At 40.2% G+C, this 72089-nt stretch overlaps 3 pseudogenes across 1 annotated transcript; 1 reads left to right on the top strand and 2 right to left on the bottom strand.

Moving 5' to 3' along the window:
- Positions 1-32266: 32266 nt before the first annotated feature.
- LOC149223140 (EP1-like glycoprotein 4) lies at positions 32267-33571 on the bottom strand (annotated as a pseudogene).
- On the top strand, positions 32779-51752 carry LOC149223138 (EP1-like glycoprotein 2; annotated as a pseudogene). Its single transcript, XR_016248947.1, has 3 exons — positions 32779-33862; positions 50028-50319; positions 50463-51752. The product of XR_016248947.1 is annotated as an EP1-like glycoprotein 2 (transcript).
- On the bottom strand, positions 35522-36837 carry LOC149223139 (large ribosomal subunit protein uL10c-like; annotated as a pseudogene).
- Positions 51753-72089: the final 20337 nt, after the last annotated feature.

Here is a 72089-nt window from a genome sequence, read left to right as displayed (position 1 = left end):
CACCTACAGCTTTTAAGTGCCTTGTGAACAATGTGTTGTGCCCTTATTTGGATAAGTTTGTCATAGTCTTCGTTGATGACATTTTGATCTATTAAAATACCAAGTAGGACCATGAAGAGCATTTGGTCGCAGTACTATAATTTCTAAGAGAGCATAAGCTTTATGAAAAGCTTAGTAGGTGAAATTTCCTTCCTTCTTGGATTCATTATTTGGGACACATTGTCATCAAGTAAAGAGTAGTACTTGATCCCGAGAAGATCAAGGCTACCATGGAATGGCCAACACCTAATAATGTGGCTGAAGTTAGGTCCTTCATGGGACTAACAGATTAACGCAAGAGGTTTATTAAAAATTTGTCCAAGATTGGTTGTCCAATTAATGCTCTACAAAAGAAAGGGAAGAGGTTTGAATGGATAGTTGATTGTGTTACAAGCTTCAAAAAACTTAACCAAATATTTACCAATGCACCAGTATTAAGAATAGTATACCTTGAAAAGGTTTTCATTATTATTATGCACGAATGCCTGCAAGGAGGGACTTGGTGGAGCCTTGATTCATAATGGTCAAGTAGTATGCTATGAATCCTAAAACTTAAATGAACATGAACATAATTGTGTAACCCATGATTTGGAATTGGTTGCCATCATCCATGTGATGAAGATGTGGACACGCTATATTCTTAATAGAAAAAATTCACCCTAATGACTGATCATGGAGGATTGAAGTATTTTTTTGATTAGCCTCAATTAAATACAAGAAAAGCTAGATGGCTAGCCATGCTCAAGAAGTTCGATTTTGAAATCAAATATATAATAAAGTAGTTTATGCACTCAATGGGAGGGTGAAATTAAACAAATTAACAACATTAAGTTCCTATGGAACTAATCTTGAAGAGAAGATAAAAAAATATTGGGAAACAAGACAAAATGTATCACCAATTAAAGAGAGAAGCTACAACAAGGCTCTCAAGGAAATGATGATAAGGACGATTGCCATACATAAAAAGGACTGACTAAATTCAAATGCAGAATTTATGAACAAATAAAAATGATTTGAAGAGACTCCTATTAGAAGAATTTCATGCCAGGTCATATTCTAGTCACCTAGATTACCAAAAGACGTTGACAACCATCAAGAAATTTTATTTCTGGCCAGATTTAAAAAGAGAGGTGGCAGATTTTATCTCCAAATGCATAAAGTACCAACAAGTGAAAATAGATTGCAAACACCTAATTGGTTTATACTAGACTATTCACATTCTAGAATGGAAGTGGCATGATCCAGATTTAAACAAGAACGCAACAAATTACAGAGATAACCATAAACACAGAGATGCAAAGAAAATAATACTTCATTTCATTAATGTAAAACACTGAAATATGCTTACAAACAAAAATGAAAATAAACCAGCTAGGGCGATGGTAGCTTATCTCTGAGAAGAGATGTGGTGGCTACATGCCTCTAAACTGCCTTACAATGAGGCTCAAGGGCCTTTTTATTATTGAACAATAAGAGCAAACCCTAAATAACCAAAACCCTAACCCGAGGAGATGTAACACCAAGAGTTTATGGGCCCCGTTGGGGTGAGTTGGACAGCCAACTTCCCAGGGTCATGACTTGGTCATATTATCTCTGTTTGACACGCATGATAACCCGTTGGAAAGATCTCTCCGAGGACTACAACAAATAAGACAATTTTAGGCAAAAAATTGCTGGCGCTAGATTTCCAAAAAAAACATCATTTAGGGCCTCAAAATGGTTTCGGAAGTTTAGGACCCGAAAAATTGCTAAAAATAGTAAATTGTGCTACAATTAAGGAAATTGAAAAACTGAAAGAAGCAATGGTGGGGGTCCAAGTGGAATTGGCGGTGTTAGCCTTGGAAGAATTTGGCCCAAAAATGGATCCAAAACACTACTAAAGGCTTCGAAATTCACTTGAGGATCATTTAAAGATCAGAACTAGCGCAGGAGCAAAGCCCTTGGAAGGGCAGAAAAACACTATCGAGAGGCTAAAACACATTAAAACAGTCAAAAACCAAGTATCATAGGCTTGAGCATAGCAATGCACAGCAGCCGTTAGATCTGGCCGATCACGACCCAGATCTAAGTGGCAAATGGCAAATCGGCAAGCAGAGAGGACTTCAGACTGGGTGGAAGGCACCGCCGATATGCGATCTCTGACGATCAGATTGGCGGGTCACAATCGGTGGAGGAAACCAGAGGGTATCGGTGCAGACACTATAAAACTTTCGACAACAATCGACAATTCAACGTGGACTGTCGATCAAGCGCGCAAATCGATGGCCCACGTTACATCGGGGTATTGCTATCAAGAATTACAAAGGAGCACACTAGCCACAGGCCAGGGCATGAGCGACATGGGATTGCGATTGATCGCATCGCTATATCACATCGGCTATACAAAGGGCACTGGCATATACACATGGGTGACCTGATAACCGAACCCGACGGTTATACACGTAATATTGCATAATATTTCAGGTTCGCAAGAAGGCCAATTTTAATGCATTTTCAATGTTTTTTGTATTTTAAGAAATACAAAGGGAGCCTTCAGTAGCGACGATGTGATAGGTTCCGAACCCAAAAGGGTTTGAGAATGAAATGCATAATTTTTCAGGTCTGCCATAAGCCATTTTTCATGGTTTTTTAGTGTTTTTCAACACGTTTCAGAATACAAAGGGAAGCAAGGGACCAGGCCACTTGCGATTTGCGATAGCGACCCTAAGGGTGGACCCAATGGAGGGATAGGCCATAATTAAAGACTTCTGAAGTCTGAAACAAACTAAGATGGGCGAGCTTTTGCTGCGTGCAACGTTTTCTGTGTAAAAACGGGAAAACAATATTTATAAACATTTAAATGGATTACACAGGCCCGAAGACCCTTTCCATTACGTAACAGAGGCCGGGAGACAGGGACAAAGGCCGGAAAGTGATCATGAATGGCACAGCGCAACACAGCACGCGCAACTAGCCCGAAACAGAAATATCATGGGCATCAACAGCGCAACACAGCCCGAAACAAAATCTGTCATGAGGCATAAACAACGCAGCTTATCCAAAACCAACAAGTGATCATGGAGCATCTCTGGCATGAGAGAGCTCCCTGCCATCACATCAAACTACCTGAAGGAGGTTGTTCCTCTGTCAGAAGGAGAAAACCTCTGAGCCATGCTTACCTATTCAAGGAATCAGACAGTTAAGGGACAGAGAGGATAGATTAAGACTTCGAGACTTTGAGAGCTCAAGAGCATTATAAAAGGCCTATAAAAGGCTGGAAACTAAATGTAGAAAGGGTTCAACTTCTGGAGACTAATGAGACTTTGCTACTCAAGTTTCTCATCTTCATTCATTAGTAATACAAGCTTATTTTGTTGTTATATGTTCAATGTCCATTTTCTTTTCTGTTCCAAGCTTGCACTTGGACACTTTGTTCATGTTTCTTTTGTATCTAATGCCAAATAACTATCATCTTATCTCTGCGTTGATAAATTAGATTTGCAAGCTTCTTTTGCTGCCTGTAGCTAGCCATTCATGTGTGTTTATATATATGCATCTGCCGGTATAATCGGTATTTTCATTTGCTACCTGTAGCTAGCAATTCATATATGTTTATATGTGCATCTGCCGGTATAGTCAGTATTCTCCATCCATTCATTAAATCTACAAACTATTGAGCATTAGTATTCTAAAGCCTTGTAAACTGAGGGTTTTCATGCATGTCTTGAGTAAAAACATAGTTGAAATGGTTATCTGGCTTGATCCAAACCATCATTTATTCCAATAGTTCAGAGAACAATATTGAAGATTATATGTTACCAGGCATCTCTGAGCTGCAAACTAGGAGAGTTTCAGGGAGTGATAACATAATTGGCGCCGCTGCTGGGAAGAGGAAACTGAAGCTCAACTTCCCTGGGAAACAACATAGATCTAGCTTTGATGATAGACAAAGTCTAGGCACTTTTTTGGTTGTAATCATCTATCTGGCGACTCTACTGGAGGCCGAACCTCTTGGCGACTCCACTTCATAGTTCTAGCTTAGTTTGTGAGGCATACTTGGAGAAATCCTCAGAAGCTACAAGCTGACCCAGTACCTGACCCTAAAAAAATCATCAAAGAGAGAAAGGGATTGCAGAAGGAAGCATCAAGTTTAGGTAAACCTAAACAATCTCCTATATCTCTTCAAGAAAATCTTGCAATAGAACAAATACATGTTGAGAGTATAGCATCTAATACTAGCCGTGAAGAAAAACTCTCAGAGATTCATAAAGCTCCTTATTCTTTAGGTTCTCCTTTTGATGTAAGCCTAAAGGAAACCTCACCTCCTATCCATCATACTCCTTTAGTCCTATCAATCACTCCTCAGCCCTCTGTCATTCAGACTTCCAGTACTCTTTTAGCCACCACAGCTATGGCAGGTCCACAAGCACCTACCAAAATGGAAAGAATCATAGCTGCTAGGTATGGACCTCTAATACTGCCCACTCCTTTGAATGCCATGCCTACTGGAGAATATCAAAAGTATATGCCTAAGTTCACTGGGACTGAAGGTGTTACAATTGAAGAACATCTTGAGTCATTCTATAGGTATGCTGATAACTTGGACATTAGTGAAGATGATGTCTGGATGAGAGTCTTTGTCCAAAGCCTAGATGGAGAGGCTAGGAAATGATTTAGAGAACTGACCCCAAGATCTATAGCAGATATTGAGGCTTTAGATGATGCATTTCTAAAGCATTGGGAAGATAAGAAGGATCTCCTTTATTACCACACTGAGTTTGGGAACTTAAAGAGGGAAAATGGTGAGCTGTGTTGAAAATGCAACAAGATGATGGAGCTTAGTGAAAAGAAGTTGCCTTCACTAAGTGGGCCCGCAGGCTATTTTTGGCGCAAAGCCTATTTTTAGACTATGTCTATTTTTAGACATATGGATCATGGTCTATGAGTTGCAGGATGCTATTTATGGATGATTGGTCATGTTGGTAAAAATAGATGGACTTCTATTTTTAGACATATGGGCGGAGTCTATTTTTAGACTGCCAGTCTAAAAATAGAACAGTCGAATATTATTAGCTCTTAATAATATTTGGACTATAAACATTATCTTATCCTCTTGCAGCACTTCAGTTCGAGCTACGGATGTGGCACATGCAACTGCCAGAAGGAAATACGCTTTTCTTATGGGTTAGTTGAGCTATTACATAATGGACTTCAGTTAGAACTCAAGTGATTGAGTTTGGTGGAGTTGATTGAGGAGTTGATGGAGTTGTGTTCAATTTGACTTAGTTGAACTAGTTGTATTTAGTCTAACTGCCAAATACACTAGTGATGAGTGATGTGAATTAATTATTAATTAATTCACTAATTATTAACTCATAAATCAACTAAAGAATACATCAGTTAACTCAGTGCATGGACAGTTCAATGGAGACAAGTGTTAGAGGTGGAGACTACTATCAGTTGTGACTATAGCTGTGCATGAGATTTGCACAATCATTGATTGAGATTGCCAATGAGGATTGCACAGTACAGGCCAAGGTAAAAAAAGCTTGGATCAGATCCATTCTCAACTTGGATTGCGCAGTAGAGGCAGACAAACAGTGGAGGAGATTTGAACCTGTGACTTGATTCAGCTCTGAGCTAGTTTGTGTGTAGCAGGTGGAGATAGTACTGAGTACTTGTGAGGAGTATTGTACTATGTATTGTTACATGTTCTCTATCATTATAATATACAGATAGTCGGGGGTTTTCAGTTGTATGCTTTCCCCATTACATTCTGTGTTGATATGTGTGATTGATGTTTCAATGTGCGCATGCAATTGTTTTTAATTCCGCAAATTGATGATCAACATAGAGGAGGTTATGTATTATGCATGCATTCCGCAGATAGTGTATAATCAGGATAATCTCTATGAATAAGTGTTATATTATTCAAAATTTCTACATGGTATCGAAGCTAGCTGATTTATAGAAAAAGTTGTACATGGTATCAAAGCGAAGTTGATCATCAGATCTATTATTTAGAAAGTGATTACATTTTATTTCTTTAGGCAGAGTCTGTGATCGGGCCAGGTAGCCTCTGGATTCATCCTTCTTTTGGAAGGTGAGATATCCAGTAAAAGCCCATACAGTCAATCTATGTACGAGAAATACTTTGTTCTCACGAATTTTAGATCAGAAGTGGTTAAAGTTTTGAACTGGTGGAATTCGAATTTGCAGCAGTGTTTTCTTGGTGTCGAAGTTGAAATGTCTTTCAACGGATTGTGATTTGAGTATGCCCTTGAAGGCAGCTCGAATTATATTTCATGGAAAGACAGGATGGAGGCGGTGTTAGATGACAATGGGTTGAAGGAGTTCATAGATGCTGAGGTCCCAAAGCCTACTGATGCTGCTCACATTGAGGCTTGGCAAAAGAAAACAGCAAAGTGTCGAAGGATTCTGTTGGAGGGCGTGAAGGATCAGATTGTATCCAGCCTGCATGGAAAGGCTTCTCCATACTTGATGTGGAAAGTGTTGACATATTTATTCCAAAGCAAGAGCGACCAGAGGAAGTTGGCGCTCAAGGATAAACTCAGAAACATTAAGTGTGAGAAAGGAGACAGTATGCCCAAGTATCTCACGAAGTTCACCCAATGGAAGTGTGGGGGTGACTGTCGATGATGAGGACTTGGTGAGCTTGGCTCTCCTTGGTCTTCCGAAGATTTGGCATTCCTATTAGGACTCTGTCAATGGTCAGGAGAAATTGCCAGGATGGGAGAGACTTTGGTCGGATCTTGTGCAAGAGGAGATCAGGCAGAATACCAGGGACGGATCTCCATCAAAGGCATCTGTTGAAGAAAATTGCGCTTTGGCTGCCAAAGCAAAGAAGGGGAAGAACAAGAAATTTTCTCATTCCGGTGCGAAAGGCAAGAAGCAAGACATGTCCAAGGTGAGGTGCTTTCACTGTCACCAGCACGGACATTATGCCACAAATTGTCCGCAGAAGAAGAAAAATAAGCAAGCTGCTGGATCTGCAGTGGGAGAGGCCTTAGCCTCGCAGTTTGAGCTGGATTTCTCGTTGATCACATGCTTGGTATCAAGTGTGATGGAATCGGTATGGTTCTTGGATAGTGGTGCATCTTTTCACATGACAGGAGATCGAGATTTGTTTTCTAATCTGGATGAGAAAGATCTTGGAGTGCACATCGAGATGGGCGATGATGGTAGATACAGTGTGACCGGTATAGATACCATTTCCTTTGAGAGGGATTCTAGTAAACCCTTCATATTGAAGGAAGTGATGCATGTTCCAGGATTGAAGAAGAATCTTATCTCTGTGGTGATGTTAGAAGACAAGGGATATGATGTTGTCTTCAGCGAGGGAAAGGCTTTCTTGTGCAGTAAGACAACTGGAGAAACCTGGAAGATAGGGGTTTGAATCAAGAACCTTTATCAATTGCATGTAGATGGCTGCACAGCAATGGCATGCAAGGCAAAAGGATTGGTGAGCCGGGATGATGGCGAGCTGTGGCACTAAAGATTGGGCCACCTTCACCACGGAGCCTTTAAGATACTGCAACAGATTTCTACTGGGCTTCCTAAAGGTACTCTTGCGCAGTCAGATCAGTGCAAGGGGTGTACTTTGGGAAAATTTGTGAAAGCCACCTTTCACGAGAAGGATAGTCGCGCCACGATGTTCCTTGAGAGAATTCACACAGACGTGTGTGGACCTTTCTCAGTAGCTTCGACAGCAAAGCACAAGTACTATGTGATCTTTGTTGATGATTTCTCTCGAAAGTGCTGGATCTTCTTCATGCAGAAGAAGAGTGAGACATACTCAAAGTTCTGTGAGTTAAAAGCACTGGTTGAGAAGGAATCGGGGAAGAAGGTGAAGGCTCTTAGGAGCGACAATGGTGGTGAATTCATCTCTGGTGAGTTCAAGGACTTCTGCAGCGCAGAAGGGATTCGAAGAGAGCTCATAGCTCCCCATAACCCACAGCAAAACGGGGTTAATGAGCGAAAGAACAGAATGATCGTGGGTGTTGCATGGGCGATGTTGCATGATCAGGGCCTACCCCTTCACTTGTGGGCGGAGGCATGCAATAATACAGTATATGTGCAGAATCGTTGTCCTCACAAGATACTTGGCATGAGTACACCTAAGGAGGCTTATTCTGGTAAGAGGCCTGATATTTCCCATGTGAGGATTTTTGGTTCTCCTGTTTACATGCATGTGACGAAGGATGCCAGGAAGAAGCTGGAGCCAACTACAGAGGTTGGGATATTTGCGGGGTACATTGATACGCCCCACAACTATCGTGTGTATTTGCCAGACAGTTGCAAGGCTGTTGTGCAACGGGATATCAAATTTCAGGAGGAGAAAGCCATGAAGTGTTCGCTTGCAGATGAGGAGCTATTAGTTCCTAAGGATGAGCTTCAGGACGTGGATCAACCACAAGATGAAGTTCATGGAGTGGAAGAGACCACTCATGTAGCACCAACCATCAGAGGGCGAAAGCGCACTACAAAATCTGAGCGACTGTCTCAAGATGCAGAGAAGGTTGTAGGACCACCTATAGCGCAGCGCAGACAGAGATAGTCACCTGATCGGTACACTGGATACATGGCTCTTGTGAGCAAATGTGTCGTCACTGAGCCATCCTCTTTCGAGGAAGCTGTGGAGGATTCCGCATGGGTAGATGCCATGGTGGAAGAGTATGATTCGATTGTCAAAAACAGTGCATGGGAGATTGTCCCAAGACCGGAGGGTAAGTTGCGAATCATTGTACTTTATGTAGATGATTTGATTTTAACGGGAGATGAGCTGTTGATACTTTCATGCAAGGAGGATCTTGCTAGAGGGTTTGAGATGGACTTGGGCCTCCTTCATTATTTCCTGGGATTGGAAATTTGGCAGCGCAGTGATGGACTATTTGTTTCTCAGGGTAAGCATGCTCGGGAGACACTGGAGAAGTTCAACATGCATGGAGGCATGCATGTATTGCATTATCTCAGAGGCACATCGGGATATGGATTGTGGTACAGACAGGAGGATGAGGTGAAGCTATGTGGCTTCACGGATGCAGATTGGGAAGGGAGCCCAACGGACAGAAAGAGCACATCTGGAGGGATCTTCAGTATCGGGTCGATAGCAGTTTCTTGGTACATCAGGAAGCAGAGATATGTGGCACTCAGTTCAGCAGAGGCCGAGTATATGGCAGCAAGTTTGGCTGCATGCGAGGCTATATGGATGAGGAAGATCCTGGTCGGGTTGTTCGGGTCACACTTGGAGCCTACTGGGATTTATTGTGATAACCAGAGTTGCGTTAAAATCTCGGCTAATCCAGTATTTCATGATAGATCCAAGCACATCGACATCAGGTACCATCATATCAGAGATTGTGTGTAGCGGAGAATCATGTTACTTTCATACATTCCCACGGAGGATCAGGATGCTGATATCTTGATGAAGGCGCTCACCAGGAGAAAATTCGAATACCACAGAGGCAGGATAGGGGTTGCAGATAATCCATATCTTGTTGAGAGGGAGTGTTGAAAATGCAACAAGATGACGGAGCTTAGTGAAAAGAAGTCGCCTTCACTAAGTGGGCCCGCAAGCTATTTTTAGCGCAAAGTCTATTTTTAGACATATGGATCATGGTCCATGAGTTGGAGGATGCTATTTATGGATGATTGGTCATGTTGGTAAAAATAGATGGACTTCTATTTTTAGACATATGGGCGGAGTCTATTTTTAGACTGCCAGTCTAAAAATAGAACAGTCGAATATTATTAGCTCTTAATAATATTTGGACTATAAACATTATCTTATCCTCTTGCAGCACTTTAGTTCGAGCTACGGATGTGGCACATGCAACTGCCAGAAGGAAATACACTTTTCTTATGGGTTAGTTGAGCTATTGCATGATGGACTTCAGTTATAACTCAAGTGATTGAGTTTGGTGGAGTTGATTGAGGAGTTGATGGAGTTGTGTTTAGTTTGACTTATTTGAACTAGTTGTATTTAGTCTAACTGCCAAATACACTAGTGATGAGTGATGTGAATTAATTATTAATTAATTCACTAATTATTAACTCATAAATCAACTAAAGAATACATCAGTTAACTCAGTGCATGGACAGTTCAGTGGAGACAAGTGTTAGAGGTGGAGACTACTATCAGTTGTGACTATAGTTGTGCATGAGATTTGCACAATCATTGATTGAGATTGCCAATGAGGATTGCGCAGTACAGGCCAAGGGAAAATGATCTTGGATCAGATCCATTCTCAACTTGGATTGCGCAGTAGAGGTAGGCAAACAGTGGAGGAGATTTGAACCTGTGACTTGATTCAGATCTGAGCTAGTTTGTGTGTAGCAGGTGGAGATAGTACTGAGTACTTGTGAGGAGTATTGTACTATGTATTGTTACATGTTCTCTATCACTATAATATACAGATAGTCGGGGGTTTTCAGTTGTATGCTTTCCCCATTACATATTGTGTTGATATGTGTGATTGATGTTTCAATGTGTGCATGCGGTTGTTTTTAATTCCGCAAATTGATGATCAACGTAGAGGAGGTTATGTATTATGCATGCATTCCGCAGATAGTGTATAATCAGGATAATCTCTGTGAATAAGTATTATATTATTCAAAATTTCTACAAGCTATTGTCTCATTTTAATAAGAGATTTAATTGCATGTACAACAAGATACCAGCTGAAGCAAAACCCACCACTACCTCTGCTAGACTCATCTATGTCGGTGCCTTTGATTCTGACTTCTGTTTACTGTTGAGGGAGAGGCGATGTGCTTCTTTGGTTGATATGCAGGATGCAGCCTTGGAAGGAGAATCAAACATCATGGCTACTGAGAAGCTCAATGGAAATGCTGATAAAAGGAGACAAAGGGGTGAGTCTTCATCATCCTCTGATCCCAAGATAGATAAAATGACCAAGATGATAGAATCATTAGCCTCTGAGATCTCCAAATTAAAGGTTGAGCAGCACTCTGGGAAAGGAAGGGTTCCTAATACCTTTGCTCCTCCAAATCCAAATCCATATAGAAGAGCAAATGAGCAGTTGCAGATTCTGCAAAGATGCCAATGAAGACCAAAGGGTGAAGACCCCTTTTCAAAATGCAGTCATGGAAGAAAAGCAGGTTGAAGAAGATGATGAGATCCATTGTATGGAAGACAAAGGTAGTGCCCCTTTTTTAACCAAAGCTGCCTATGAGAAGTCATTATTCAATGACTAGATCAGCCAAGAATGGGATGGTGAAGCTGTTCTACAAACTGAAGATCAGCACAGATATAATCTAAGGTCAAAGATGAATAATGTCAAGGAAACTCATGTTCATAAAGCTGTTGTCCCTGCAAAACAACAAGCTAATAAGCAGAAGAAACCAGTATTTGATCCTATCATCCTCAAAGCTCCAGCCATAGAGATTGAAGAATCTCAATTGGCCTCTACGCAGCTTAAAAAGCCAGTTTGCCAGATCACAAAGGAGGAAGGCCCACAGATTTGGGACATGTTCTTTGAACGAGCTTGCTCTAAAGAAGCTGCAGGGGCAGGTGTAGTCCTTTTTTCCCCCACACAAGAATGCATTGATTCATCTTTTATATTAACTTTTCAAGTCACAAATGACACAGCAGAGTATAAATCTGACCTTATTATTCAGCAGGTGTACAAAACCTTCCAAGTAAAACATCCAAGGCTGAAAGTATACCGAGATGAGGTGAAATATCGACCATCTCTGCCTATTAATACCAAATGTTAAAAATGTTTTGAAGTAGACGATTAAATCAATAGGCTTTTGCATGTCTTTAATGATTTTCTTGATATACAAATTGACCAAGAGAAAGAAACCTTTGGTAGAAATGTAAAAAGGGTCAATTTTCAGTTTGGTGACTATTTTCTCAAAAGGGATGCATTAAAGGAAGGAGGAGATGTTTTTGATAGCCCAGTCAATGGGCAGTTTTTGAAACTTTATTTCATTTAAGGCTTTAAAGCCTTGGTATTATAAATATGTTTTTTTTTTCAGGTTTTTATTTCATGCTAAATAGACTCCATGCCCAATGCAACACTAGGAGGAAGATTTGATCTTGTTTTTTAAAGGAAAGGCATTGTTCTATAGTTCTTGAAACCTCACATGGAGGATTTCATCCCCAGAAGGAGCCAGTGTTAGCCTTGGAAGCATTTGGCCCAAAAATGGCTCCAAAACACTACTGAAGGCTTCAAAATTCACCTAAGGATCATTCAAAGATCAGAACTAGCGCAAGAGCAAAGCCCTTGGAAGGGTAGAAAAACACTATCGGGAGGCTAAAACACATTAAAACAATAAAAAGCCAAGTATCACAGGCTTGAGCATAGCAATGCATAGCAGCTGTTAGATTTGGCCGATCAACGGCCCAGATCTAAGTGGCAAATCGCAAATCGGCAAGCAGAGAGGACTTCAGGCTGGGCAGAAGGCACCGCCGATCAGTGATCTCCGACGATCAGATCGACGAGTATCGACCCAGACAGTATAAAACTTGTGACATCAATCGGCGATTCAACATGGACCGTTGATCAAGTGCGTAGATCGACGGCCCACGTTACATCGGGGTATCACTATCGAGAATTACAAAGGAGCGCGCTAGCCACGGGCCTGGGGCATGAGCGACATGCGATTGCGATTGATCGCATCACTATATCGCATCGGCTATACAAAGGGAGCTGGAATATACACATGGGCGACCTGATAACCGGACCCGATAGTTATACACATAATATTGCATAATATTTCAAGTCTGCAAGAAGGCCAATTTTAATGCATTTTCAATGTTTTTCGTATTTTAAGAAATAAAAAGGGAGCCTTCGACAGCAACGATGCGATAGGTCCCAGACCCGAAAGGGTTCGGGAATGAAATGCATAATTTTTCAGGTCCGCCATAAGCCATTTTTCATGGTTTTTTAGTGTTTTTCAACACATTTCAGAATACAAAGGGAAGCAAGGGACCAAGCCACTTGCGATTTGCGATAGCGACCTTAAGGGTGGACCCGATAGAGCGATAGGCCATGATTAAGGACTTTTGATGTCCGAAACAAACTGAGATGGGCGAGATTTTGCTGTGTGCAGCGTTTTCTGTGTAAAAATAGGAAAACAATATTTATAAACATTTAAAGGGATTACACAGGCCCAAAGACCCTTTCCATTACCTAACAGAGGCTAGGAGACAGGGACAGAGGCCGGAAAGTGATCATGGACAACACAACATAACACAGCATGCGCAGCTAGCCCGAAACAGAAATATTATGGGCATCAACAGCGCAACACAGCCCGAAACAAAATCTTTCATGAGGCATCAACAGCGCAGCTTATCCAAAACCAACAAGTGATCATGGAGCATCTCTGGCACGAGAGAGCCCCCTGCTAGCACATCAAACTACCTGAAGGTGGTTGTTCCTCTGTCAGAAGGAGAAAACCTCTGAGCCATGCTTGTGTATTCAGGGAATCAAACAGTTAAGGGACAGAGAGGATACATTAAGACTTCGAGCTTTTGAGAGCTCAGGAGCATTGTAAAAGGCCTATAAAAGGCTAGAAACTAAATGTAACAAGGGTTCAATTTCTGGAGACTAATGAGACTTTGCTACTCAAGCTTCTCATCTTCATTCATTAGTAATACAAGCTTCTTTTGTTGTTATATGTTCAATGTCCATTTTCTTTTCTGTTCTAAGCTTGCACTTGGACAGTTTGTTCATGTTTCTTCTGTATCTAATGCCAAATAACTATCATCTTATCTTTGCGTTGATAAATTATATTTGCAAGCTTCTTTTGTTGCCTGTAGCTAGCCATTCATGTGTGTTTATATATATGCATCTGCCGGTACAGTCAGTATTTTCATTTGCTTCCTGTAGCTAGCCATTCATATATGTTTATATGGGCATCTGCCAGTATAGTCAGTATTCTCCATCCATTCACTAAATCTACAAACTATTGAGCATTAGTGGTATAAAGCCTTGTAAGCTGAGGGTGTTCATGCATGCCTTGAGTAAAAACATAGTTGAAATCGTTATCTGGCTTGATCTAACCCATCATTTATTCCAATAGTTCAGAGAACAATATTGAAGATTATATGTTGCCAGGCATCTCCAAGTTGCAACCCAGGAGAGTTTCTTGGAGTGATAACAGGCGAGTGGCCACTAATATCCACCTAGATCATTCCTCCCCCCTTAGGAAGCAATGGTCCCCATTGCGTTGAGTTCCTCCATGAGATGAGGAAACTTCTGTTGAATTTGGTCCCTGGTGAGCCACTTGCCCTGGTGAAGGAGTTGGCCTGCTTCGACAACTCGATACAGTTGGATATTCTGCAGGCGAGTGTGCTTGATCTATGTGTCCATGATCCGATCAATTGCACCTTGTTCCATGCAATATGGATTTAACTCTATGGGTGTGAGTTGTTCTGCAATGTCGGATGTGTCTAGTAATGGTGGAAAGTATGGCCGAAGGCGGTCCACATTGAACATTGGGTGCAGGCCAAGGAATGGGGGAATGCTGAGCTCAAATGCATTATCTCCCACAACCTTGGTAATGGTGTAAGGACCATATTGGAGTGGTCTGAGTTTCCGATAAGCTCCGGTAAGGCGTTCCTTTTGAAAATGCAACTAGACTTTATCTCCCACCTTGAACTTGTGTGGCACCCAATTTTGATCATGTCACTGCTTGTACTTGGCATTTGATTTCTCCAGAATGTCATGGACCTGCTGGCGAATATGTTGGATGTGCTCAATGAAGCTATTTTCCATATCAGTTTTAGACTGTACATGAGTCGAGTTTGTGTAAGTAGATGCAAATGGCATGGCCACATCAATGGGACATAGTGGTTGGAATCCTAAGCCCACCTGAAAAGGGTTGTGGCCAGTCAAGCTGTGGAGAGCCCGGTTGTAGCTGTGTTGAACATAGGGGAGGCTCTCATCCCATGTGCGTGGATGCTTTGAGTTGTACACGCGCAAAATGTGTACAATCATCCTGTTGACAACCTCTGTCTGGCCATCAGTTTGAGGATGGAAGGTTGTGGACTTAGTGAGTTTGGTGTCCAACATTGACCAGAGACTGGACCAAAATGTACTGAAGAACCTGCTGTCTCGATCTGAGATGAGAGACTGTGGGATCCCAAAGTGTACCCAAACTCGTTCAAAGAACAGTTTAGCAGTGGCTTCAGCTTTGATATTCTTCTTGCAAGCCGCCATAATGGCCATCTTCGAGAACCTGTCGACGACCACAAAAACACAGTCGTTTCCATGCTTAATGGAAGGAAGGCCTGACATGTAATCCATGGAGATGGAGTCCCAAGGTTGACTAGGGGTAGGTAGCGGGGTATAGAGGCCTTGCTTCTTGATGGTCAGTTTGGCAATGGCGCAAGCAGTGCATGATCTGATGGACTTCTCGACATCCTGTCGAAGATTCAGCCAATAGAAATACTTCTGTAGTACTGCCACCATTTTCTCGACCCCGAAATTCCCAGCAAACCGACTGTAGTGTGCTTCCCAAATCATCTTGGCATGCTCGCTTGAAGGAACACAAAGGTGACCCAGGTGGCATAACAAGGCATCCTGGAGGTGGAAATCTGGAACATGCTAACTCTCCAAGGGTGTTTGGTATGTGTGGCTGAATTCTAGGTTGCTTTTGTAGAGAAGTGACCAATCAGATGTCTCGTGCCCACAAGAGTTGAGCACGGTGGAAATGCCATGATCGGTGGTTGACTGAGGTAACCTGCAACATTATTGGTGTTGCCCTTCTTATACTTGATATTCAAATGGAACTGTTGTAGGTATGTCGACCTCTTTTAATGGCGATCATTCTACAATTTCCCTTGGGTTTGTATGAACTACAGGGGTCGGTAGTCTGTCTGGATGACCGTTTCCTTCCCCAAAATGTAATGCTTCCATTATCGGCAGGCCTGCACAATGTAATACATCTCTTTGTCATAAGTGGGATACTTCCAGACTGTGTCTGAAAGTGTCTCACTATGATATGCCACTGGATGCCTGTGTTGAGTAAGGACTACCCCAATAGCATAGTCAGAGGCATCTGTCTCGACCTCAAATGGTTGTTGCAAGTCTGGTAATGCGAGCACTGGTGTCGAGTAAAGGCGATCTTTCAACTCTGTGAATTTCTTCTGTTGAGATTCAGACCAAAAGAATTTTTACTTTCACTCCTTCCTTGGTGACTTGACTCAAGGGCCAAGTGATATGAGAAAATCCTAACATGAACCTGCAATAGAAGTTGGCAAGACCTAGAAAGTTGCGGAGCTCTGTTAGGGTGGTTGGAGATGGTCAATCTCGAATGACTTGGATCTTGCCTAGATCCACATGCACCCCTTGTTCATCAATAATGTATCCCAGATACTGAACCTGGGTCATGCCAAAAGTGCATTTCTCCAAATTGGCAGATAACTTGTGTTGCCGCAGTGTTTGGAGAACCTGTCGGATGTGGTGGAGGTGCTCTTCCCAACTCTGGCTGAAGATCAGGATGTCATCCAAGTATACCACTACAAATGAGTTGGTGAATGGCCGCAAGATGTCATCCACTAGCCTCATGAAGGTTGCAGAAGCATTCGTCAATCCGAAAGGCATAACCAACCATTCGAAAAGGCTCTCCTTGGCTTTGAAGGCAGTCTTCCAAACATCGGAGGGTTCTATTGGTACCTGGTGATATCTTGATTTCAATTCGATCTTGTTGAAATATTTTGCCCCCTTTAGTTGGTCCAGGAGGTCATCAATCTGTGGGATCGGGTACCTATATGGACAATGATCTTATTCAGTGCCCGATAGTCAATACAGAGTCTCCAAGTCCCATCCTTCTTCTGTACCAACATGATCGGGCTCCCACAGGGCGATGAACTCACACGGATGTGGCCTTTCTGAAGCAACTCCTGAATCTGCCTCTTGATTTCATCGTTCTCCAGAATGGAGTGCCGATAGATTGGTCCATTGGGCAGCGGCACACCTAGGGTCAAATTGATGGAGTGCTTAACTTGACAATGCAAAGGAACCCCTATGGGGGAGGTGAAGATGTCCCCGTACTCCTCCACAACCTTGTCCATCTGTAGTTGTCATGCGGAGGGGCCCTGTACGGAGGTCATGGCCACCGTCTTCTTCTTTCCTTGAGGGCGTATCATCAGGAAAACAAATTTCCCGGTTTTGGAAATGAGCTTACTGCATTGTTTTGTAGTAACCAAAGAGATGGCGGTAGGCGATGCTACCTCCAGCATCCTGTACAACTTATTTCCCAAAGTAACAATAACAGCACGAGGCCTTGATTCATACGTGACAGCATGTCGCTTCCACAAGTATGGTTTTCCTAATAATACATCACAAACTTCAAGGGGAGCAATGTCACACAATACCTCATCCGTGAAGGGCTTCATGTTGTATGGAAGGCGACACTGCTGGCTGACGTGAAGATCCCATCCTTGGTGAAACCAACCGATGGTGTACAGTTGTGGATGTGTTGTGGTCGGTAAGCCCAACCGCTTCACGACCTCTGCCGAAATGAGGTTCTTTTGGCTCCCGCTGTCGACAATGAATTGTAGCGGGGAACCCTTTACCCACATCTAGGAGTGGAAGAGACGCTCCTCCTCCTCTGGATCTTCGGGTTCCTCCTTCTGGATCTTCGTAGTGGCAATGGTGGCGTTGGGCTCCGCGTCGATAATCTGCTTCCCTTTGTCATTCCCCTTGTTGGGTTCTTGCTTAGAGTCGAAACATGCATCTAATTCTGAAACCTTTAGCTAGGCCACCAGTGACTACTTGGCCCAACACTCACTTGTGTTGTGAGTGGAGTTCCTATGGAACTCACACCACTTTCACATGTCCTTTTTCAGCGTCGTGGTGTTATTCTTTGCTTGCAGCTTTGGCGGGTTGTCTTGGGCCGCCCCACCTTGGCTTTGTCCTTTGTTCTGCAGTTTGGGGGCACCTTTCCCTTGCTTCGGATTTGCAGATCCAAAGTCTCGCTTCTTCTATTTAAACTTTTGCTCGGCCTTGACGGCATATCGGTATGTCGTACGGAGTGAGGAGAAGTTCAGGAATTATATTTCTTCCTGGATGTACTTGTGCAGGCAGCTGTGGTATTTGAGTGCCAAATGCTGCTCTGAATCCTTGATACCCAACTTTGTGCGAAGGGTATGGAGAATATTGGTAAACTCCGGCACGTCTTGGTCCCTTCCTTGTCGCAGTGTGGTCCACTTTATGTATTGATCCTCATAGCTTCCGACAGGGTAGTACTGCTCCTTGATGGCATCCCGGAATGAATTCCAAGTGGGTGCGACTGAAAATAGTGAGCCTGTACTTTCATCCTTCTGCTCGTAGTAGGTTTCCCACCAGTCCTTGACGTGGGGGGCTACTTTGAGAAGAGCGAAAATAATCTTTTCCCGACTAGAAAAATCATGAACAGAAAAATAACCCTCTAGCAGATTTAACCATTTATTGACGGCATCTGCGTCTATCTGACCCTCGAATATGGGGATTTCAAAATTAACTTGTACCTTAAACGGTGTGGCATTTCCAGAGTAGCTATTGGAAGCTGATGCGTCACCCCTGGGTAGTCGCTGAAGGATTTGGGAAAAGCTGTCCATCATCACGTTCCTTTTTTGCTCGAGGGCTTCTTCGAGAAAGATTTTGATAGGATCTCCTTCCCCCTCGTCTTTCTTTTCATCCGCCAAGGGAGGACGTCGGGATTTGTGAGGCTGGTCTTGCAAAGGTTCGACCAGTTCAAGCCCTAACTCCTTATGTCTAGACTTCGTTGGGGACATGCAAAGAAAAACAGAGAAAAAAAAACAAACCACTCTGATACCACTGATCCGGATTTAAACAGGGATGCAACAAATTACAGAGATAACCATAAACACAGAGATGCAACGGAAACAATACTTCATTTCATTAATGTAAAATACTGAAATATGCTTACAAACAGAAATGGAAATAAACTAGCTAGGGCGATGGTAGCTTATCTCTGAGAAGAGATGTGGCGGCTACATGCCTCTGAACTACCTTACAATGAGGCTCAAGGGCCTTTTTATTATTGAACAATAAGAGAAAACCCTAAACAACCAAAACCCTAACCCAAGGAAATGTAACACCAAGAGTTTATGGGCCCCGTTGGGGTGAGTTGGACAGCCAACTTCCCAGGGTCGTGACTTGGTCATATTATCTCAGTTTGACACACATGATAACCCGTTGGAAAGATCTCTCCGAGGACTACGACACAAAACAATATTTGGCAAAAAATCGTTGGCGGTAGATTTCCAAAAAAACGTCGATTAGGGCCTCAAAACGGCTTCGGAAGTTTAGGACCCGAAAAATTGCTAAAAATAGTAAATTGTGTTGCAATTAAGGAAACTGAAAAACTGAAAGAAGCAATGGTGGGGGTCCAAGTGGAATTGGTGGGTGGCCACCAATATCCACCTGGATCATGGCAAGTAATTTTGATGGTATTTTTCAGGGATACCAAGAATTTCAAAATAATATGATGCAATCATGGTACTGGTCGATAAGTTGAGCAAGGTGGCTCACTTCGTGGTTGTTAAATCTACAAATTTAGGTAGTGGTGGCTCAAGTTTTCATAGAGGAGAATGTGAGATTGCATGGAATTCCTAAGAAGATTATCTCGTATAGGGTTTCCAAATTCACTTAAAATTTTTGAAGAGAAATATTTCCAGGCTTGGGAATAGAACTAGCATTTAGCACAACATACCATCCTCAAAATGATGGGAAAATAGAAAGAACAAACAAAATTCTTGAAGACATGCTAATAATGTATGTAATGCACTAGCTTAGGAAGTGGGAAGCGTACCTTCCACTTATGGAATTCTCATACAATAGTGGGTATCAAGAATAACTGAAAATGATCCCATTTGAAACACTTTATGGGAGGAGTTGTAACACACCTATCAGCTAGAGTGATCTAGCGAATATTGTTCTCATTGGGCCTGACATGTTGAAAGACGTGGAGAAGGAAATGCAAGCCATTAGAAGAAATTTAAAGGTGGCACATCACAGGCATAAGAGATATGTAGACCAACATAGAATTCATAAAGAGTTTCAATTTGGGGAATATGTTTTCTTGCGATTAGACCCAATAAGAGCTCCTTAAAATTTGGGTCATGTGCCAAGTTGGCACCATGGTTTTGTGGGCCATTTGAAGTGCTTGAAAGGATAGGGTTGGTGGCCTATAGGCTACCTTTTTCTCCATCAATTAGAGTGCATGATGTTTTCCATGTTTTGTTGCTTAAAATAGATGTGTAGGATGTTGATGAAGTAATTGATTGGTCCATGTTATAGGTAGAACCAGAGGGAGAGTTCCAATGAGAACCTTTGTGCATCTTGGATCAGAGGTAGCCCACACTCAAAAACCAAGTAATAGAGAAACTCAAAGTACATTAGAGACACATTGGGCCCGAGGAACCCACATGGGAAATAGTTGAACTGGTATGAGAAACATATCCTTTCTTATTTGCTAAGTATAAGCAAATGTAAATACAATGTAAAGAGTCTTACAACATTGTGTGTATAAATCCCCATAATGAGAAATGCTTGGTCTAAATCATATTTTGTTGTAAATAGTTATTGAGCACCGAGGAAGGTGTTCCCCCCAAGGAGGAGGGGACTGTGACATCCCCTGGTCAATATTTCTCTCATTGTAAATACTTGTAATTATTTAAATGGATGAGAGAGGGATACATATTCCAATGCTTGAGGAAAGAGATTTCTTGAGGGAATTGTTGTTTTAAACATCAGTCCTAGTTGGCTAAGTGGTTTTAAATGGGATGAATATGCCATAAATTAAATGAAAGAAGAAGGGATAGGTTTGGGTGTCCTTTAGCTCCAACGACAAGCAAGAAGAGGAAAAACAATTGAACGCATCATGGGTTGCCCTGTCCTGGGAGGTTGGTTTGCATGCAATAGTGAAAAATGATGGGAGGTTAGTCTGGTTGGAAAATAAATAGGACCTTCATTCATTCACATGTTTTTATCTCCCACGTACGCATATAGGCATATGAAGAGAGAGCAAGATTTCTAAGGGTGCGCAAAAGCAATGGGAGAAAGCACATTTGGAACACCGTGGTAAGAGAACAAAAAAAAAATCCTCCAAGGCTGGAGGTGAGAACGCTAAGAAGGAAGTGCTCAAAATTCATTGTTGTTAAGTTTTGGAGAGATTAAAAACTAGTTGAAGAATCCTCATAGATTCTTGGTGGGTGAAGCATTATAGAGAGAAGTAACTTTCTTGAAGGCTGAATAACCAAAAAAACCTTGTGGATTGATGAACCAATATCCAGGAGAGAGGTAGTCAGGTACTTGGGAAGCTAATGAACCATCGGGTGATGAAAGCACTGGTGTGTTCTATCACTGATGAAGTATCAGTGAAATAGTCTGTATGCTTCTACAATGGCTTATTTGCTGACAACCCTTCCTTTGTTGTGGACTCTCTTCTCTTAAAAGTGAGTTGAACTATTTTTACTATGGTATCCTGGCATGGATTTTCATTATATATGAAAAGTCTGAGAGAACTAAGTGAAAGCTTATGTAGCTAGTGGATGAAGACAGAGTGGCCTTGTGGTATCTCGTTTCAGTTGTTTACTTATTGAAGTTTTTCCTCAGAAATCACTCTACCTCAAGATTTGGAATCTAGCTCCAAGGTGATAACTACAAATAATAGTGGTTTTAGCTTGTATATGGTTGGGTGAGTTGAAGTCCCACTCTCAGCTTCCAGCCTATTTTCCACATGAGATAAGTATTTAATTATGCTCCTGATGTTTGAGTGATATATATATATGGGTATGGTATTAAATAAATGGTCCTGCTGATATTAAGGAATGTGAATTCCTGTGTGTTTATGGATATTAGATTTCTTGTATGCGTGTTTGAAGAATAGTTGAATGCTTATAAGAATTGTGTGAACATAAATTGTTGTGTTTCTTTGATTAAATTGATGAGTATGATCTATTGGCTATTTTCCATTGATTTCTCTGTGTATGTGAGTTGAATGAGTATAAGATACATGTCTTTATGCTATGTGAGGGAGTTGCTCAAGTTCCATGTGTTTCTAAAGAAATGCACCCAACAAGTTAGTTGAATGTTGTGGCATCTGTGTAAACTAGGAAGGACCTCAGAAAAAATCTAAGTTCTAAGTGGAAAAGGCCTACTAAATAGGCTTGAATTCACTTGTAGCACCCGCGAAGTAGGGGATCAGGACGACCAGTTGAAAATTCCAAATCTCGGGTGAAGTCATGTCTAACCCAAGGTGTGTAGGTAAAAAAAACACGTAGGTCCTCTAGTTGGAACTTGGGCCAGTCGGGCTCACGGTGCCTAGTCGGACTCAGAGGTAAAGTCAAGCAGGGTCTCTAGGTCGGGGTCAGGGTCGGGGCCCTGGCTAGAATTGTGTTAAGTGGATTGCGAATGAGGTCGGCCTTCGCCTTCCTAGAGTATTGCATCTACCCATGTGGATTTCTCCATGGTGGAAAAGTGGGCATGCCAGGCGCCACACCAGTTAGTATGTGATTTCTAGGTGGGAATCATTGATGATGTGGCATTGATGTAATTCGCCTATCTTTGAATGGTCACATATTTTGACCTGTAAGTTGGATTGAGGTCGAATTAATATCATTGGAAAGGTCTCGATGAGACGAACATAATGATGTCATCGATTTTAATTTTTGAGGTAGTCGCAAGAGGTCGAAAATTTTAAACCCCATTTCCATAACAGGACCATGGAGATTAGGTCAGAATTGTAACCACCAACTTATACCTTTAATTCCAGTTGGGGTTAGGATGGGAATATGTTACAATTCTCTCTTCACTTTCACTTCCACTTGTATCCTCCATTATCTCCCCACTTCTATGCGTAATGCAATAGCATCTGAAATCATGAAGAGTAATTCATGTGGAAGGATCCACAACTAAGAAGAATAAAATAATGAAAGTGGTTCTAGAAGAATTGAAAACAACCCAAAAGTAAAGAATGGAGTCTTGATCATTACTTAATGCTCTACTCTAATGTTCAAAATATTAGGAAGATTATAATATTGGGAAGAAGATATAGATTTAATCTTTCTTTAGCTGCTTTTATATATATATATATAGATATAGATATATATATATATATAATTTAAATTTCAAACATAAACAAAATTAAATTTCTATTTCTTAATGTTTTGGTTAGATTCAAGTATATTTAGAGCGATGGTCCTCACCCAAATTGGGTTTAGTTGAGTGTGGCATTATTGAAACATTGAATATTTGTTTTTCAAACTTGCACAATCGACAAGAGATATGAAATGTATTTTACATTTAACTCACATGCACGTCCTATAATGGCAATTTTGGTTTCTACCATTTCTTCTTTCTAGACACTGAGGCATATTTTTTTGTCTATACAAGAGATACTACTCGTATAAACAATCTAGGAATTCATCATAAAAAATATTTGACGGATCTCAATGCTTCAAGGAGATAATGTGTTAAATCTGGGTCCTTCATTTTGAACTTAAAGGTCAACTCCCTCTTAATCCAAAACAAGGCTTCTCGAGGAAGCCCTGATTGCTCCCTTTATTATAGAAGTAAATATTTTTATCCATGTTGTTCCTTCTAACACATGAGTCATTATTCTTTCGTAAAAACCAAATCATAGAGGATCAAACTTGACCCATCAATCCAAGTTTGAGCTATAATCTTCTATTTCCAGGCAAGAGGCTCCTTCATGACCCTCAAAGCCTTGAGGTGGTATCATGTACACTTCTTCCTCACTTTCTTCATTGAGGAAAATGACCTTTACATCCATCTAATGCAATCCCATAACATAAGCAACCATAAATCTAATAGAAGTGTACTTAATGAGAAGATTTTTTTGGCGGAAATCACATTATAATATTTTTGTCGACGCGTTTTGAACCAACGAGTGTGGTTTATCGTCAGGGCAAGTTGAAGAACTAGATCCTGGCTGCAAGAAGTGTACTTGTCAATTGGAGCAAATGTTTTTTCATCATCATCTCCCTCTTTCTAGGAGAACCCTATAGTTTCAAATCTTGCTATGTACGTGTCTACAATGCCATCTACTGCATATTATATCTCATAAATCTATTTAGAGCTCACTACTTCCCTACAAACAAGTTATACTTCAAACTTGTTGATATGCCTGCTCCCTCTGAACTAAAATCTCATTTAGTACAATATCTCTCAAATCACAATCTTGGGAGATTCCTCTTGTCACAAGCTTTTCTTTTTTCCTCCATTAGTTCCATTTGCTGCCAAAGCCTTGGCAACCTTCACCATGTACCTACAATCCTCACTAGGAGACCATGGAAGAACAATTATAACCAAGAAAAGGATACAAAAACAAGAGACTAACTAATAATAATTAAGGAAGATAGATATAGGTTATTTATCTTTTGAGGATTATAGGGAAATGTCAGCTCCCACTTGATCTTGTCCCTCATCCTCATCATTAACAGATGTCATTCCTTCCATGCAAAAGCTAGGGATTCTTGTTTTAGCAGAAACATGGATCTAGGTCTAACTCTAATAGTTTTATATGCAACCCTAGGGATTTATTATCAAGCCTTATAGATTTCTAGGGTTTACAAACCATAGACTTCCAATATTATCTAAACCTTTGTCATATGAAAGTTTTCTTTCCAAAATCAAAATGCCCAAAATCCCTTTACATATGTGATGAAGTCCATTATAACTTTTGTAGGGTGGCAAATGCAGGGAATCTTTCAAGGTTCATGGCATCAATAGAACATCCTACTTCTCAACACATTCTAAAATGTAATGCAACATTTCCAAGGGAAACATAGGTCTATAAAACTTCAATTCAATATATATCCAAATATTCTCTGCACAGGTATAATAATTTCATCCCTTATATAAGTGACATACTTGAATGTCTTCCTGTGCAATTACCCAAGATATATTTTTAGAGAGGCTTCCTTCAAGCCTTATCGAGTTATGGATTAGCCACAGTTCCAAAGATTTCAAATAATCATTTGTCATCATATCTCATTCAATAAAATCACACTCACAACAATGCAGTGAAAGACATGTCATTGTAGTATAGGGTATATGGCATTATAGACTTTGCAAGTTTAGGGCAACATTTCATCTATGCCATTTCTTCTTGCAATACCAAGATGGCTTATGTGCTACATATACATAGATGTATATAACATTGCACAAGCACTTTGAAGATCATATATAAGTTGAGGATTTCATCACTGAAATTGTTGTGTATAAGTAGGCGAAGGGACTCTTTATACATAACTGTGCTTAATGGTTTCTTCAAGGAATCCTTCACAACTTCATATAATGCATATATTTCCAGAACATCAACATAATCCTTTGACGATATATTTTGCATAAATGAATTTTTACCCCTCAAGGCATACTAAGATCAACCTTAACAAATTTAAAGAAAATTTGATACAAGTCTTAATACAAACTAATTCAACTAGGCCTATGATTGGTTCTCATATACTCTAAAAGTGTATTTCGAAAAGAAATTTGATCTCAAACAATTGTTTTTGAGAGAAATGTTCCATACCATTCAATCTAATGCAAACAATCTTCAATAGAATTTTTGAAATGAAGATACCTTTCTTGACTTTGTCACTAATTAAGGCATTTAGGATTACTTTAGATCATCTTATGATATTATTTGGTCTTTGTATCTTTCATCTGAGGTATTTTTTCCTTACTATAGCGTACCAAATACCCTTGGTTTTTATCCTTCTTTCATAGTTGCAGACTAGAGCTTCTAGAGGCATGAACTGAGACAAATAACATAGAATTTGTTTAGTAATAAATAGTTAATAATAATATGAGGAGCAATATTTCTTTTGCAATGGTCATTAGCAACTTCTGTCTAGATTGATGAGGCATCTTAAAATTGTTTGAAAACAAAATAACAAGAAGAACAATTCGGGCTTTCTAGCTCTGAGATCCTCTTCAAAACAATTAAGGTTTTGGTCTTCGATCTCTAAAGTGTAACACAATGAAAACCTTTCATCCTATAGATTGTTCCACCAATGGCATAACACAATGATAACACCAATTATCTCAAAACCGTAAAATGTATCCAATTTTGATTTTGGTTTCAATAGGTGACTTTCATGATCTCCTTCAAACTCAAATTGATATCATGAACATCTTCAACCTTCTCTAAAGCTAACTTCCAATTTTTTCTCAAGGTTCTAAAAACCACTGTTAAGGTCTCCTTCAGATTACTAAATTGAATGAATTAGGGTCAAATTTTCTAGGCCTCTCAGCTTCTTCTTAATCACTCTCATACTTTCACTATATGAAGTTCCTTTTTTTGGTCTCATGTGGTTTGCGTTGAGGCCTTTCGGCCCTTTGAAGTTCAGAATGAGGCCTTTCGGCCTTCTAAGGTTCAAACTAAGACTTTACCTCAAATATATTTGAACCTATTTGATAATGACTTGAGATTTGTTGGTTCTCTCTCTAGGATATTTGGTCCTTCTTCAGGAATCAATGGAGGCTTGGATTTACTTTGTCCAATAGACATGTAGATTTATTGCTTCTGGGGATAAATTCCTTAGATGACTATGGATTCCCATCAAGGATCTTGGTTTTGCTTCAAGACTTGACAAGTTTTCTCTTTTACCCCTCTGATACCATGTTGATTTTTCAAAAGGTCTTCTATCTTATAATTACTTCTAATGAGATTTACTTCAACTTATTTCATATTCACATTAATCATTAATAAATTACACAAAATATATTCAACAATAGATAGTAGGATCATAAAGAGTTATCCAGACAAGAAACATAAGATATTTTACCATGGGAAAACCCACATGAGGAAAAAATCTAACAACCTTTTCCTTAGAGAAATTGTTCAAATAAATATGAGATGCATCTAATATTTCAAGTCAAAATAGAAGTCAAACTGATTGTGAATAGGCATAGATGAAACCATGCCAATAATAAGTAGCCTCATAAACTCATTCTAATGTACCTCAAAAATTTCAACCTTCCACAAAGAATTAGGTTTGCTCAGAATTTCGTTTTGCTCCAAAATTTGAACTCATACTCAAAATTTATCTTCCAAATATGATATTCTTTTGTTCTTCTTGGAAGGTGATATTTCCATAAGCTCAGTCTGTTAATCTTCTTAAGTATGTCTAGAACTTGTCTTGTAGAGAGGAGCATTTGATCTATTACAAGAGAGATTTGATCTGCCTTAGAAAGTCTTTGTTTGCTACTTTAGAGGAGTCCCATGAGTGAACAAAAGAGATCTGAATTTCTTTCCTTTTGGATGAAGATGAGTAGTGTATTTATAGTGGATAAGAGAGCCCAAGGTTCACCTCTCTAGGGCTGAGGCGACTTGAAGTCGACCTTACTTCTGGAAGAAAGAATACATAGTTTGAAAATTCAAATTTCCCTCTTTTTGAAGTCGACATAACATGTCTTGAATATATTATTACATTTATTTGGAGGGATAAAATAACAATTATGAATACCAACCATAGCTACAAAAATTCAACACCAACTACTATAAAAGATGGGAAGAAATGCTTATAGACTCAGTCTATCCCCATACATGTGCATTTACCAGTGGTGAATGTAGAGAATCTAAAAATCTATGAGCCTTCCATTCTAGATTAGGAAGAAGAAGAGAAGTTCCTAGCTTCTATAAAGGATTTGGCACTTGATGCTCAAGCATAGTTGATAGAGGATACAATTTTGGAGAAAAGGTCTAGAACTAGTAGATAGGGGCAACATCACCTTTGGCAAATTATGATCCAGGAGGATATTGGTGGCTACCCGCTTATTCCACTTGGACCCCCAACACCGTTTCCTTTCAGTTTCCTTAATTCTAGCACAACTTTCTATTTTTGGTATTTTTTTTCGTTACTAAACTTCTGAAGTTGTTTTGAGGTCCTAAACAACGTTTTCTAGGAAAAAGACGAGACTGCAAAAATGCCAGAATATGTTTCACACATTTTTTATGACCTCCTCATGGAAATATTTGAAACAAGGTATTATGATAACAAACGAAGATTGTATGCCAATGTTATGGCCAGGGAAGTTAGGGGTCCAACTTACCCCAACGGGGCCCAAAACTGTTGGCACTTCATCTCCTAGGGTTAGGGTTCCACACTTCTTCTTTATGGTAAAAAGGCCTCCGAGCCTCATTATAACACATTTCAGAAGGCATGTCGCTGTCACATCTCTTCTCAGAGATAAACTACCATCGTCCGAGCTAGCTTGTTCTATTATGCATGTAAACAATTTTCAGTGCTTGTTATTAATTAATTAAATTTATGTTCTTTTGTTGTATCTCTATGTTTTGTTTAAATTTGTATTCCATTTTATTCCTTCATGAATTCAGATCAAATTGATTTGAAAGGACAGCTTCCAAGCAAGGCTAAATGGTGCTCCCGAGAGAAGGGGGAGGAAAAATTTATTGCCCTGATTTAATAAAATATTTTAGGGACAAAAAACCTCCCAAAATGGGAGCTGTAATCTGAATTGAATCATTATATATTTTTTCATCCATCTCAATGATTTTGGAGTGGAAAAATGGAGGAATAAGCTCACAAAACCATTATTATTGGCAAGACTGAGTTTGGAAAATTGAGGTCTAAAACCTTCCAGGAGCAATTTGAGGCATCACGGTGACATTTTTTTGGGGTAAAACTTTTCAACGTAAGTGCCACACCTTTTTATGTTATTCTACACGTAGAGACCTTTCCAATGACAAAAGAATCACTTGAATCAGAGTTTGTATGCAAAATTTATGCCACTTGAAATTTGACCTTCTTATTTGGACCACCATAATTCAAGAGGATGTCACATTAGTGCCCATTGCTCATGGAAAGGGAGCTAGCCACTTGATCATGACTATAGAAGAGTCCATATTGTAACTCTAGCTAAGAGTTGAGGGAGTCAAACTTAACCATTAGTACGCTATCGGGTTGTGTTATAACCGAGCCACTAGGAGGAAAAGGGGTTCCATTATATTAGAGTGCATTTTGTTCCATAGATGAACAAAGTACCCGAGAGGGAAAGGGAGTGAGCAAACAAAGAGGATTTGTGCGTTATAAAAACCCATAGACCACAAGCCTCACTACTCTGTACTTGCATCCCTTTTCCATTCAGAGAAAAAGACTAGAGCAACCTAATCTTCCAAGATATACCTTTTGTCACCTTATAGTTTGTGAGTTTTTATTTTGTTGTTCCCTATTTTTTTGCATAATTATAATTTGCATGCATATACAATAAACAATAATTTACAAATCCAAAAATCTAAGGAGAAATAAAACCTCATAAGATAGATTTTGGATTTTATGCATAATTTTATCAAATTTATTGTGATGAACTATCTAATAAAATATCTTTACAAATTATTATTACTCATTATTCCCCTTTTCACTATTAAAGAAACCAAAAGAAAAATGCTCCCACTTTTTCCCTTTTCCCAAAGTTTATTACTATTATTTTATATTTGGGTTCAAAAATTATTATTACTCATTATTCCCCTTTTCACTATTAAAGAAACCAAAAGAAAAATGCTCCCACTTTTTCCCTTTTCCCAAAGTTTATTACTATTATTTTATATTTGGGTTCAATTCTTCTATTGCGCTAGAGGCGCTCAACAGCCAGTATGGGGGTAGATCTCACGTAAACATACAAACGTAACTGTAAATGTAAACATAAACATTTAACATGTAATGTTTAACATTTAATATTCTTAATCTAATGTTGGCCCTATTTAGAAATCAATCTAATTATTATTATGTATAAACACAATATAAATTTAAAATATAAAGAGGTTTATGAACACTCAAAAAATAGGTATGGTAAATAAATAAAAATATAAATATATTAGAGCTATGGTATGGTAAATAAAACCTCTTTTTATACTTAGTCCTTAGTCCAAAGGTATAGTAAATAAATATAAATATAAATAAACTTAAATATAAATATAAATAAACTAGAGGTATGGTAAATAAATAAAACCTCTTTTTATATTTACTCCATAAACCTCTAATTATTTATGAATACTCAAAAAAGAAGTTTTATTTAAGTGAAGCCTATGGGCCAAATACCATTTTAATACCATGAGCCAAATACCATATTTATAAAAGATGTATGGTAAATTAATAAAAATATAAATAAACAAGAGCTATGGTAAATAAATAAAATATGTTTTTATATTTACTTCATAATTCACTTTATATTTACAAACACTCAAAAAAGAGGTTTTATTTAGGTGAAGCCTATGGCCAAATACCATGGGAAAAATTATTATTAATATCATGCAAAATAGAGTGAAAAAATATTTGATCCCTCTCTGCACTTGGTAGATCCAGAGTAAAGATGGATCTATGCTAGTTTGCTTAATCGAGTTGTCTTTAGTGGGACTTTATGGAACCTTTTCCGGTCTAATTTCTCGAAAATCCGGTAGGAATTCATTGAAATCACAAGCTTGATAGGTAAAACCTTCACAATAGAAGTGCCATAGGGGTTTTCCAGAGTGTTTAATTCATATATACAGTAAAAAAAACTAGTTCAAATAACACAAATCAAGATTTCAACTCATTTTTTTCCACTCAATTCCAGCCCCTGAAACTCCAAAAAGTCGCACTAACTCCTTACTTAATATCTAATAATTTATTTTTTTATTATTTTATGATTGTCTTCTCACATTTATTTTCTTATTGTTATTTTATGATTGTCTTATCACAATTATTTTCTTATTGTTATTTTATGATTGTTTAAATTTGGACATTTCCTATCTCAAAATTTGTAATTTTATTATTATTATTACTTTTCACATCATGACAAGTAGAGTGTACCAATTCCTCACCAATAAAGTAAAAAGGTAAATCCTCACCAATAAAATTAAATTAAAACTTTTATTCTCATAGTGGAAAGGAAATTTTTTTTTTTTAATTAACTTAACTATAGTTTATGGGATGGTGCTTTGATACCAACTTAAATTTTGATAACGTCAACTATATTTTATATTCACATCAAATAATATTACATATAAATGTATCTAATATTGTCTTAGATAAGTAAACTAATTTTAAATATACAATCCCTTGAAAACACTAATAGACAAATAAACATTCACATTTATGTATAAACATTTACATGTATTTCCCTTGGCCCAAGCCCAAGTCCATAAGGTTCCGACATCAACTTATTTGGTTTTTAAAACTGACTTTCTTTGGAAAAACAAACATTCACATTTATTAAAAACACGGATAGAAAAATAAACATTTACATTTATTTCCCCAGGGCCATACCGCTCAGATACCAACTTATTTGTTTTTTAAAACTAACTTTTTTTTGGAAAAACAAATATTCATATTTATTAAAGAAAACTAATAGGCAAATAAACATTTACATTTATTTCCATTGACCCGAGCCCAGGCCCATACGGGCTCCGATACCAAAATAAACATTTACATTTATTTCCCTTGGCCTAAGCCAAGCCCATATGGGCTCTATACCAATTTATTTATTTTTAAAACTGACCTTTTTCACAATAACTGATAAAACGAAGTGCGTTATTTTTAAAACTGAGTTTTTTCACAATGACTGATAAAACGGAGTGTGTAGTTTAACAAGCTGAAAGAGTTGTTTGGAAAATTATGGAAATTCTAATTATATTTAGAGAAAATCTGGTAAATATGGGCTCTATACCAATTTATTTATTTTTAAAACTGACCTTTTTCACAATAACTGATAAAACGAAGTGCGTTATTTTTAAAACTGAGCTTTTTCACAATGACTGATAAAACGAAGTGTGTAGTTTAACAAGCTGAAAGAGTTGTTTGGAAAATTATGGAAATTCTAATTATATTTAGAGAAAATCTGGTAAGTATTTTTGTAATTAAAATAAAATTTTAGATGTTCCATTTGTTTTTTTATTGTACTGAATCTATTTCCACTATAAAATTACGATTCAAAAACTGCGACTATAAGATTTTTTGAAATTTTTTTGCCCAAATTCTAATCACTTTTGACCTTCAGGGCAATTCCTCCTAATTCTAACCACTTTTGAATTTTTTCTGCCCAAATTCTAACCACTTTTTGACCTTCGGGCAATTCCTCCAAATTCTAACCACTTTTGACCTTTGAGCAATTCCTCCAAATTCTAACCACTTTGGACCTTCGGGGCAATTCCTCGGCCTTGCTGGCTAATGGCTTTAAGAGAAAGTAAAGGAAGAAACACCGTTAAACCTTCTTCACAGTCTTCTTGATGTACACAAGGTTGGTTCTGTTCCCAAGCTCCCTGGTGTTCTTGATATACACAAGGTTGGTTCTGTTCCCAAGCTCCCTGGTGTGCAAGCATGCAGATGACTGTTCCCAGAGCAAGAATGCCGCGCAGGTATAACAATCATGAGAACATTTCCTCCTGCACTCTTCGGTTTCTGTTTCCCCAATTGGATTTGGATTTGCACTCACATGATGGCTGGAGAAATGCTCAGGTCCCTCCAGTTTATACAAACCAAAAGAAGAGTTGCATGATGATGTGTCTTTAGAGTCAGCAAGGGAGGGCAGGGCGCAGCTCCCAGATCCTTTGAAGCCATCAGCTTGAGCACAGGCCACACATAGACACCTTCCAGAAACAACCATTGATCCTCCAAATTTTCTCGCAAGATCGCACTGAGGCACTCCTTCCCAACAGTCTGAGCACAGGCCACACATAGACACCTTCCAGAAACAACCGTTGATCCTCCAAATTTTATCGCAAGATCGCATTGAGGCACTCCTTGCCAACAGCCAGATCGAAGGTATGTGATATCCCCCTTATCAAACTGCAAGTATCTATACATTTTCAGCTCTCTATCAGGCTCCAGTCTCAGAAAGGACCAATTCGTTTTAGATCTCGGTGTGTTGAAACCATAGAGAGCCGTGTTGGTTTCTTCAGAAGTGAGGTTGCAGAGTTCATGGCAGTGATGTTGGCCAACGTCAGATAAATCATGTGATGACACCCGTGGTTGATGGCATCGCTGTCCCTTGGACCCCTCTCGTAAAAGGGGAGAGTCCATTCCTCGGTAAGGTTGAGATACAGAACCAGTCCTCTGGCTTCAACTGCAAGACTGTAAGGTCCCTCCGATCCATCCTTCTCCGACGCGCGGCTGACCAGTTTCTTCACCCCTCCAATGTTCAGTGATTGGGCGACTAAGAGACTGTCGGTAGGGTGATCGAAACTCTGCCACACCGTTGTAATTTTTGTCATAGAGCACCAGGTTGCCGTCGTTTCGGAGTTCGAATCCCACAACGCCCCTTCCAGAAGTGTTTGTGGACCAAACACTGCTCCCGTTTGCATTGAAGATGACAAGGTTTCCGTCATCGGTGAGGTTGAGAGTGGAATTCTCTGTCACGAGATCATTCATGTTAGCTGTCCACACGATCATCTTGGTTTCCCCTTGTCCAGAAGGGCCCATGGAAATCCCCAAGGCGTATGCGTTGGGTGTGGTGCTGAAGAAGACCAACTGGAACATACCATCCCTAGATGCTATTGGAAGCACTCTGTAGTTGGCATGGTATTCCATATCACCACCTCTCAGCTTTTCCCGAGTTTACAAAAGAGGTTTCACTCACACTCCCAGGTGTGGCACTCCCAGATGTGAGCAGAAGACACAATACTAAAGGACAATCCCACCGGGACCCGGTTCACTGCCGCCTCCCGCCGGCATAGCGGTCTGATCACACCGGAAACCGGTTCACACGGCTTGCTGTTAAAAACCAGAGGTAAGCGAAATATAAAACAAGAAGGAAAGAGCTAGTAGCTCCAGATCTGAGCATAGGCGAGGGCTGCTCTGCAATCAACACAAAATCCAATCGTAAGTTTGTCTACCCCTCTTCTGGGATGTCCCATGTTCAGTCTCTGTATATTGTTTTCGATGGGGGAGTAAGTAAACATATTTTGCAAGGATATGATCGGGTGACTCAGTTCGCTAGTATTATTAGAATCTATTAAAATCTATTTTCAGTTCTGGAATATGTTTTCACAAGCTTTTTGTATGTTTTTTCTCGTTCTACATTGAAGAACAGAATTGCGGCTGTTAATTGCTCCTGAATCCGACCGCGATCCCCAATCCAAAAAGTCCGGCCCAAAAATAGACAGCCTGATTCATTAAATTAGTAAACCTGATTTAATCCTTGAAATAAAGCTTATACTTCTACCTGGTTGTTTGTGCCATTTCCAAGGTCCCGGGCATATGATATTTAGACTTTTCCATTGGAGCAAAGAATAACCCACTCACTGTTCTTGTCAACCACATCAGTCCGCAGTTGGGCAGTTAGGCTTCTCTAAGTTCACTAGCGTCGGTGATTTCATTCCATGGAAGATAGATTCCTTTCAGGGCATCTAAATGAAGGGATATTGAAGGGCTTCTTTGAGTTTTACTGTCGATCAAAAAGAAACTAGTAGCCATGATTTTACACTTTGTGGAGTTCGTTTCCAGAGTTTTTCAGTCAGCCTTGGATGTTAGGTCAGGGGAGTCAGCCTTGGGTGTTAGGTTAGTAGAGATGGGTCTGATGAGTCAGCCTTGGATGTTAGGTTAGGAGAGATGGGTCTGATTCTTAGACCCTTTAGCCCTGAGATTTTCTCAGTCAGGGCATTCCATACATGTATTTTTTATATTGTATTTTTTATTTTCCTGCATTGTACCTTTTATATTCATGCATTGTATTTTTTATAGGATACTGTTTGGTTCTACGGCATTGTATGGAGTCTGGACATCATTGTACTCAACTGTCCCTTTGACCTACTTTGTGGTCATTAATTGGAAATAAATTTATTTATCTTTACAGCGTTGAGTAGAATTGTATGCCTGTCAAGGAACAAAGAGATGCTTTGGCAAAATAACCTAAAGATAGATTTTAAAATACTAGAGGCAGGAGGAGCATGCATAGGCATTGTTCAATTGGAGGGTGAAATACAACTATGGAAACAAACAACTAAGTCAGTCAATCTGTTCACTTGTAAACTTTATTGTCTTTTATGTTCTTACCAACTATTTCAGTCCACAGTTGGGCAGTTGGGCTACTCTCAGTTCACTAGCCTTGGTGATTTCATTCCATCGAAAATAGACTCCTTTCAGGGCGTCTAAATGAAGGGGGATTGACGGGCTTTCTTGAGTTTTACTGTCGATAAAAAATAAACAAGTGGCCATGAATTTTCAGCATTGGAAACAATTGTATGCTCTCAAAGGAACAAAGAGATGCTTCGTTGGCAAAATAGCCTAAAGATAGATTTTAAAATTTTCTCCCAGAAACACAGGTAGCATGCATAGCCATTGTTCAATGGAGGTTGAGATACAAAGAGTATATAGAAACAAAGAACTAAGTCAATCAAGTTGTTCACTTGTAAACTTGAAACAGGGGACATGCATAGCCATTGTTCAATGGAGGTTGAGAATCGAGATACAAAGAACATATGGAAACAAACAACTAAGTCGGTCAATTTGTTCACTTGTAAACTTGAAACAGAGGGCATGCATATCCGTTGTTCAATGGAGATTGAGATACAAAGAACATATGGAAACAAAGAACTTTGTGTGGTTTTGTTTCGACTTACCATAGGCATAGGCCGGGTACTAGAACTGTCCTTGACTTGACTTTCCTCGTCTGAGGAAAGTCCACCCAAGCTTGATAGCCTTCCTTCCTTGACTGGAAGTTCCTCAGAAGAGAAAACATTAGATTACTTACAACTTGAAAACAGGATGTACAGGTTCTCCCATTAGCAACCTCTATGAATTACTTGCATTTCCATATTCTTCCTCTAGCTCATGAACAAGGGCCAACAATGTAAACACGGAATCCTTTGCAGAAGCCTAATGGCACTGATGAGTCCCATGGCAGGAATCTGCAATGGGCCCAAGATCTTGGCATAAATTTCTGCCCTTGTAGGCATGGTTTCCAAGGCCTTAAACTCTTGGTAAAAACAAAACTTCTCTTTGGAAACGGTCCCAGTAAAATCACTCTCTTCAAGCTTCCGCTGCTTTGGAAAGTTCCTGTTAAGGGCTCATGGTTGCCTAGGCATTCCTTTCTTGCGGGGCTTGAGAACCTCCCATGGGGTACCCTCAATGGTCTTCCCCACAAGTTTATTCTTCACCACAACCAACTTGGTGGTCTCTGGAAGGGATTTTTAAGTAACTGAAGCGGTTTGACGGTCAGGCCAGTGTGTTTGATGCCTACTCCTAGGTAGCAATTCTCCAGTGGTTTCTTTACTTTTCAACAGTTTCTTCCTTCTTGTTCCTGCTTATTGTGCATTGGATTCTGACTAGATGGCCGCTTCCTCCTGGATTCTCTCCTTTGACGGAGTGCTTATCCTTATCAAAGTGGGGGCTACCTCGGTTCCCCAGTCTTTCTGCTCTTCGCATCCACAGGCCCTCAATCCAACACCTCTCAGTGCTGCAATTGGAATTATCAGTCGAATGCCAGAAGGTTTCCAGTATGTCCGAGGTAGCTGAAAATTGAAATCATATATAATTACGTAGAAAAATCTAGACTCACTTATTCACCTGTCTTGCCTTTTTCATCTGTTTCAGAGCAACATCTTCTGTAAGAGCAAAACAATCATTTATGCAGTAGTTGACTTTGAAAACCGGGGTTTGTTCTTAATTCTATTGTGTGTCTCAAGAACCTGTATTGTGCTTGGACTAGGTTATTTTCTTTTTCCTCCAACCAAACTTGGACTAGCATAGATTTCAGTGATCACGTCTTTGATGGTTTCTTCTTTGGCCATGGACGTGCACCCTCCTCCATTCGCTGCTTGATGACTTTGCACCCTCCTTCATTCACAGTATGGTTACCAAGTTTGAGTTCAAATTCAATTCGATACGCCGAAATTTGACGGCCTAAAAGTCAATATGAAAAAATTCTGGACTATGGAACATGTTATTTTTCCAAAATTCTAAAAAATTGAAATGGACAATTATGATATTCAAATCCTGTTTTCAATCATGTTATGAACTTTGCAAATAGAAGTGCATAGTGCATAGTTTTACATTAGAATATCAGAACGTGAAAATCTCTTTATTCATCTACATATATATATAAACTGATCTTCCTCTACAACAAATCATAAAGATTCCACATTACCAAGCATGTCCATGTCTGGAGTGGAGTCATGTTTTGGGCGTGTGCAAATATTAATGTGAGCTTGTACCCTCAATTACTAGTTACTCATTTACTTTGTAAGCAACAACATCCATTATTCTATATAAGACAAAACATTAAACATTACAATTTAGTACTGGTAGAGCATATTCCAAATTAGAAGGAAGTGTACCATGAAAAATGTCATGATTTTTTCCACGGAGGAGGATATTTCTGTTTAAATTTGATGGGTAGAGCAGACATATTTATGTGCAGGGTCGCTGCTAATGAAATCTGTAATAATCTATGGGTTATGTCATATAGCAAAAGTGATAGCATAGGTTTATACCCTGCATATGCTGTATGCTTGTTCTCTGCTTTACAAATCCCATTCTCTGGATGGCCTATTCTATAGCTTCTGCCTACAAATTTATACCTTGCATACCATATATATGCTTGTACCCTGCTTTACATACCCCATTCTCTGGATGCCCTGTTTTCTCACTTCTGCTATACATCATAAGCGCTGGATTATTACAGATTTTATTAGCTGCCCTGCTGAGGAATTTGATATGCAAAATCTCAACCAGCGTTTCCATTCATTAATGGATAACCGTATGAGATCTCATGGATCCAGAAGGATCCCTACAGAGTAAATGGGCTGCTCGAAATTTATAACGGTTATGAGAACAAACTTCCTTCTGATTTGGGAATCTGCTCTGTTCTGCCTGTATTAATCCGCGAACCGAATATCCCGTACTGAATTTCGAATTGGCTTATTAATTCGCGAACCAAATTGAACCGCTGAATTTTCGATGTTTTCTACACCAATTCGGTGAATTTGGTAGCTACGATTCACAGGGGAATGCATCTTCCTCGCCTTCTCACCTGTTTCATAGCAAGATCTTCTGCAAGAGCAAAACTGTCACGCCCCTACCCTGGCGGTGGCGGCACCACCACCCAATTTCTTTTCAACAATACTTAAGTGTGAACTATGCTTAACATTTCATACTTAGTTTATTTTTCACTTTCTAAGTATTACATTCATAACTCAGTTTGCCCATTCCTTGCTCGCCCGTACTCAGTTTGCCCACTCCATGGCATCCGCCCATATATATGTTTCTCCATGGTTAAGTCATTGGCAAGCCGACCTCCCAATTCAACCAACCACACCCCCAATTCATGTCTGCTCGTCCATGTTGCCGCCCCCGTGGTCCACATGTGCGATATAAGTTCCTCGTCGTAAGTTCGCACATTTAGCCGAATTTCGGTTTTTCGACCCTCCGTTGCCTTCTCGCACCCGTGCTCTTGGCGCCTTTAACCAACCGCCCCATCTCGTCACACTTCTCCAAATCGTCCCATTGTCACAACGAAACGTCGCAACCGACTCGCCCGCTCACAGACTTGTCGCACCGCCGACTCGTCCCACATCCTACTTGTCGCATTTAACCAGGAGCGCACCCACCCAACTTGTCACGCCCCCAATCTTTTTTTCTTTTATTAGGCGGGTGCGGCACCACCAACGCTCACCCTTCTAACGGATTTACGTTATGGACTACGCCTTAACCAGCAATATACTTAATTCAACACTTCAATTAAGTAACCGCATTATACAATCACTCATAATAACATGTAATCAAACCATATAAATAACAATTGCACATATGTTATACGGGAGGGGCAACTCCCAAACGAGTTCACCCGATTCCTTATATTATGAAAACCGTTTCAATAATACAGTATACAACAATGCGTGTTGCCGGGCAAGACCCGCGACCAACACAACTGATTATAATAAAGGGCCAACGCCCATACAACTGTGCGTACGCACTTATGGCGGAGCTAGCTCACCCGAGCCTCAACTCCCCAACTCGGCCACGCACCAACCGTGCCACTCGTTTACCCAAACCGTAGTCAACTCGGGTCTGCGCACAACTCGTGTCACCGGAATGTTAACCTGCAGCCAACCCGGCCTGCGCATAACCTCGTGCCACCGTATGACAAACCTCTGCTGAACTTCGACCTGCGTCCACGTTTAACACCTCCGCCCGTCCACACAAACAACTCGGTAAAACAACGCACTATCTCTTGCTGCGCATGAGATGTGCGCATAACCTCTGCGTCTTTTACCCCTGCGTGAGTGTAGAGAGAGCAATCCAAGACTTGCTTGATTATCCCAAATGAACTTCGCGTCCTTCCTTTATATGCCGCCTTGCTCATTTGTTGAAGGGGTGTCGCTGTCCAAGCCGACCCCCGATTTCATACGTTGGAGCCCTTGTTTTATTTTTGGGTGGGTCGGCCCGTGCCCAAGTGCAAGGCCGCCCCACATCTCTTATAAACTTCGCAGCTCCCTTCGCATTTTCGCTAAGTATATGAACGCGCGCGTCACGTCACTGTTGGCTCGTCCCATCGTCGCATCCTTGCACGCTGTCGTCGCCCGTCGCACGTTCACGCTGCACGTTCGCTCGTTCGCTGTTCGCAGTTGTCCGTCGTAAGGCGGGGCGCCCATACCCGGGCCGCCCGCTGTGCATACCTCCACCTCCTGCTGTAGCGTCCAACCGTGCCGCGCCCATGTTGAACCAACCTGCGCTCTTGCTGCCGTGTCGTTCATCGTTCGGGCACGGGTCGCCCTTGGGTCGCCCGCCCATTATGTGCGGTGCGCCCTCGGGTCGCCCATCCAATGTGACGCCCGGTTCTTGTCCGCCCATTGAACATCTCTCCGTGCGCCCGTTTGTCCGTTGGGTGGTTGCGCCCGCGACCAACTCGTCGCCCTGTCCGCCGTTTCACCCAACCGCAACCCCGTTCAACCGCCCGCCGGGTCACCGTGCACGGGTCGCCCAGCCCGGTTTGCCCGCGGGTCGTGCCTCCGTCGTGCAGAACTGTCGTGCACGCCCTGCCCGATCTGCCAGGGCGTTACACTCTCCTCCACCCGAAGACGTTGTCGTCCCGACAACACATCAACCACCACCATGGCTGATATCCACTATGATGTAGGCTCCCTTATACAAGGTAACCATCAACCCATGTAAAGTCTGCCTCCACCAAGTCAGCTCCATGTGCCCATGCACATAAACAAGTGCCAACCGCATGTCAACACTCCACGGTCCCATGCCCAGGTCTATGGAAACCCCATCTTTCTGCAGCATGTCCTCATACCTGCCCAATCACCATGTGAGGGCTCACTGCCTTGAGCAGCCAACAATGAGCCCATCTTCTTTGTCCTCTAAGAAGATAGGAGAGCCAGGAAGCTCCCTCCCTGACTTTCATCCACCCATGTATCGGATTGATACTGCGTCCTCAAGTATTTATGCACAGCCTCAACCTCTTCGCATGTACAACCAAGCTTGCCTAGCTTGTCTTTTGTTAGTTGGAAGTCGTATATGCCCATAGCATATCTGCAAAAATCCACTATCCCTGCAGGGTCTCTACCCTCATAATTCTCATTAACTATTGTTTCCGAAGTAGCGCTCGGGCTTACTTCATTCACAACTTCTTCGTGAGAATCTTTGGTAGGATGTATCCCCAACAAGTGCTTCCAAGTTCGTGAGGTCCTTCCCTCACCTCCTTTGTTTTATTTTCCGGCCTTTGCAACGAAGTCAACAAGCTTCTTCTCCTTCGTTGTTTGGACCACGCTCCCAAGTCCTCTTAGTTCCGCATCTTCATGCCTTACGTTCGGGTCTTTGGGATACAGGGTCATAGAAGCCATTCTTGGTCTATATCCCAAGCAACTTCTTCTATTCATAGGCACCATCACGTTCTTTCCTCCGGCTGTGATCAAGAGAAGGTCTCGGGTCATCATTGGTATGGCTTGGGCAAGCCTCATAAAGTCTAGTCCCAACACCATAGAATGATCGTCCATATCTACGACCCTCAAATCCAGCTTTCCGAACCATGATCCTACTTTCACCGTGGTGTCTTTCAACACACCATCAACAGCTCTAATGGAAGAGTTAACGGCCTTAAAAGCGCTGCTTTCTCCCTCCATCTTTGTCTTTTTCCCAAAAGACCTTGCTGCCTTTCTACTTACGAAACTGTGAGTGGCTCCCGTATCAATCAAAGCTGCAAGCCTTTTCCCTTTCACGGTTGCCTGCACAAAACTCAACTTCAAGGAACCGTCTTCCTTTGCCGGTTTTGTTTTGCGCCTTATTTCAGCAATCTGTTTTAAAAATTCGGCCTCAGAAGTGTCGGCAGGTTCATGTTCCTTTTCGACATTTCTTTTGAGATATCTCACCTCCTTGCTTGGTTCTTCCGGGGAACTCGGCCCTGGTTTAGCTTGACCTGTTTCAAGCTTTTCCTTCACCGAATCCTGTTCAAGCGCACTGACCATGTGCTCATCGACCAAGTCCATAGAGTTAAACTTCCGGATGTCCTCTGGGTGTTCACGATAGTGAGTCTCCAACTTATCAATATAGTCGAGCTCCTCTTGTTCGATCACAACCAGCTTCTTACCAAGAAGTTTCTTCCTTATTTCTTCCTCAATTCGTTTGACCTCGGCCTCCGCTTTGGCACTTTCTTTCCTCAATCGGGCCCTTTCCTCAAAAAGCTCTTGAAGACCAAGTTCGCCTTGTCGGAGTTCTTCATCAAATTCATTGAGTTCAATAGTTGATGTGCTTTCGCATTGACTTCTGAGTTCTTCAAGTTCCTTTCGTAGCTCTGAACAGCTTTCCCGAATCTTCAAATTTTCGGTCTGCATCGCAACCCAATTGGAACTCCATTGACTCATTTGTTCTAATATTTCATACCGAAGAGCCTTAACTGTGTTATGGCTATCATCTGCCATGACCGCCTTATCGACCTTCTCCATACTAATCACCTGCTTTAGAACAAGCAGATTCACCTTCAATTTCAACCGAGACAACCCTGTCCAAGTTTCAAATGTTTCAACACCAGCTCTTCGACCGAGCTCTGATACCACCTGTCACGCCCCCAATCTTTTTTTCTTTTATTGGGCGGGTGCGGCACCACCAACGCTCACCCTTTTAACGGATTTACGTTATGGACTACGCCTTAACCAGCAATATACTTAATTCAACACTTTAATTAAGCAACCGCATTAATATTTCATCAACATACATAATCATTACAATCACTCATAATAACATGTAACCAAACCATATAAATAACAATTACACATATGTTTTACGGGAGGGGCAACTCCCAAACGAGTTCGCCCGAATCCTTATATTATGAAAACCATTCAATAATACAATATACAACAATACGTGTTGCCGGGCAAGATCCACGGCCAACACAACCGATTACAACAAAGGGCCAATGCCCATACAACCGTGCGTACGCACTTATGGCGGAGCTAGCTCACCCGAGCCTCAACTCCCCAACTCGGCCACGCACCCACCGTGTCACCCGTTTACCCAAACCGTAGCCAACTCGGGTCTGCGCACAATTCGTGTCACCGGAATGTTAAACCTGCAGCCAACCTGGCCTGCGCATAACCTCGTGCCACCGTATGACAAACCTCTGCTGAACTTCGACCTGCGTCCACGTTTAACACCTCCGCCCGTCCACACAAACAACTCGGTAAAACAGCGCACTATCTCTTGCTGCGCATGAGATGTGCGCATAACATCTGCGTCTTTTACCCCTGTGCGAGTGTAGAGAGAGCAATCCAAGACTTGCTTGATTATCCCAAATGAACTTCGCGTCCTTCCTTTATATGCCGCCTTGCTCATTTGTTGAAGGGGTGTCGCTGTCCAAGCCGACCCCCGATTTCATATGTTGGAGCCCCTGTTTTATTTTTGGGTGGGTCGGCCCGTGCCCAAGTGCAAGGCCGCCCCACATCTCTTATAAACTTCGCAGCTCCCTTCGCATTTTCGCTAAGTATATGAACGCGCGCCTCACGTCACTGTTGGCTCGTCCCATTGTCGCATCCCTGCACGCTGTCGTCGCCCGTCGCACGTTCACGCTGCACGTTCGCTCGTTCGCTGTTCGCAATTGTCCGTCGTAAGGCGGGGCGCCCATACCCGGGCCGCCCGCTGTTCATACCTCCACCTCCTGCTGTAGCGTCCAACCGTGCCGCGCCCATGTTGAACCAACCTGCGCTCCTGCTGCCGTGTCGTTCATCGTTCGGGCGCAGGTTGCCCTTGGGTCTCCCGCCCATTATGTGCGGTGCGCCCTCGGGTCGCCCATCCAATGTGACGCCCGGTTCTTGTCCGCCCATTGAACATCTCTCCGTGCGCCCGTTTGTTCGTTGGGTGGTTGCGCCCGCGTCCAACTCGTCGCTTTGTCCGCCGCTTCACCCAACCGCAACCCCGTTCAACCGCCCGTCGGGTCACCGTGCACGGGTCACCTAGCCCGGTTTGCCCGCGGGTCGTGCCTCCGTCGTGCAGAACTGTCGTGCACGCCCTGCCCGATCTGCCAGGGTGTTACACAACTCGTCGCACGCCAACCGCCGACTCATGGGCTTGACAAAAACAATATCTATGTTGTAGTTGACTTTGAAAACTGGGGCTTGTCCTTAATTCTCTTGTGGGTCTCAGGAACCTTATGGCGTGTCCATGATAATCATCTATTTTGTGATTAGTTGATTAATTTGTGGTCTTTTAATTTGAAGTCCCAGAGTCCCCACCTCATGGATCTCCTTTTGCATGATTACTTATTGGTTTCTAATTTGATGTTTCTCCACATAGGGTGTAAGGACCTGCGGTCCAGGTGACGGGCAGGACGCACATCTGGTGCGAAGAGGCGAGCTACAGCCAAGGCAAACGAGCGAGCAAGTGAAAAATGTGTGTGGGAGAACTTAGCTGGGCGAGTTTATATTGTGGGGACGAGTTGGCACATCACCCACGGGCCGACCTCATAGACTTGCGATGTGGGCGAAGATTGGTTGGTAGTCCCATGTGATGGGCGGGCCGACCAACAAAGCTGAACGAGTTTGCAAGTATGGAGGGCGTCAGCTGAATGAGTTGGACGAGTCGGCCGGGTGGCACGACACGCCCACCCGCCCATATATATGGATGGCGTGGTTGGGGAGCAAAGAAAATCGATCAACACAACGAACAAGCATTCAAGCGAGTCAAGGGACGAGCTCGAGGTGCGAAGGTGCAGGTTTAAGCATGGAGGAGCAGGCTTAAGGCGCAGGTCGCACGAAGGTGTATGCGCCCGCCCGCCGGGCAGACTGCACGAGCTGCACGAGGTTGAACGAGTCGGTTGGCACGGGTAGGCAGGCCGCACAAAGGCGCGCCCGCCCGCGGTAGGCAACACAGGTGGAGGGCCGCACGAAGGCGTGCCCGCCCGTCGGTTGTGACACGGGTGGAGGGCCGCACGAAGGCGCGCCCGCCCGTCGGTTGGTGATACGGGTGGAGGGTGCACGAAGGCGCCCGCCCATCGGTTAAATGTGCGGGTGGAGGGCTGCACGAAGGCGCCCGCCCGTCGATCAGTTGTGTGCACGGGTGGAGGGCTGCACGAAGGCGCCCGCCTGTCGGTTAGCGAAACAGTGAACTCGGGTAGGGGTGAAACGAAGGCGCCCGCCCATCGTTGGTGTTTCGTGTGAGGCTGCACGAAGGTGTTGCTGGGTAGAAAATTTGGCTAAGTGTGGATTGTGGAGAGTGACCACCATGCAAGGCGTGCACGAGGTGGGCAGTTCGTGGGCAAGACACGAAGTCAGAATTTTGGCTAAGTATAAAACTTGGGGTTGCCAAGGCATACTTGTAAAATTGTAAAAGTGGATAATATATTGAAATCTGGCAGACTCATTGTTCAAGGAGTTGCCCTTCCCTTTATACTGTTGCAATTGTGTTCTTTATGTATAATTGTTGTGGATAATGAATGTGTATGGGTGTTCACTTGTATAAAGGGTAATAATAATACTTGGTGAAGAAAAAAATAAACTAAGTACTGAATGTTAAGGCGTAGTCCATGAACATAAGTATTGGTGAAAAGAATGTGTTCAGTGGTGCCGCACCTCGCTATAAGCGGTTGAAAGACTACCACGGGTGTAGGGGCGTGACAGTTGGTATCAGAGCTGGTCTGAAAACTTGGCGAGAAGTTTTGTAGGAAGCTGGTGCTGGTGTTAAAGCATTGAAGCTGAAACACACCTTGACAATTGGTATTTGAGCAGGATTGTTCGTGACAGTGGAAACAGGTACTTGCAGGTGAAGGAAGCTGGTTTCACATACAAGTGAGACAAGAGCTGGTTCGGTTTTGCAAGGGACTTGGTGAAGCTGGTGGATGGTCTATACTAGATCACAAAGAAGGAAGCTGGTAGCAGAAATGGCAGGTGAATCTCATGTTGGGGAATCTAGCCGTATTGCGACGGATGCTTTCATAGAAAGGATATTGGAAAGAATGGAGGAATTGGAGTCTTACTGGACTACGAAGATGAACTTGGTCATGAAAGATCAAGAGGCTAATTCGAAGATGAGGGAAGAACTCGATGAACTTCGAACTCAGCATGAGTACACTGATCTTAAGTGTACACAACTTGAAGATGAAGTCAAGGAGATTGGAGAAGCAAGAGATCGAGGTTTGGCAGAAATCTTGAACTTGCAGAAATCTCTTGATGAAGCAAGAGATGAGATCGCGGTGTTGAAGAAGGCCGTGAGGCATAACTTAGGTGGAGGAGTGTCTCATGTGAAAGTCAAGGAACCAGAATCTTATGATGGTACAAGAAGTGCAAAGACTCTTGGTAACTTTCTCTGGGATATGGAGCAATACTTGGAACGCTTGGGTCTATCCGATGATGAGACAAAGGTGAAAGTGGCTGCTCAATTCTTGACGAAGGATGCTAAGATGTGGTGGTGAAGAAGGATGGATCAGATTGCCAATGGCAGTGCTGACGACATAACTTCGTGGGATGACATGAAGAAGGCTTTGTAGACCCACTTCATTCCTCAGGATGAAACATGGGAAGCAAGGATGAAGATTAAGTTTATTAAGCAGACAGGGAACCTACAGACATATCAGCGGGAGTTTGCAAGTTCGGTTCTAGAACTCTCTGACATGGCGGAGAGGGACAAGGTGTTCAACTTCATTATTGGATTGAAACCTTGGGCACGCAATGAAGTGAAGAGGCAGAAGATTAAGACACTTGAGGAAGCTTTTGCTGCTGTGGATCGATTGGTGGAGCATTATGACGAAACTTTTGATGAGAAAAAGAAGAAGTTCGATAAGCCAAAAGAGAAGAAGAAGGATGATGCTTCAAAATTGGATGAGAAGACGAAGACGAAGAAAGCCTTGAAGTGTTGGATATGTGCTAAACCACATACGGTGAAGAATTGTCCTTCAAGACCAAAAGTGGCCGCTATTGCACAGTCTAATACGAAGAAAGAAGAAGCTTCTGTGGGGATGATGCAGATTCTTGGAGCTGCTGCTGCTACAGAGGTGGTCTCTCGGAGAGATCCTGAGAGGAACAGTTTGGAGTATGTTCGGATGAAGATTGGGGGTGCTGATGTACTCACTATGGTGGATAGTGGAGCTGCCTCTTCACTTCATTACTCACGTAATGAAGTGAAGAGGCAGAAGATAAAAACACTTGAGGAAGCTTTTGCTGCTGTGGATCGATTGGTGGAGCATTATGACAAAACTTCTGATGAGAAAAAGAAGAAGTTTGATAAGCCAAAAGAGAAGAAGAAGGATGATGCTTCGAAATCGGATGAGAAGACGAAGACGAAGAAAGCCTTGAAGTGTTGGATATGTGCTAAACCACATACGGTGAAGAATTGTCCTTCAAGACCAAAAGTGGCCGCTATTGCACAGTGTAATACGAAGAAAGAAGAAGCTTCTGTGGGGATGATGCAGATTCTTGGAGCTGCTACTGCTACAGAGGTGGTCTCTCGGAGGGATCCTGAGAGGAACAGTTTGGAGTATGTTCGGATGAAAATTGGGGGTGCTGATGTACTCACTATGGTGGATAGTGGAGCTACTCACAACTTCATGATTGAAAATGTTGCGAGAAGGATTGGGCTGAAATTTGTACCCGTGAAGGCACAAATGAAGACAGTGAATTCTCCTCCTGATTCTGTCCTTGGTGTAGATGAGAAAGTGGACACAACACTAGGTGAGTGGACCGGGAAAGTCGACTTCACTATAGTGCAGATTGATGACTATGAAGCTGTGCTGGGGATGGAATTCTTGAAACAATATGATGCTATGATTGTTCCACATTTGAAGAAGCTGTACATTTATGATGGAAGGGAAGATGTACCCATTGGTGTGACAAGGCCTGATTGTAAACTAGCAGTGATGCAGATGGAGGACGAGAAGCGCATGGAAGATATGTGTATGCGATTGCCTATTGTTGAGGCAAAGCTCACTGAGCAGTCATTGGTTATCATGACACTATCCGATAGTATCTTGGATTTGTCAAGAAGGCTAGAGGAGGTTGAGGATGATGATGACGAGGAGGTTTATGTGAGACCGAATGTCCATGAGGAGGATCGGGTTGCATATCTACAGAGGATGGAGATAGAGGATCCTGACAGATGGATTGAGCTTATTAGTGAGGGTGAGCCTTCAGGCTCTACTCCTTCTACATCTTTTTAGATGACATAGGAGATGGGGCTCATTGTTAGCTGCTCATGGCAGTGAGTCCTTAAAACAGGTTGAGCAGGTATGACAGATGGTGCAGGAATGGTTTGGCATTAGCATCATGACATGTTGCAGATGGGATGGAGTTTCCATGGACCTAAGCATGGGAGAGATTCTTGGTGAGTCCAAGATGTGGCAAAGTCTGAGAAAGACTGGTGTAGGCATAAGGATGGACATTCTTATGATTTGAGCGTGACAGTTGGACTGATCACCCGACTAGTTCGAGTCATGAGGGCTAGTAGTGTACCAGAGAGATGTTGGCATTATGTTGGAGTATCTGATGATAGTTCACAGGATGGGACAACACATGGTGGAGACAGTTGTTTTACATATGTTGCAGGGATGTTGCAGTGTATGGACTGGTTGATATCATGGACCAAGGATGAGATGGTTATCTTGATGAGATGATGATCTTGGTGGCAGGATGGTTACCGGGATGGCATATTGTTGAGGACGACAATGACTTCAGGTGGAGGAGGATGTAAGGACCTGTGGTCCGTGCGACGGGCAGGACGCACATCCGGTGCGAAGAGGCGAGCTGCAGCCAAGGCAAACGAGCGAGCAAGTGAAAAATGCGCGTGGGGGAACTTGGCTGGGCGAGTTTATACCGTGTGGACGAGTTGGCACATCACCCACGGGCCGACCTCATAGACTTGTGATGTGGCGGAAGATTGGTTGGCGGTCCCGTGTGATGGGCGGGCTGACCAACAAAGCTGAACGAGTTTGCAAGTATGGAGGGCGTCGGCTGAATGAGTTGGACGAGTCGGCCGGGTGGCATGACTCGCCCACCCGCCCATATATATGGATGGCGCGGTTGGGGAGCAAAGAAAATCGATCAACACATCAAACAAGCATTCAAGCGAGTCAAGGGACGAGCTCGAGGTGCGAAGGTGCAGGTTTAAGCGTGGCGGAGCAGGCTTAAGGCGCAGGTCGCACGAAGGTGTATGCGCCTGCCTGCCAGGCAGACTACATGCGTTGCACGAGGATGAACGGGTCGGTTGGCATGGGTAGGCAAGCCGCACGAAGGTGCGCCCGCCTGCGGTAGGCAACATGGGTGGAGAGCCGCACGAAGGTGCACCAGCCCGTCAGTTGTGACAGGGGTGGAGGGCCGCAGGAAGGCACGCCCGCCCATCGATTAATCGTGCGGGTGGAGGGCTGCACGAAGGCGCCCGCCCGTCGGTTGGCGAAACGGTGAACTCAAGTAGGGGTGAAACGAAAGCGCCCTCCTGCGGTTGGTGTTTCATGTGAGGCTGCACGAAGGTGTTGCCGGGTAGAAAATTTGGCTAAGTGTGGATTGTGGAGAGTGACCACCGTGGAAGGTGTTGCCGGGTAGAAAATTTGGCTAAGTGTGCATTGTGGAGAGTGACCACCGTGCAAGGCGTGCACGAGGTGGGCAGTTCGTGGGTAAGACATGAAGTCAGAATTTTGGCTAAATATAAAACTTGGGGTTGCCAAGGCATACTTGTGCACGAGGTGTGCAGTTCGTGGGCAAGACACGAAGTCATAATTTTGGCTAAGTATAAAACTTGGGGTTGCCAAGGCATACTTGTAAAATTGTAAAAGTTGATAATATATTGAAATCGGGCAGACTCATTGTTCAGAGAGTTGCCCCTCCCTTTATACTGTTCCAATTGTGCTCTTTATGTATAATTGTTGTGGATAATGAATGTGTATGTGTGTTCATTTGTATAAAAGATAATACTAATACTTGGTGAAGAAAAAAATAAACTAAGTATCGAATGTTAAGGCGTAGTCCATGAACATAAGTATTGGTGAAAAGAAAGTGTTCGGTGGTGCCACACCTCGCTATAAGCGGTTGAAAAACTACCACAGGTGTAGGGGCGTGACATAGGGTGTCGCGATTATTGATTTTGATTGATTGATTTGTGGTCATCTAATTTGAAGTCACCGCCTCATGGTTCTATGTTGCATGAATTCCATAGAAAATCTATATCTATTTTGGTACGATTATCAATTTTGATTGATTGATTGTGGGCTTTTAATTTTAAGTCACCACCTCATGGGTCTATGTTGCATGAATTCCATAGAGAATCTATTCTATCTATTTTGGTACAATTGTGTTTTGTTAAATTATTTCAGAATTCATATTTCACATTAAAATATGTAACAGGAATATAAGATGTTCAGTGGAAGAGATATAGCCAAAGAACAGATATAGCTAGAAAAGGAGCACTACTTTATTTTGAATTTATTATACCAATTGTCTTCTTTAAAGCAAATTTAGCCAGGCTCTTCTTACCTGGAATGCCAATGCTAGGAATTTAATAAAGAAAACAGTCGTGTGATCGGAGTACCTTCCACTGGAGGGCTTAACGGTTGACTTTGACTGTGTGACAGGAAGTTTTCTACCGACCAATAAGCACCATTTAATGCTGTGTAGTCTGGATTCTACACCATCAAATCTCTACCCTTATTTGGTGGCCTATTTCATAGCCTGGATGCTGTATTAAAAAATCAGACACAGAAGAAGAAGAGGAGAGAGATTCTCTGCTGTATTGGAAATATCAGCTAATTATGGATTCAATTTCGTTCTACCGTTCTTTAGTATTGTATCTTCTGCTCACATTTGGGAGTGTGCTCACACCTGGGAGTGTTAGTGGAGCGTTCTCTTCTAAAAACTCAGGAAAGCTGACCGCTTCCACTGGCATCTAGGAATGGTCTCTTGGAGTTGCTCTTCTACAACACCGCACCCAATGAATACGCTGTGGGAATTTCCATGGGCCATACTGGACAACAACACCGCACCCAATGAATACGCTGTGGGAATTTCCATGGGCTATTGTGGACAAGAGGAAAACAAGATGATCGTGTGGACAGCTATCATGAATGATCTCGTGACAGAGAATTCCACTCTCAACCTCATCGATGACGGAAACCTTGTCATCTCCAATGCAAACGGGAGCAGTGGTTGGTCCTCAAACACTTCTGGAAGGGGCGTTGTGGGATGCGAACTCCGAAACGACGGCAACCTGGTGCTCTATAACGAAAATAACAAAACGGTGTGGCAGAGTTTCGATCGCCCGACCGACAGTCTCATAGTCGGCCAATAACTGAACATTGGAGGGATGAAGAAACTGGTCAGCCGGGCGTCGGAGAAGGATGGATCGGAGGGACCTTACTGTCTTGAAATTGAAGTCGGAGGACTGGTTCTGTATCTCAGCCTTCCCGAGCCTGTGCCACACTAGACTCTCCCCTTTTACGACAGGGGTCCAAGGGACATCGATGCCATCACGCACACCTGCGATAAACCAGTAAGTCAAGCAACTTTCCTGATCGATCCACAAGCCAAGCATGGGTATCGTTACATGATCGAGATGAGGTTGGCCAACTTCACTGCGGCGCCAGAGTTCAGGGCATTAGAACTCTGCAAACTCACTTCTGAAGAAACCAGCACGGCTCTCTATAGTTTCAACACACTGAGATTTAATACGAATTGGTCCTTTCTGAGACTGGAGTCTGATGGAGATCTGAAAATGTATAGTTACTCGCAGTTTAATAAGTGGCATATCACACACCGGCGATTTGGATGTTGGCGAGGAGTGCCTCAGTGCGATCTTGTGAGAAAATTTGGAGGATCAATGGTTGTTTCTAGAAGGTGTCAATGTGTGGCCTGTGCTCAAGTTGATGGGATCTGGGAGCTGCGCCCCGTCCCCCCTTGCTGACTCTAAAGACACTCATCGTCCAACTCTTCTGTTGATTTCTATAAACTGGTGGGACCTGAGCATTTCTCCAATGTAAATGCAAATCAAAATCCAAATCCATTTGGGGAAACAGAAACCAAAGAGTGCAGGAGGAAATTTTCTCGTGATTGTTATAACTGCGCGGCGTTATTGCACTGGGAACGGGCATCTGCATGCTTGCACACCAAGGAGCTTGGGAACAGAACCAACCTTATGTTCAGGCAAGCAATATTTGCTATGCTATAGGGTATTTAATACCGGTAAGAGTACAGGGTGGTCAGCCTAAAGTACATCTCTACATTCGCATGGGCATCCATCCAACCATTCGACTCTCAGTAATGCAACCATCCATCCAACCTTTCCGGCGACGGGCTGCCGAAGATCTCCGGCCTCCCTTTGGCTCACCAGCGAAATTGTTGTGTATAAGTAGCTGAAGAGACTCTTTATACATAATTGTGCCTAATGGTTTCTTCAAGGAATCCTTCACAACTTCATATAATGCATATATTTCCAGAACATCGACACAATCCTTTGATGATACATTTTGCATAAATGAATTTTTACCCCTCAAGGAATACTAAGATCATCCTTAACAACTTTAAAGAAAATTTGTTACAAGTCTTAATACAAACTAATTCAACTAGGCCTATGGTTGGTCCTCATATACTCTACAAGTGTATTTCCAAAAGAACTTTGATCTGAAACAAAAAAATTTAAGAGCAATGTTACATACCATTCAATTTAATGCAAACAATCTTCAATAAAAATTTTGAAACGAAGATACCTTTCTTGACTTTGTCACTGATTAAGGCATTTAGGATTACTTTAGATCATCTTCTGATATTATTTGGCCTTTGTAACTTTCATCTGAGGTATTTTGGCCTTACTATAGCGTACCAAATACCCTTGGTTTTTATCCTTCTTTCATAGTTGCTGACTAGAGCTTCTAGAGGCATGAACGGAGACAAGTAACATAGAATTTGTTCAGTAATAAATAGTTAATAATAATGAGAGGCAATATTTCTTTTGCAATGGTCATTAGCAACTTCTTTCTAGATTGATGAGGCATCTTAAAATTGTTTGAAAACACAATAACAAGAAGAACAATTCAGGCTTTCTAGCTTTGAGATCCTCTTCAAAACAATTAAGGTTTTGGTCTTCAATATCTAAAGTGTAACACAGTGAAACCCTTTCATCCTATAGATCGTTCCACCGATGGCATAACACAATGAGAAAACCAATTATCTCAAAACCATAAAATGTATCCAATGTCGATTTTGTTTCAACAGGTGACTTTCATGATCTCCTTCAAATTCAAATTGATATCATGAACATCTACAACCTTCTCTAAAGCTAACTTCCAATTTTTTCTCAAGGTTCTCAAAACCACTGTTAAGGTCTCCTTCGGATTACTAAATTGAATGAATTAGGGTCCAATTTTCTAGGCTTCTCAGCTTCTTAATCACTCTCAGACTTTCACTATATGAAGCTCCTTTTTTTGGTCTCATGTGGTTTGCGTTGAGGCCTTTCGGCCCTCTAAGGTTCAGAATGAGGCCTTTCAGCCTTCTAAGGTTAAGACTAAGACTTTACCTCAGATATATTTGAACCTATTTGAGAATGACTTGAGATTTGTTGGTTCTCTCCCTAGGATCTTCAGTCCTTCTTCAGGAATCAATGGAGGATTGGATTTACTTTGTCCAACAGACATGTAGCTTTATAACTTGTGGGGATAACTTCCTTAGATGACTATGGATTCCCATTGAGGATCTTGGTTTTTCTTCAAGACTTGACAAGGTTGCTCTTTTACCCCTCTAATACCATGTTGATTTTTCAAAAGGTCTTCTATCTTATAATTACTTCTAATGATATTTACTTCAAACTATTTCATTTTCACATTACTAATTAATAAATTACACAAAATATATTCAGCAATAGATAGTAGGATCATAAAGAGTCATCGAGACAAGAAACATAAGATATTTTACCATGGGAAAACCCACATGAGGAAAAAATCTAACAACCTTTTCCTTAGAGAAATTGTTCAAATAAACATGAGATACATCTAATATTTCAAGTCAAAATAGAAGTCAAACTGACCATTAATAGGCATAGGTCAAACCATGCCAATAAAAAGTAGCCTCATAAACTCATTCTAATGTACCTCAAAAATTTCAGTGTTCCACAAAGAATTAGGTTTGCTTAAAATTTCCTTTTGCTCCAAAATTTGACCTCATACTAAAAATTTACCTTCCAAATATGATATTCTTTTATTCTTCTTAGAAGGTGATATGTCCATAAGCTCAGTCTGTTCATCTTCTTAAGTATGTCCAGAACTTGTCTTGTAGAGAGGAGCATTTGATGTATTACAAGAGAGATTTGATATGCCTTAGAAAGTCTTTTATTGCTACTTTAGAGGAGTCCCATAAGTGAACAAAAGAGATCTGAATTTCTTTCCTTTTGGATGAAGATGAGTAGTGTATTTATAGTGGATAAGAGAACCCAAGGTTCACCTCTCTAGGGCCGAGGCGACTTGAAGTCGACCTTACTTTTGGAAGAAAGAATACATAGTTTGAAAATTCAAATTTCCCTCTTTTTGAAGTCGACATGAATAACATGTCTTGAATACATTATTACATTTATTTGGAGGGATAAATTAACAATTATGAATATTGACCATAGGTACAAAAATTCAACACCAAATACTATAAAAGATGGGAAGAAATGCTTATAGACTCAGTCTATCCCCATGCATGTGCATTTACCAGTGGTGAATGTAGAGAAACTAAAAATCTACGAGCCTTCCATTCTAGATTAGGAAGAAGAAGAGAAGTTCCTACCTTCTGTAGAGGATTTGGCACTTGATGCTCAAGCATAGTTGATAGAGGATACAATTTTGGAGAAAATGTCTAGAACTAGTAGATAGGGGCAATATCGCCTTTGGAAAATTGTGATCAAGGAGGATATTGGTGGCTACCCGCCTATTCCACTTGGACCCCCAACACCATTTCCTTTCAGTTTCCTTAATTCTAGCACAACTTTCTATTTTTGGCAGTTTTTCCATTACTAAACTTCTGAAGTTGTTTTGAGGTCCTAAACGACGTTTTCTAGGAAAACGACGAGATTGGAAAAATGTCAGAATATGTTTCACACATTTTTTATTACCTCCTCATGGAGATCTTCGAAACAAGGTACTGTGATAGCCAAACGAAGATCGTATGCCAAAGTTATGACCCCGGGAAGTTAGGGGTCCAATTTACCCCAACTAGGCCCAAAATTGTTGGCATTTCATCTCCTAGGGTTAAGGTTTCACACTTCTTTTTTATGGTAAAAAGGCCTCTGAGACTGATTGTAACACGGTTCAGAAGGCATGTAGCCATCGCATCTCTTCTCAGAGATAAACTACCATCATCCAAGCTAGTTTGTTCTATTCTGCATGTAAACAATTTTCAGTACTTATTATTAATTAATTAAATTTATGTTCTTTCGTTGTATCTCTAAGTTCTGTTTAAATGTGTATTTCATTTTGTTCCTTCATGAATTCAGATCAAATTGATTTGAAAGGACAACTTCCAGGCAAGGCTAAATGGTGCTCTCGAGAGAAGGGGAAGGAAAAATGTCTTGCCCTTATTTAATAAAATCTTTTAGGGACAAAAAGCCTCCCAAAATGGGAGCTATCATCTGAATTGAATCATTATGTATTTTTTCATCCATCTCAATTCTATTGGAGTGGAAAAATGGAGGAATAAGCTCACAAAACCATTATTATTGGCAATACTGAGTTTCGAAAATTGAGGTCTGAAACCTTCCAGGGGCAATTTGAGGCATCATGGCGACATTTTTTTGGGGGTAAAACTTTTCAGCGTAAGTGCCACACCTTTTTATGTTATTCTACACATAGATACCTTTCCAACGACAAAAGAATCACTTGAATCAAAGTTTGTATGCAAAATTTATGCCACTTGAAATTTGACCTTCTTATTTGGACCACCATAATTCAAGAGTATGTCGCATTAGCGCCCATTGCTCATGGAAAGGGAGCTAGCCACTTAATCATGATGATCATGACTCTAGAAGAGTCCATATTGTAACTCTAGCTAAGAGTTGAGGGAGTCAAACTTAACCATTAGTACGCTATCGGGTTGTGTTATAACCGAGCCACTGGGAGGAAAAGGGGTTCCATTATATTCGAGTGCATTTTGTTTCATAGATGAGCAAAGTAGCCAAGAGGGAAAGGGAGTGAGCAAACAGAGAGGATTTGTGCGCTATAGAAACACATAGGCCGCAAGCCTCACTACTTTGTACTTGCATCCCTTTTCCATTCAGAGAAAAAGACTAGAGCAACCTCATCTTCCAAGATATACCTTATGTCACCTTATAGTTTGTGAGTTTTTATTTTGTTGTTCCCTATTTTTTACATAATTATAATTTGCATGCATATACAATAAACAATATATTACAAATCCAAAAAGGTAAGGAGAAATAAAGCCTCATAAGATAGATTTTGGATTTTATGTATAATTTTATCAAATTTATTGATGAACTATCTAATAAAATATCTTTACAAATCACTTAACCAATCTTAAATCCTATAATTCATTGTCTCACTCAATAAAAATGTTGTCCTCTTTTGTATCTCTACTAATTTAATGCTTCGTTCTTTAAATAATAATTATTATTACTCATTATTCCCCTTGTCACTATCAAAAAAACGAAAAGAAAAATGCTTCCACTTTTTCCCTTTTCCCAAAGTTTATTACTATTATTTTATATTTGGGTTCAATTCTTTTATTGTGCCAGAGAGGCATCACGTAAACATGTAAACGTAACTGTAAATCTGTAACCGTAAATGTAAATGTAAATGTAAACATTTAAGATATTAGTTAGATCTCACGTAAACATGTAAACGTAAACGTAGCTGTAAATGTAAACGTAAACATTTAAATTGGAGCTATGGTATGGTAAATAAAACCTCTTTTATACTTACTCCAAAGGTATAGTAAATAAATAAAAATACAAATAAACTAAAGGTATGGTAATAAATAAAACCTCTCTTTTATATTTGCTCCATAAACCTCTAATTATTTATGAATACTCAAAAAAGGGGTTTTATTTAGGTGAAGTTTATGGGCCAAATACCATATTTATAAAAGGTGTATGGTAAATTAATAAAAATATAAATAAATGAGAGATATGGTAAATAAATAAAACATTTTTTTATATTTACTCCAGAATTCACTTTATATTTACCAACACTCAAAAAAGAGGTTTTATTTAGGTGAAACCTATGGGCCAAATTATTATTAATATCATGCAAAAAAAATATTAACCTTAGTATTAATATTAATAAGAATAAAGATAGCACATGGTATTGACCTATGGTATTGAGAACCAATGGTATTGACCCATGGTATTCAAGTGGAATGTAGCCTATTTAAATGGGAGAATTAATCAGTATAGATCGATCTTTACTCTGGATCTACTAAGCACCGAGAGGGATCAAATATCTTGATATGCCAACTAGCATAGAGTGAAAAAGATTTGATCTTCAAATATCTTGATATGCCAACTAGCATAGAGTGAAAAAAGATTTGATCTCTCTCCGCCCAGAGTTACTTAATCAAGTTGTTTTTAGTGCGACTTTTTGGAAGATTTTCCGATCTAATTTCTCTAAAATCCGTAGGAATTCATTGAAATCACAAGCTTGATGGGTAAACCCGGCACAATAGAAATGCCCAGGTGCTGAATTCATATATACAGTAAAAAAACTAGTTTAAATAACACAAATCAAGATTTCACCTCATTTTTTTTCCACGAGATTCTAGCACCGGAAACTCCAAAAAGTCGCACTAAAGACAACTCCTTACTTAATAGTTAATCATTTATTTTCTTATTATTTTATGATTGTCTTCTCACATTTATTTTCTTATTGTTATTTTATGATTGTCTTATCACAATTATTTTCTTATTGTTATTTTATGATTGTTTAAATTTGGACATTTCCTAACTCAAAATTTCTAATTTTATTATTATTATCATTTTTATCATCATGACAAGTAGAGTGTACCGATTCCTCACCAATAAAATAAAATTAACACTTTTATTCTTATAGTGGAAACAAAAAGGAAAAAAAAATAATTAGGTTAACTATAGTTTATGGGATAGTGCTTTGATACCAACTTAAATTTTGATAGTGCCAACTATATTCTATATTCACATTAAATAATATTACATATAAATACATCTAATGTTGTCTTAAATAAATAAACTAATTTTAGATATACAATCACTTGAAAAAACTGATGGAAAAACAAACATTCACATTTATTGAAAAGACTGATGGACAAATCAGGAATTGTTGACATTCTCCTTACAATATCCACTCTCATACAGCCTAGAAACTCACTGAACATAGTAACAATCAAACCAACTACATTGACTTAACATGAACAAACTTAATTACAGCACTAGTATGCGTGCATGAAGGGTGACCCGTCACCTCTATAAATTGTCATATAGGAGGTAGGTGGTGATACCCTCACTAATTCAAAGGCTCCTCAAGTCCATCATCCCCAAAGGGAATGTTATCTATTTCAAAAATATATGTTATGACTTTTTCTTTTAAATGATTATGTATTATATAAGAATATATGAAAACATGAAATTTCAAGAAGAGGGGAAAAAATATAAATTTAATAATATATTCTCAATAATATATATTAATTCATATATCTTATATTAATTAATTAAAAATATAAATTTAATAATATATTCTCAATAATATATATTAATTCATATATCTTATATTAATTAATTCAATAATATTAATGAGTTAAAAATATTAACATAATTATAATGTTAACGTTAAGAAAATTGATTTAATTATTAGTTTATTAAAAGTAATTAATATAATTAATAAATTGAGTTTTTTTTAATAAATAGTTATAATAAGAGATTTGGGCTTTTAATTTCGTGATTTACATATTACTTGATAATATAGTAATAGTCAATTAAATTATCCCTAAAAATATTAATATAATTATAATGTTAATGTTAGGAAAATTGATTTAATTATTAGTTTATTAAAGTAATTAATATAATTAATAAATTGTGTTTTTTTATTATTTAAAAAAAATGCTTTTGTATTTCACTTTTTTAAAAATTTTATTTTTTATTATTTAGAAAAAATATTAATAAATTTACTCATTATCCTATTTTTTATAAATATTTAAATGAAATATTCACTATTTTTGTTCATTAATTAGAATATATATTCTCTTAACTTTATCTTTATATAAGATATTTAAATAAAAATTATATTATTTTTATCTATTTTATTATTATAATAAAAAGTTGAATATTATTATTTTTCTAATAATAAAATTTTAAACAATTAATAGTAATTAAAAAATTCAAGCGAACTAAATAAACGAAATTAACAATGTTAATGCTATCTACCATGTGTAAAACCTATATATATTTTTTAATATAATTTGGAAACAACCATATTAGATGGAGGATTATGCAAAGCATAGTAAAATTATAACTACCAATTCTAAAATAACATATTAATAAAATAATTCAGTTTCTTAAATTGAAGAACACCATTTGCGACTTTTAATTTTTTCTCTTCCTTGGAATACCGCTGATAAAAGACTTAAATCAACCCTTCCAGAAGAAGCCCCCTGTTGATAAAAACTTTTCTTCTGGTGGCGGACCATCGATTAAGCTTCCAAATCTTTCCTTCTCGTGGAGGGCCACTGACGAAGACTTTCTTATAATTTTCCTTATCTTGGAAGACCATCCATAAAAACAAAAGTTTTTTCTACTCGTGACATAAAAGAATCTAGATTTTGCCAAGCTGCCCCTCCTGCTTCCGAAACTGTCGTGACATAAAAGAATCCAGATTTTGCCAAGCTGCCCCTCCTGCTTCCGAAACTGTCGTGACATAAAAGAATCCAGATTTTGCCAAGCTGCCCCTCCTGCTTCCGAAACTGTCGTGACATAAAAGAATCCAGATTTTGCCAAGCTGCCCGTCCTGCTTCCGAAACTGTCGTGACATAAAAGAATCCAGATTTTGCCAAGCTGCCCCTCCTGCTTCCGAAACTGTCTTGACATAAAAGAATCCAGATTTTGCCAAGCTGCCCCTCCTGCTTCCGAAACTGTCGTGACATAAAAGAATCCAGATTTTGCCAAGCTGCCCCTCCTGCTTCCGAAACTGTCGTGACATAAAAGAATCCAGATTTTGCCAAGCTGCCCGTCCTGCTTCCGAAACTGTCGTGACATAAAAGAATCCAGATTTTGCCAAGCTGCCCCTCCTGCTTCCGAAACTGCCGCAACCGCAGCTTCACTCAACGCCTTCACCCTCCGCTTCATTTCTTCCGACTTCATTAAATATCGCACAGCCCTCTCTACCTCCTTTTCAGCAACACCGTTGCTCGTCTTCATCTCCACCGCCACTTTCGCTTCCCTTGCCAGAAGCAGAGCGTTGCCAGGTTGGTCCGATTGCAGCGGCAACGCCATCATCGGAACGCCCGCGACCACGCTCTCCACAGCCGAATTCCATCCGCAGTGGGTAATAAAAGCCCCTGTCGCTTCGTGTGCCAAAATCGCCGCCTGCGGTGCCCACCCTGTTTCTATCAGGTACCGCCCCTCCACCCGTTTCTCGGAGCCTTCCGGCAGTAGCTCCGCTTTCCAGTCCTCGGCGAGTCGGCTGCGTCAGTGATCATTCATTAGGGTGAAGTTTTTCTACTAAGAAGATATTGTCTCCACATCTTCATCGCATGGATGATGGCAGCCAATTCCAAATCACGGTTTACACAATTATGTTCATGTTCATTCAACTTTTAGGATTCATAGCATACTACTTGACCATTATGAATCAAGGCTCCACCAAGTCCCTCCTTGCAGGAATCCGTGCATAATAATAATGAAATCCTTTTCAGGATCTACTATTCTTAACACTAGTTCATTGGTCAATATTTGGTTAAGTTGATTGAGGCTTTTAGCACAATCAACTATCCATTCAAACCTCTTCCCTTTCTTTTGCAAAGCATTAATTGGACAACCAATCTTGGACAAATTTTTAATAAATCTCTTGTGTTAACCTGTCAGTCCCATGAAGGACCTAACTTCAGCCACATTTTTACGTGTTGGCCATTCCATGGTAGCCTTGATCTTCTCAGGATCAACTACTACTCTTTACTTGGAGACAATGTGTCCCAAATAATGAATCCAAGAAGGAAGGAAATTTCACCTACTAAGCTTTGCATAAAGCTTATGCTCTCTTAGAAATTATAGTACTGCGACCAAATGCTCTTCATGGTCCCACTTGGTATTTTAATAGATCAAAGTGTCATCAACAAAGACTATGACAAACTTATCCAAATAAGGGCACAACACATTGTTCATAAGGCACATAAAAGTTGTAGGTGCATTGGTAAGCCCAAAAGGCACTACCACAAATTCATAATGCACATACCTTGTTTTAAATGTTGTTTTATGGATATCCTCATATTCTATACACACATGATGATATCCTGATCTCAGATCAATTTTAGAGAATATTGTTGCTCCTCTTAACTGGTCAAATAAGTCATCGATTCACAATAATGGATACTTCTTCTTTATGGTCACCTTGTTTAGTTGTCAGTAATCAATGCACAACCTAAGTGTGTCATCCTTCTTCTTAACAAAAAAAATTGGTGCTCCTCATGAAGACACACTCGACCTTCACTACAACAAAATTACCCTCTAGCAAAGGTTTTTGTGGAAGCCCCTATAAAAATAGCCCAAAAATCCATTTCTAGCAGAGATCACTGACGAAGTTGGGCGAGAAAATGTTTTAGCTGATGTTTTTTAATGGTGTGTCTATAATACACTAATGCACCAGTGCATTACTATAAATAGACACATCAATGCATAACATCATATGGTGCACCATGGTAGAGTTATTTTATATAAATAAAAATAGTGGTGCGCTAAGTAAATATGATGCACTAGTAAATATACTACTCGATAGCACCAAAAAATGGTTAAATTTAAAAAAAAAAAGTCAATCGTAAAATTCATTTTGCCTAGTTTGGTGTTATACTCTCAATACACCCTAGTGCTAAACCAGTATACGAATGCCCCATTGCATAAACAATATGGTGCATTGTTGTGGAGATTTTTATTTACAAATAGTTGTGCACATATGATATTATACACATTGGCGTCGTTAATTGGACTGTCGAAATTCTATGCAGATTCAAAATTGCTCATGTAATTTACTAAAACATAAAACTTGAATCTACTCTACTCATTTGTGAAAAGCAATTCATGATCGAGAAAGGAAATCATAAACATGCGACATGAATCAATACACAAACATGGAGAATTATCCAGGGGAAAGAAACTACTCAAAACCCCTTCCTATATGTATTGCATTGATTAGAAAATAGAGAAGAAATGCAATGCCTGCTCAAGCCTAAGAAACCTTTGCACTAGTATAGTCTATATCACTGCTTCACAGATTGACCCTGGTCAACACTCAACCAAATTTCATGTTTTCTGAGCTCCTATTTCCTTGTGTTGTTCCCTGAGGAATTAACCCCTATTAATTAGGGAAATTGCTCCATGAGTATTGCACAATTCTTATAGACCCTTCTCTAATTGCATGCACCACCTGTACACTTCAGAATAGTCTACAATCGATAGTACATTTCCCTTGAAATCCAATATCAATTGGGTAACTTGAGTTATCTACATGGACCAATTATTTTGGGTTGATTTATGAGTTAACTAGTTGATCACTGAGGTACACACCCCACTATTGGACCATCCACTAGTTCTCTAACATTTAGAACTAGTTAAACTCATAATAATTCAAATTAACTGAAATATATTGCTAGAAATTAGAAATCAATCATACTAAATTGAACTCAAGTGTTTCCTACTCGAATTAACTAAGTTAATTGAGTGACAAGTGCCATGTCACCTCAGTTAACTGCCTACAAGTATTTTACTGAAATTGAAATTGAAATTTTAATCTTGTTTGACCAAGGCAAAGTCATCAAGCATCAAGCATCATGACATGTTGCAGATGGGATGGAGTTTCCATGGACCTGAGCATGGGTGAGATTCTTGGTGAGTCCAGGATGTGGCAGAATCCGAGATAGACTGGTGAAGGCATAAGGATGTTCACTCTCATGGCTTGAGCGTGACAGTTGGATTAGCTACCCAACTAGTTCAAACATGGGGTCCGGAAGTGCACGGAGAGATGTTGGCATCAGGCAGGCAAGGAGGACAGTTCACAGGATGGGACGACACATGATGGAGATGGGAGTTCTACATATGTTGCAGGGATGTTTGCAGTATGTGGAGGAGTTGATATCATGGACCAAGGATGAGACAGTTGTTGATGTTGATCTTGGTGGATGGCTACCAGGATGGGATGTTGTCGAGGATGACAACGATTTCAGGTGGAGGAGGATGTAAGGACCTGCGGTTCTTGGCACGCCCACCCGATGTGCGACTTGGCTTGTTGGTGAATGAGCGAAGGTGAACGAACAAAAGTGTGAGCTCTTGACTTGATGTGCGATGGACATATGTAAATGCGCATAAGGAAGGAGAGCGAGGCTTATTTATATGGCGTGGGGAGCGTGGGCTCAACCCACGGGCCGACCTACAAACACAACGGAGGCCGACATACATAATGGCGCATTTGCGATGAGTAGGGGGCGTTCAAACACATGGAGGACAAGTCGGCTTGGGCAGCTCGACTCGCCCTTCCATCCATACAAATAAACCATGCGATGGTGGCATTTGGAGCATCAATTCAAGCAAGTCTTTCGATAAGTGCGAAGTGCGAAAGGGAAGTGCGAGCCGCAGCAAGAAGGGAAGGCACAATTCTAATGCGCCCAACCTTGGGCAGCTCCACATGGTAGCACGAGCTTGCAAGGAAAGGCGAGGGCATGGGTAGGAGCGCCCGTTGTTCGGACGAGGAGCGCGGGTGGAGACTTGGTGAAGTCGCCCGGCGCACAAACATAACGCGATGGAGTTTGGTGAGACCGCTATGCGAAGGAGACGAGGGTGTCTTGGTGACTTGGTGGAGTCGCCCGCCCATCGTGCACAAGGTTCGGTTGAGAAGTGCGGTTGGCAGCTCGTGTGAGGGCGCGCCCGCCCAACTTGGGCAAGGAACTTTGGTTGGCACACGGAGGTGTGGAAGGTTGTAAATTTGGCTAAGTATGAAACTTGGTGTTTCCCAAGTATACTTGTAAAGCTTTGTAACATTGAAAGATTGTATAATATATTGTATTCGGGTAGACTCATTGTTCAGGGAGTTGCCCCTCCCTTTATACTGTGCAATTGTGTTCTCTTGTATAATTGCTAATGATAATGAATGTGTATGGGTTTTCATTGGTATAAAGGAAACATAATAATTACTTGGTTGAGAAACACAAACTAAGTAGGACAAGTGGTTAGGCGTAGTCCATGAACATAAGTATTGGTGAAAAGAAAGTGTTCGATGGTGCCGCACCTCGCCAAGAGCGGTTGAAAGACTACCGCCGCCCTAGGGGCGTGACAGGAGGGTTGGCCCACCCAACTCGTGGGACCGCCCTCTCAACTTGCCCCACATCATATAAACTTGTCTCTTGGTCGTTCACTTCGCATTTCGCACGTCCTTTGCACAGTGGAGTTGCCATGCCCGTCGCACGGACTGCAGGTCCTTACAGGTAGGGTGGGGGGGGGGGGGGGTGAGGGGGTGGTCGGGTAGGGCGAGTAGGGTGAAGGCCAGGTAGGGCGAGGGCTGGGTAGGGCGTGTAGGGTGGGGAGGGCGTGAGGGGGTGCGTGGGGAGGGCGTGAGGGGGTGGGCGGGTAAGGTGAGGACTGGGTAGGGCGAGGGGGCGTGAGGGGGTGGGCAGGTAGGGTGGGTAGGGTGAGGGCCGGGTAAGGTGGGGGGGCGTAAGGGGATGGGTGGGGGGTTTGGGGGACGGTGGGGAGCGGTGGGGGAGGGGCGTGAAAGGGAGGGGGCGGGTAGGGTAGAGGAGTGTGGGGAGGGGGTGGATAGGGTGGGGAGTGAGGGGAATGGGGCGGGTGGCCGGCCGATTGCGGGTGGGGGGAGTTACCCTAAAAAAAAAATTGACCCTAAAAAAAATCATCGTTCCAGTATCATCACTTTTTCGTTTTCAAGCTGTATTTTGCACAAAAATTTCGCTTTCACTACCATTTTTAAAACATGTTCAAAATTGTACCTAAAAAAAAACCATCGTTCTAGTATACACACTTTTCGTTTTTAGCACTGTTTTTGATGTTTTTTTGGCGTTTTTTGGCCAGAGTTCCCGTTTTGAGTTTATAGTTCTCGTTTCAAAGTTTACATTGTTAAGAGACTAACTAATAATAATAATAATAATTAAGGAAGATAGATATAGGTTATTTATCTTTTGAGGATTATAGGGAAATGTCAGCTCCCACTTGATCTTATCCCTCATCCTCATCATTAGCAGATGTCATTCCTTCCATGCAAAAGCTAAGGATTCTTCTTTCAACAGAAACATGGATCTAGGTCTAACTCTAACGGTTTTATATACAACCCTAGGGATTTATTATCAAGCCTTGTAGATTTCTAGGGTTTACAAACCATAGACTTTCAATATTATCTAAACATTTATCATATGCAAGTTTTCTTTCCAAAATCAAAATGCCCAATATCCCTTTACATATGTGATGAAGTCCATTATAGCTTTTGTAGGGTCGTATATGCAACGAATCTTTCAAGGTTCATGGCGTCAATAAAACATCCTGCTTCTGAACACATTCTAAAATGTAATGCAACATTTCCAAGGGAAACATAGGTCTATAAAACTTCAATTCAATATATATCCAAATATTCTCAACACAGGTATAATAATTTCATCCCTTATATAAGTGACATACTTGAATGTCTTCTTGTGCAATTACCCAAGATATATTTTTAGAGAGGCTTCCTTCAAGCCTTATCGAGTTATGGATTAGCCACAATTCCAAAGATTTCAAATAATCATCTGTCAGCATATCTCATTCAATACAATCACACTCACAACAATGCAGTGAAAGACATATCATTGTAGTATAAGGTATATGGCATTCTAGACTTTGCAACTTTAGGGCAACATTTCATCTATGTCATTGTTTCTTGCAATACCAAGATGGCTTACGTGCTAAATATACATAGATGTATATAAAATTGCACAAGCACTTTGAAGATCATATATCAGTTGAGGATTTCATCACTAAAATTGTTGTGTATAAGTAGGTGAAGAGACTCTTTATACATAATTGTGCGTAATGGTTTCGTCAAGGAATCCTTCACAACTTCATATAATGCATATATTTCCAGAACATCGACACAATCCTTTGATGATACATTTTGCATAAATGAATTTTTACCCCTCAAGGAATACTAAGATCAGCCTTAACAACTTTAAAGAAAATTTGTTACGAGTCTTAATACAAACTAATTCAACTAGGCCTATGGTTGGTCCTCATATACTCTACAAGTGTATTTCCAAAAGAACTTTGATCTGAAACAAAAAAAAAATTGAGAGCAATGTTACATACCATTCAATCTAATGCAAAAAATATTCAATAGATATTTTGAAATGAAGATCCTTTCTTGACTTTGTCACTGATTAAGGCATTTAGGATTACTTTAGATCATCTTTTGATATTATTTGGTCTTTGTAACTTTCATCTGAGGTATTTTGGCCTTACTATAGCGTACCAAATACCCTTGGTTTTTATCCTTCTTTCATAGTTGCTGACTAGAGCTTCTAGAGGCATGAACTGAGACAAGTAACATAGAATTTGTTTAGTAATAAATAGTTAATAATAATGAGAGGCAATATTTCTTTTGCAATGGTCATTAGCAACTTCTGTCTAGATTGATGAGGCATCTTAAAATTGTTTGAAAACACAATAACAAGAAGAACAATTCAGGCTTTCTAGCTTTGAGATCCTCTTCAAAACAATTAAGGTTTTGGTCTTCGATCTCTAAAGTGTAACACAGTGAAAACCTTTCATCCTATAGACTGTTCCACCGATGGCATCACATAATGAGAACACCAATTATCTCAAAACCATAAAATGTATCCAATGTCGATTTTGTTTCAACAGGTGACTTTCATGATCTCCTTCAAACTCAAATTGATATCATGAACATCTACAACCTTCTCTAAAGCTAACTTCCAATTTTTTCTCAAGGTTTTCAAAACCACTGTTAAGGTCTCCTTCAGATTACTAAATTGAATGAATTAGGGTCCAATTTTCTAGGCTTCTCATCTTCTTAATCACTCTCAGACTTTCACTATATGAAGCTCCTTTTTTTGGTCTCATGTGGTTTGCGTTGAGGCCTTTCGGCCCTCTAAGGTTCAGAATGAGGCCTTTCGGCCTTCTAAGGTTCAGACTAAGACTTTACCTCAGATATATTTGAACCTATTTGATAATGACTTGAGATTTGTTGGTTCTCTCTCTAGGATCTTCGGTCCTTCTTCAGGAATCAATGGAGGCTTGAATTTACTTTGTCCAACAGACATGTAGCTTTATTACTTCTGGGGATAACTTCCTTAGATGACTATGGATTCCCATTAAGGATCTTGGGTTTTCTTCAAGACTTGACAAGGTTGCTCTTTTACCCCTCTGATACCATGTTGATTTTTCAAAAGGTCTTATATCTTATAATTACTTCTAATGATATTTACTTAAAATTATTTCATATTCACATTAATCATTAATAAATTACACAAAATATATTCAACAATAGATAGTAGGATCATAAAGAGTCATCGAGACAAGAAACATAAGATATTTTAACATGGGAAAACCCACATGAGGAAAAATTCTAACAACCTTTTCCTTAGAGAAATTGTTAGATAAACATGAGATACATCTAATATTTCAAGTCAAAATAGAAGTCAAACTAACCATGAATAGGCATAGGTCAAACCATGCCAATAATAAGTAGCCTCATAAACTCGTTCTAATTTACCTCAAAAATTTCAGCGTTCCACAAAGAATTAGGTTTGCTCAAAATTTCGTTTTGCTCCAAAATTCGACCTCATACTAAAAATATACCTTCTAAATATGATATTCTTTTATTCTTCTTAGAAGATGATATGTCCATAAGCTCAGTCTGTTCATCTTCTTAAGTATGTCCAGAACTTGTCTTGTAGAGAAGAGCATTTGATGTATTACAAGAGAGATTTGATATGCCTTAGAAAGTCTTTGTTTGCTACTTTAGAGGAGTCCCATGAGTGAATAAAAGAGATCTGAATTTCTTTCCTTTTGGATGAAGATGAGTAGTGTATTTATAGTAGATAAGAGAACCCAAGGTTCACCTCTCTAGGGCCGAGGCGACTTGAAGTCGAACTTACTTTTGGAAGAAAGAATACATAGTTTGAAAAGTCAAATTTCCCTCTTTTTGAAGTCGACATGAATAACATGTCTTGAATACATTATTACATTTATTTGGAGGGATAAAATAACAATTATGAATACCGACCATAGCTACAAAAATTCAAGACCAAATACTATAAAAGATGGGAAGAAATGCTTATAGACTCAGTCTATCCCCATGCATGTGCATTTACCAGTGGTGAATGTAGAGAAACTAAAAATATATGAGCCTTCCATTCTAGATTAGGAAGAAGAAGAGAAGTTCTTACCTTTTGTAGAGGATTTGGCACTTGATGCTCAAGCATAGTTGATAGAGGATACAATTTTGGAGAAAATGTCTAGAACTAGTAGATAGGGGCAACATCACCTTTGGCAAATTGTGATCAAGGAGGATATTGGTGGCTACCCGCCTATTCCACTTGGACCCCCAACACCATTTCCTTTCAGTTTCCTTAATTCTAGCACAACTTTCTATTTTTGGCAGTTTTTCCATTACTAAACTTCTGAAGTTGTTTTGAGGTCCTAAACGACGTTTTCTAGGAAAATGACGAGACTGGAGAAATGTCAGAATATGTTTCACACATTTTTTATTACCTCCTCATGGAAATCTTTGAAACAAGGTACTATGATAGCCAAACGAAGATCGTATGCCAAAGTTATGACCCCGGGAAGTTAGGGGTCCAATTTACCCCAACGAGGCCCAAAATTGTTGGCATTTCATCTCCTAGGGTTAAGGTTTCACACTTCTTCTTTATGGTAAAAAGGCCTCTGAGACTCATTGTAACACGGTTCAGAAGGCATGTAGCCGTCGCATCTCTTCTCAGAGATAAACTACCATAGTCTAAGCTAGTTTGTTCTATTCTGCATGTAAACAATTTTCAGTACTTGTTATTAATTAATTAAATTTATGTTCTTTCGTTGTATCTCTAAGTTCTGTTTAAATTTGTATTTCATTTTGTTCCTTCATGAATTCAGATCAAATTGATTTGAAAGGACAACTTTCAAGCAAGGCTAAATGGTGCTCTCGAGAGAAGGGGAAGGAAAAATGTCTTGTCCTTATTTAATAAAATCTTTTAGGGACAAAAGGCCTCCCAAAATGGGAGCCATCATCCGAATTGAATCATTATGTATTTTTTCATCCGTCTCAAATTCTATTGGAGTGGAAAAATGGAGGAATAAGCTCACAAAACCATTATTATTGGCAACACCGAGTTTGGAAAATTGAGGTCTGAAACCTTTCAGGAGCAATTTGAGGCATCACGATGAAATTTTTTGGGGTAAAACTTTTCAACGTAAGTGCCACACCTTTTTTTGTTATTCTACACATAGATACCTTTCCAACGACAAAAGAATCGCTTGAATCAGAGTTTGTATGCAAAATTTATGCCACTTGAAATTTGACCTTCTTATTTGGACCACCATAATTCAAGAGTATGTCGCATTAGCGCCCATTTCTCATGGAAAGGGAGCTAGCCACTTAATCATGATGATCATGACTTTATAAGAGTCCATTTTGTAACTCTAGCTAAGAGTTGAGGGAGTCGAACTTAACCATTAGTACGCTATCGGGTTGTGTTATAACTGAGCCACTGGGAGGAAAAGGGGTTCCATTATATTCGAGTGCATTTTGTTTCATAGATGAGCAAAGTAGCCAAGAGGGAAAGGGAGTGAGCAAATAGAGAGGATTTGTGCGCTATAGAAACCCATAGGCCGCAAGCCTCACTACTTTGTACTTGCATCCCTTTTCCATTCGAAGAAAAAGACTAGAGCAACCTCATCTTCCAAGATATACCTTATGTCACCTTATAGTTTGTGAGTTTTTATTTTGTTGTTCCCTATTTTTTACATAATTATAATTTGCATGCATATACAATAAACAATAAATCCAAAAAGATAAGGAGAAATAAAGCCTCATAAGATAGATTTTGGATTTTATGTATAATTTTATCAAATTTATTATGATGAACTATCTAATAAAATATCTTTACAAATCACTTAACCAATCTTAAAACCTATAATTCATTGTCTCACTCAATAAAAATGTTGTCCTCTTTTGTATCTCTATGAATTTAATGCTTTGTTCTTTAAATAATAATAATTATTATTCATTATTCCCCTTTTCACTATTAAAAAAAGGAAAAGAAAAATGCTCCCACTTTTTCCCTTTTCCAAAAGTTTATTATTGTTATTTTATATTTGGGTTCAATTCTTTTATTGCGCCAGAGGCACTCTACAACCTAGTATGGGGATAGATGTCACCTAAACATTGAATGTAAATGTAAATGTAAACGTAAACATTTAACATTAGGTGAGAACATGTAATGTTTAACATTTAACATTAGTTAGATCTCACGTAAACATGTAAACGTAAACGTAACTCTAAATGTAAACTAAACGTAAACATTTAACATGTAATGTTTAATATTTAACATTCTTAATCTAATGTCGGCCCTATTTAGAAATCAATCTAATTATTATGATCTATAAACACAATATAAATTTAAAATATAAGGAGGTTTATGAACACTTAAAAAATGGGTATGGTAAATAAATAAAAATATAAATAAATTGGAGCTATGGTATGGTAAATAAAACCTCGTTTTATACTTACTCCAAAGGTATAGTAAATAAATAAAAATATAAATAAACTAGACGGATGGTAATAAATAAAACCTCTTTTTATATTTACTCCATAAACCTCTAATTATTTATGAATACTCAAAAAAAAGAGTTTTACTTAGGTGAAGTTTATGGGCCAATTACCATATTTATAAGAGGTGTATGGTAAATTAATAAAAATATAAATAAACGAGAGGTATGGTAAATAAATAAAACATTTTTTTATATTTACTCCATTTTTCACTTTATATTTAAACACTCAAAAAAGAGGTTTTAGTTAGGTGAAACCTATGGGCCAAATTATTATTAATATCATGCAAAAAAAAATATTAACCATAATATTAATATTAATAAAAATAAAGATAGCACATGGTATTGACCTATGGTATTGAGAACCAAAGGTATTGACCCATGGTATTCAAGTGGAATGTAGCCTATTTAAAGGGGGGAATTAAACAGTATAGATCATCTTTACTTTGGATCTACTAAGGGCCGAGAGGGATCAAATATCTTGATATGCCAACTAGCATAGACTGAAAGAAGATTTGATCCTCAAATATCATGATATGCCAACTAGCATAGAGTGAAAAAAGATTTGATCTCTCTCCGTGTAGATCTAGAGTAAAGATGGATCTATTTTGGTTTACTTCATCGAGTTGTCTTTAGTGCGACTTTTTGGAAGCTTTTCCGGTCTAATTTCTCTAAAATCCGTAGGAATTCATTGAAATCACAAGCTTGATGGGTAAACCCCGCACAATAGAAATGCCCTCTGGATTCATATATAAAATAAAAAAACTAGTTTAAATAATACAAATCAAGATTTCACCTCATTTTTTTCCACAAGATTCTAGCATCCGGAAACTCCAAAAAATCGCACTAAAGACAACTCCTTACTTAATAGCTAATCATTTATTTTCTTATTATTTTATGATTGTCTTCTCACATTTATTTTCTTATTGTTATTTTATGATTGTTTAAATTTAGACATTTCCTAACTCAAAATTTGTAATTTTATTATTATTTTTATTTTTATCATCATGACAAGTAGAGTGTACCGATTCCTCACCAATAAAATAAAATTAACACTTTTATTCTTATAGTGGAAAGAAAAAGGAAAAAAAAATAATTAGGTTAACTATAGTTTATGAGATAGTGCTTTGATACCAACTTAAATTTTGATAGTGCCAACTATATTCTATATTATAATATTACATATAAATATATCTAATGTTGTGTTAAGATAAATAAACTAATTTTAGATATACAATTACTTGAAAAAACTGATGGAAAAACAAACATTCACGTTTATTGAAAAAACTGATGGACAAATAGGAGTTGTTGATGTTCTCCTCACCTTTATTGAAAAACTAATGGGCAAATAAGGAGTTGTTGACGTTCCCCTTACAAGATCCACTCCCATACAGCCTAGAAACTCACTGAACATAGTAGCAATCCAAACCAAGAACAATATCATTTTACCTCCCACCAACTACATTGACTTAACATGAACAAACTTAATTACGGCACTAGTATGCATGCATGAAGGGTGACCCGTCACCTCTATAAATTGTCATGTAAGAGGAAGGTGGTGAGGTGGTGATCCCCTCATTAATTCCAAGGTTCCTCAAGTCCATCATCCCCACAAGGGAATGTTATCTATTTCAAAAATATATGTTATGACTTTTTTTTT

This window comes from Pinus tabuliformis, chromosome Q (genome assembly GCF_031772625.1).
Source record: "Pinus tabuliformis cultivar Carrire ecotype Pingquan chromosome Q, CPIR1, whole genome shotgun sequence".
NCBI lineage: Eukaryota > Viridiplantae > Streptophyta > Pinopsida > Pinales > Pinaceae > Pinus > Pinus tabuliformis.
This window is presented reverse-complemented; position numbering and strand designations above follow the sequence as displayed.